The 51,532-nt window shown below is 35.1% G+C and overlaps 7 protein-coding genes across 8 annotated transcripts in view; 2 read left to right on the forward strand and 5 right to left on the reverse strand.

The window, feature by feature from the left end:
• LOC149386271 (CRIB domain-containing protein RIC10-like) overlaps positions 1 to 1,739 on the reverse strand; it is a 2,337-nt gene extending 598 nt beyond the window's left edge. The window contains exons 1-4 of one of the 2 annotated variants that reach the window (XM_089625079.1): positions 1,368 to 1,739; positions 1,013 to 1,224; positions 739 to 839; positions 523 to 628 (exon numbers count right to left, since the gene is read on the reverse strand). In XM_089625079.1, coding sequence (XP_089481205.1) covers positions 523 to 628; positions 739 to 839; positions 1,013 to 1,070 — 265 coding nt within the window. In that variant the 5' untranslated portion in view covers positions 1,071 to 1,224; positions 1,368 to 1,739. The remainder of the gene's footprint in view (positions 1 to 522; positions 629 to 738; positions 840 to 1,012; positions 1,225 to 1,367) is intronic. The other variant, XM_089625078.1, reaches the window with a different exon arrangement.
• Positions 1,740 to 9,219: 7,480 nt separating this feature from the next.
• PMEPCRA (methylesterase PCR A) lies at positions 9,220 to 13,756 on the reverse strand. The gene is made up of 2 exons (XM_089625192.1): positions 12,738 to 13,756; positions 9,220 to 10,068 (listed from the first exon to the last, which is right to left on the reverse strand). The coding sequence occupies exons 1-2, from the start codon at positions 13,696 to 13,698 to the stop codon at positions 9,377 to 9,379; spliced, it is 1,653 nt and encodes a 550-aa protein (XP_089481318.1). The 5' UTR covers positions 13,699 to 13,756; the 3' UTR covers positions 9,220 to 9,376.
• Positions 13,757 to 23,819: 10,063 nt separating this feature from the next.
• On the reverse strand, positions 23,820 to 25,408 carry NTL (NTF2-like protein). The gene is made up of 2 exons (XM_089626052.1): positions 24,904 to 25,408; positions 23,820 to 24,020 (listed from the first exon to the last, which is right to left on the reverse strand). Exons 1-2 carry the CDS (start codon positions 25,204 to 25,206, stop codon positions 23,949 to 23,951), a joined length of 375 nt encoding a protein of 124 aa, XP_089482178.1. The 5' UTR covers positions 25,207 to 25,408; the 3' UTR covers positions 23,820 to 23,948.
• Positions 25,409 to 26,680: 1,272 nt separating this feature from the next.
• On the reverse strand, positions 26,681 to 28,053 carry LOC149386274 (putative dolichyl-diphosphooligosaccharide--protein glycosyltransferase subunit 3B). Its single transcript, XM_089625941.1, has one exon. It carries the CDS (start codon positions 27,919 to 27,921, stop codon positions 26,893 to 26,895), a length of 1,029 nt encoding a protein of 342 aa, XP_089482067.1. The 5' UTR covers positions 27,922 to 28,053; the 3' UTR covers positions 26,681 to 26,892.
• A 956-nt stretch (positions 28,054 to 29,009) lies between these two features.
• Positions 29,010 to 30,839, reverse strand: LOC149386275 (Tetratricopeptide repeat (TPR)-like superfamily protein). Its single transcript, XM_089625940.1, has one exon. It carries the CDS (start codon positions 30,810 to 30,812, stop codon positions 29,124 to 29,126), a length of 1,689 nt encoding a protein of 562 aa, XP_089482066.1. The 5' UTR covers positions 30,813 to 30,839; the 3' UTR covers positions 29,010 to 29,123.
• Positions 30,840 to 34,345: 3,506 nt separating this feature from the next.
• XTH8 (xyloglucan endotransglucosylase/hydrolase 8) lies at positions 34,346 to 36,360 on the forward strand. The gene is made up of 4 exons (XM_089626099.1): positions 34,346 to 34,587; positions 34,665 to 34,765; positions 34,859 to 35,061; positions 35,754 to 36,360. Exons 1-4 carry the CDS (start codon positions 34,353 to 34,355, stop codon positions 36,154 to 36,156), a joined length of 942 nt encoding a protein of 313 aa, XP_089482225.1. The 5' UTR covers positions 34,346 to 34,352; the 3' UTR covers positions 36,157 to 36,360.
• Positions 36,361 to 41,552: 5,192 nt separating this feature from the next.
• On the forward strand, positions 41,553 to 46,067 carry LOC149386277 (cysteine-rich receptor-like protein kinase 19). Its single transcript, XM_089627212.1, has 7 exons — positions 41,553 to 42,548; positions 43,509 to 43,685; positions 43,793 to 43,911; positions 44,433 to 44,643; positions 44,736 to 44,967; positions 45,042 to 45,195; positions 45,641 to 46,067. Exons 1-7 carry the CDS (start codon positions 41,684 to 41,686, stop codon positions 46,025 to 46,027), a joined length of 2,145 nt encoding a protein of 714 aa, XP_089483338.1. The 5' UTR covers positions 41,553 to 41,683; the 3' UTR covers positions 46,028 to 46,067.
• Positions 46,068 to 51,532: the final 5,465 nt, after the last annotated feature.

Here is a 51,532-nt window from a genome sequence, read left to right on the forward strand (position 1 = left end):
AATGTCACATCCATTATTGAATTGTCCAAATTCAACAATCAAATGGCACCAAATTGAAAACCAGCCAAAGTGAAAGCCATTGTCTTTAAAATATATAATTAAATAAATGATATGTTCTCTTGTATGTTCTCAAGTCAAGAGAAATTAATGATGCCCTTCCTTGGGCTTCCAAGTAACTAGTATTAAATTCTATTTGATGAAGAGTCCAAGTATTCATGTAATCCCGTGACAGTAACAGCCAAAAACTTATTTTCTTCTCGAGACAAAGAATCTTCACTTTATAAACATGCCAAAATAACCTCATAAAATCTTGATATTCATTCCAACCATTTAAAACCACTGAACACAAAAGTTCATTTTCTGTACTTTTGTGCTGGTCTGATTCTGATATCACAAAATCCTGGACGTTATTGAAGCTATGGCATTTCTGAATTGAATTGTAATATTTAACATGACAAGCAATATAATTTTCAAGAATCAAAATAAAAATTTATAATGTGAAATCTTATTGCAACAATTTACCTTCAGATGACCATGTCGAAAGCGACATGGGATTCGAATCTCTCCTCTCGCCTATGTTACTCATTGAACCCGTCGAGAAATCCGAAGCCGTCTTGAAGTCACTCATCTGAGAAAGAAAAAAAAATCACCAAATCAAACTGTTATGTTAAAAAATTTAATCAATTTTCTAAATATGAAAAAATTACAGACAGAAAATAATTAGAGAACTAAACTCACCCAGCTAGGAGCGCTACCAGAAGAAGGGCCGTCCCAGCCGATGTGTGCCACGTGTTTTACATCAGTTGGATAGCCAATTTCCAACTCTCTCTCCTTCACAACTACAATTGACCCAAAAAAAAAAAAAAAAAAAAAAAGTTATGTCTCGGCACTCTTGGAAATCAGACCCAGAAGAATGACCAAAAAGCCTAAAAGGGCATTCTTATAATAATGAGTGAACAAAAGAAATAAATGAAATGTAAGAAGATAGCGTGCGTGGCATTTGTGTAATTACCGAAGATTTGGGAGATTAGTTTGAAGCTTTTGTAGATTCCTTTCATCTTGGTTCCCATGGCAGCCCAGAGACAGAGAAGCAGAGAAAGTGAATGTACTTGGCTGAACAATAACAAGAAAAGAGAAAAGAGAAAGAGAAAAAAAAAAGTCAGGGCTTGAGAGCTTTAAACAAGGCTCTTTCTTTGCATGTGTTGTGGGTACTTTTTAATTTCCCTGTCAATGAAGATTGGTATCTAATTAACAACCAAACAGGTAAAATTAAATCCAAAATCTGACGCGTTCTTTCTTTTCATATCTTTTTTCCTAATACCAACACATTAATTTCAGAAAAATAAAAACAGAAAGTAATTTAATACCTTCAGACTAGAGGAAGGGTTTTAGGGTTCAAGAACAGCTCTTTCGGCTCTTGCTAAAACTTGCGTTTTTCAAAGCCGTATTCTTCATCGCCTGGTCTTCATTATTACAAACATGCAATGTAAACAAAGGAAGAAAGAAAAAAAAAAAAAAACAAACTATGGGTTCTTCCTTCTTTACAATAAAGAAGAAAAAGGAGAAGAAGGAAAAGGGTAATGCCAAATCTGTAATATGGGTTTCGAGAAGAACTGATGAACAAAATGTAATGAAGAAAAATATACCCAGAGACCAAGAGAGAGAGAGAGAGGACAAAAGAATCAAAGATGTGAAGTGAGGAATTATAAAAATAAGAGAGGTCTCAAATCTCAATGGGGGTTGGGTTGGGTTGGGTTTTTATGTTGTTTTTTTTTTTGTCAAGAAGAAGAGGTACACGATATTGTACATGTTATTAGTTTAAGCCGCGCATTGTCTACGTGGCTATGTTTTTAGGCGCTTTGCTTTGTTGTATTAAACAGTAATGCGCTACCGCTATTTATTTATTATATATTACTGTTATTATTTATAGCTATTGTTTTGTTTTCTTAAAATTCAGCCAACGCGCATTATCGATTTTGAATTAATAAATTTATTAAATAAAATAAAAGCTTGAACCGAAACAAACAAAAAAGAAAGGGGAAAAGATTAGATGTTGTAAAGTATATCATTAGGAAAGATTGAATGAAATCTAATGTCTGTTAAGATTTTTATGTTTCTAACGTGGGATCTATCTCTTTATTAATGCAAAATGTACATTTCTTATCTTCGATTTGACGTATGATATCTTAAAAATTAAAATAAAAACATACAACACGAAATTCTAAAACTCATTTCCAATAGTTACAAGATTTTAACGGTATATTTCAAGAATACTATGAGATAACTTTATAAAACTTGCACACACACATATATATTAAATATATATAAGCATATGTTAACTTAAATTGCAAGATTATAGCTCAGAATTAATTGTTTTCGCTCTTGATTTTATAGTTGAAGGATATGGAAGCAAAAAGATGGGAGCAAGATTGAATATTGGTATCTAATTAACAACCTTAAAATTATGTTAAGGTTGAAAACTTCCGATCCTGAATTATGCATGACATGCATATTTTTAGTACTTCTTGCACATCAAAGAGTCTTGAAAATCCAGGACAAAAAAATACTGCAAGTAAGGCTCTTTTTTATTGCACCTAAGACTTAATGAAATTCGAAGACAGGCAAGAACAAATTTATAGAGCAAGTGTTTCCTTGAGAGAGAGAGGGGCAAATTTTGAGTGACAATTTTCATAAATCCAACCTAGTTTATACAGAAAATCGTATATATTCATGAACGAAAAGGACAAACAATCAAATATTGAACAACAGTTATAATCGTAAACGACGAGATTGTTACTGAGACGATCGTATATGGAAAACAATGTAAAGTTCCTCAAGTGCATCTAATAGAGCCGAGAGATTTGTGCTCAATTGTATCGTTGTCACCATTACCAATATCGCACTCACACTCTCTCGTGCGAGCAACATGCGAATGAGCGCCGTTATGCTCTTGAAAAGAGTTTTTGACTTTTCAAGAAGTGAAAATAGGAAACAAAACTGGAAAATGTGTTTGGTAAGGTGTTTTTGGAAAAAAAAAATTAAAAATTTTTGAAGTTGTTTTGTAAAAGAGTAAAGAAAACTGAAAACAAATAAAATGTGTTTTTGGAAAAAAAAAAAAAAAAATTATTCTCTTCTCTCCTCCTTCTCCTCATCTTCTCTTTTTATTTTTTCAAAAACAAAAATGAAAACTCTACCAAACACTTTTTTCAGTTGTTTCAATTTCTAAAAAACAAAAATGAAAACTATACCAAACAGCTTTTTGAAAACAACTACAAAATAATTTTTCAGTACAACTACAAAAATTAGAAAATAGAAAACAAAAACTTTTTGAGTAAACTACCAAACAACCCCTTAATAATCTTCTTTATTTGAAAGTGCATTTCCATCTCTTTTTGGCAAAAAAAAAAAATAAAAAAAAAATTACCTCATAGTAATTTATTCATGACATTTTTTTCTCACAAACACATCATTCATACACAACATACTATTTTTTTTTTATCTTTAGTGACCAATTAAATGGAAAAATTACTTTCAAAACGCCAAGTTACATTTTTCGAGGTATTTTATAAAAATAATTTTCAAGGTACTTTTCAAACAAAAATATATCGCAAACAAAAAAAAAATACATACAAAATAAAAAAAGTGATCTAAAAAAATGGTAATCTTAAACTAAGCCGTAAGAAATGTTGATGTCATTTTATGTCTACTAGATTAGCTAAATCTAAACACAGTTGATTAACTCTATATAATATTGATGTATCGAGAGGTGACGAAAAGGATAAACAACCACGACACTTGATTCACGCACGAACATCGGTCAATGATTCTTCATTAACCTGTTGATACATTAAAGTACGATGAAAGTGATGGAGACGTGAAGATGGCTCTCACTCCAACGATTAATCAAGCTGATGGAGCACATGAAGATTTCGTTCACGTGTCTTTTTTGTTCGACGTGGCGTTTCGATCTCTAGAGTTTATCAAGACCATCATCCTCCTTCCACACCACCTGAAGATGCACCAAATTCGAAGATGAATTCTGTCAAACCCCGGGAGAATGATGCATGGCAAAAGGGTCCTGAATTTATGGCAGCTTGGGATAGCAAAGTCAGAAATTAACATGTTCCTAGTCAATTTCGAAATTGACCAATAAAAACGATTCAATGTTTAAATGGAGGTCATATTATTTTAGCCGAATTTCATCATTTAAAGCATCATATAAGCACTTTTCTATTTTCATTAGTTTCCTTTAACTTTGATTAATTAGGTTTATCTATCATATCAACTTTTAGTACGCCTTTATTTATTTTTTATTTGTTTCCGTTTTCGGGTTGTAATTGAGTTTCAGAGTATTATAAATATATGTAACCTCCTATGTTTCAAAGAAGATTTTGATGAATGAAAAAAAAAACCCCCAAAGAGAGAGTTCTCTCCGATTTACTTGCTTTCACTATTTTTTATGAATCAACGAGTTCAAAATGTATTTAATCTGATATTTATAGTCTAACGAATCAACATGTTTAGAAGAATCATTCACCGGTATTCGTTCGCGAATCAACGATCGTGGTTGTTTATCTTTTCTACTACCTCCTGCTACATCAAGTATCCTACTTGACAAACATTATCAAAATATTATTTGAATCACTTAGGATCTTTATTATAGTTAGAAGGTAGAAGTAAGGGCAGGGAATTAACAAGTTTTTTTTTTTTTTTTTCACCCAATATATGGATGAAGTACTGCAGCAAAAATTATAACATACGGCAACCCAGGGATGGACTTGAAAAGCATAATAGTCGGAAGAAAAAAAAATGCATAATATTTAAAAGGATTTCTCAAGTAACTTGCACTATAAAATTCGTTGTATTAACTCGTCCAATTATACAGACACAAAACTAAAATCCTTGTATAATCCATTATCCAAATATCGACCATTTATTGGAGGACAAGAATATTGTTTAATTAAAACAGCTAACAGTCCCCTATTTATTAATTCTTACCCAGCTGTTGCTTTGGTTTATTTGTTTTCTTTCTTTTCTAATTATAAATATTATTAAACAACAGTCAATATACTAAGTATGTATAATTCTATCCGCAAGAAATTTTCCACAATATAATTATTTAATTATACATATTATTCATACTATATTACTAATCTAACTACAACAATGTGTCAATAATACCAAAAAAAAAAAAAAAAAAAAAAAAACGTCATATTGACGCTTAGTTTCATTTTTTTTTAACAAGAACCTAGAACGAGTCCACTGGATAGTTGTCATTTGTCTCAAGAGAGGATAATTTCGTTTTAAAATCAACTCCATGATATATATATACACACTCCAAAACACCAATAGGAAGAGGTTTAAGACTATCTTCATCATTTCCGTTTTAATATATATAATTTTTTAAGATTTCGATATGACACCTAAAAATCTAACAATTTTTATGACAAGCACAATTTGGAAAAGTATGTGAATCTTTGATGTTTTAGACAAAAATATCCTTCAAGACGATAAAACATTTTCTACTCTTTTTTTTTTTCTCTTACTCATAAATATATAAATATACCATTAGATATAGGGGATAAATAAAATTATAACCAAGTCACATGAATCGTGTGATTTGCATATCAACCAAGTTTTCTAACTTAAATGTCAATCTGTAACGAAAATCTCCTTATTAATTGGTTACTCGAATTTATTTTTTAAATCAAAATTCAATTTTCCTTACATTTCAATTGATTCTTATATGTGATTTGTTCAACAATATTAGGGATTCGTTATTCATTTTCTTTATTAATTCTTATATGTATTTGAGCGGGTTATTTTCAAGCTACAACATATGAACGATTTTGAGGTGGAAACTCAATAAATAAAGGGAAAATGCAATTTGAGTGTCGTGTGGTGGCGAAGAGAGAAGAGAGAGGCCGTGCAGTGGTGAAAGCAAACAATGACACATAGAGAGTGAGAGAGAGCACTGTGTGAAAATGAGAGTGAAGCAAAATGAGATTAATGAAACATATATTCTAAATTTATAAAATATACTCCTTATTTAAATGAATTTTCTCTTCTAATGTCACGTAGAAAACGAAATTTTATGTTCATATCAATTTTTCCGTATTTCATTTTTATTTCTTTATGATTGTAATTTCATGATTTGTTTGTTATTGAGTAAGTACTGAATTTGAAGTTAAATTCCTTTACTAGCGACTTCAATTATTTTATTTTCTTAGTTAAAACCAATCATGGTCAATATTATAGTGAGTAATGGATTAAGGAAAAAAATTGATAGAACAAGAAAGAGGTTCATCGAATTAAGGAAAATAAAGTCAAAATATTTTATTCATAAATAAAAAAATTGTAGAGGGAGAGAGAGAGAGAGAGAGAGAGAGAGAGAGAGAGAATGTTACACGTTGTAATTTAAGAAAATGTAATTACGTCAAATATATACCAATAGCAGTAATATTAATCGTTAAAGATAATTATCGAAGGAAATTAAAATTAGAAACTAAGAAAATAAATTCAAATATTAAGGATGATTTTATTTCTAAAAAAAGTTGCATGCTATTAATGTGTAGTTACGTTTCTAACTGAATTCTACTACAAGACATAGTCATCATTTTTCATTAGTTAATAATAAGTATTGGTTAAATTTACAATTATTAATCACACATTGGTTAATATGTGATTTCAATGTCATTATAACTACTTAATTACCGTGCCCGCGAAAACAAAACTCACAAAACTAAGGTCGCAAGAATTATTTTTAAAATGTTCATAAGATAGACTTTAAATTAGCATCCTTGAGGTTTAAGTATGGCGTCAATTATTTCAACAAAATATCGCTATTGGTTGAAATACTGCAAATTCATATTGATTGAGAGAGAGAGAGAGAAAGAAAAAAAAAATTATATATAATTTCAAATTAATATTGGTGCAGGAAAAAATATTTTACTAAAGACCTTTGAACTTGTCTATGTAAGTCTACAGCATTCTAATCACTGTATTGATCATGATACAGTTGGCGCAGCAAAAAATATCCTTCCAACTTGTACATGTATGCATATCAATATATCATTCACTCAAATAGATAAATAAATTATAAATAAAAGCTTAAGAACTGTATGGCTTTATACTTGAAGAAGCTTTCGTGCCTTCCATGTGATCTAGTATTATTAAACACCGGCATATATATATATATATATATATATATATATATATATATATATATATATCTCATAATCATATGATCATGTCATGTGGTAACTATATCTTATTCAAATCTCAAACACATTATACGAATAACACTTCTTCAATCAAAACTTGCCATAAGAAATTCTTAGCTGTATAATTGTGTCATGCTTTTTATTTTTCTATATATTGTAATTGAGTGGTTGGAAGCACGTTTTCTCTGGCTTTTTCTTTTTGTTGCTTATACATGTAACACAAATCTCAATTAATTTATAGCTACTATAACCAACTTGGAAATGTGCCGATGTGTTTTTTGATAACAAAGATCTTGACATTCTCTTTTTGACAAATCATTTTTTTATAATTTATTATTTAATAAATTATTTATTTCGAAAAAAAGAGAAAATAATTATTGATTCTCAACATAGGACATCAACCAAAATATCTCACTGCTGCCATCCATGATATACAAGACAGCACACTAGCATTTAGTTCAACCCATTGAAAATCTTGAATGTCATGGAAATCCTTTGTTGAGAGTCATGCGACTAATAAAAGTCAACTACAAAATACAATGACATTGGTCCACTTGGTTGAGCAAATAATTTATAGTGATGAAAAAAAAAATGACATTTCTGTAGAGTCTAGAGAATATATTTTGTGGATCAGTATTTAAAACGTCCCATTATTAGATTCTCATTTTTATACTCTCATTTTAATACTTTTGGCCCAATTATACAATGAATATCACAACAAAAATCATTTACACAAGAAATGAATGGCACATGATTGGACTGATTAACTTATGCGTTTAGTTTAATTGCCACCAAATACCAACTAACAAAATGATTAACATTAATGGACCATTAGCGAATGGGATTTGGGCTAGTAACATATTTTTTCTGCTTTTTTTTTTCTTGTCTTTTTTTTTTGGGGGGGGGGGGTGAGAAATGGATATGAATATTACTAATGAAATTTATTTTTACCAAATTCTAAACAAAATAGTGTTTTATTTTCTTTCTCTCACATCTATGAGTGAACATTTGAATATGAAGTGTGAAAGTGCTAAAATAATCTCTCTTTTATTTCACTATTTTCCTCATATCATTTCTCACTTAACCGAAGAGAGAGAAGAACATACTGAGAACTTAAACATTCAGACGAGAAAATGCTCTCCTTCATAGGTCCAAAACCTTCGGAAAGCACGACATTGCCACCTTCCACATTGTTGATCTCGTTCATCTCGTTTGTGTTCTTCCTTTTTCTTCTCTGTGTATCTTTTACCTTACGGATATAATACAAACCCTTGAGACACTTTGCCTCCTAAAATCGTGTTTGTATATCATCTCCCCAACCAATCAAATAACTTCGAAATATGGAATTCTCTAAGTTTGGCGTCCATAGCATTCATAGATTCGACATTGTTGAAACTCATGATTGATTTCTACCGTTGGAGAAACAACGTGACCACTTCTCGTTTCCTACTTCGTTCTAAATGTACAAATGTATAGTAAATTATGCGCGTAATTTTTTCTTGTATGCATTATTTTTGGTGTCCATAGCATTTATAACTTTTGTATGCATTATTTTTCTTGTTGTTTAAGTTTTATTTGACTTTTCTTTTAACTGTTTACAGTATTAATTTGCATTTTTTCCATGTTAGGAATTTCATTTAGAGCAAGGGAAAAATTGCCTTATAATTTTAAAAAAGCATAAGATATTCTAGAAATTAGTATATTCATATAAAATATTCGTGGAATTTTCCCAACATATTATCGAATATTTCAACAAGCTCACGGACTCCATGCCCAAGCTTTTGTTACAGCGTGGCTCATGTGATATGGCCATGGATTTGAAGCAGAAAATTGAGATTTACTTTGAAAAATAGCAATTACACACCCTATAGTGCATCACAGACCGTAATAAAAATCATGATTAATTCTCATTGAAATACCCTGAAATTTGTTTCCATAATGCCCGACACACGCACTAATCTTGGATGACCTTTTGTCAATTCAACAACCGTCTTACTTTAACAAAACACTAGTGCCACTTTATTTATCATTGAGAACGTTACAGCAACAAAGAAAAGAACACACGGCTAGCTATAGTATATGACAAAGTACATGCATGATTGATTGAGTGAGTGAAAAGCACCAAAGTCCCACGCGGGAATTAAACAACACAGTCACAGACCCTCGATGTAAGCCACACCGGTTGACTTGAGCCACGAGCCACCTTGGATGAGCTGAGCCACGGTGAACTTCTGTGCCTCGGCGGCGGTCTTAATGACCCGAAACCCGGGCCACTTGACCCTCCCGGCGGTCCCGGCCCCGGAGCCCTTATTAGCGTACTCTCCATAGTAAAGAGTCTTGAGCGCGAAGTCCTTGTCCCACTCGGCCCAGCCGGCGGGGACGATGACGTCAGCGATGTTGGACTGCATCACGACGGTCCTCGAGTAGGCCTTCCATGGCCGGCCCAAGTAGGTCGGGAATTGGGCCTTGACCGGGGCCAAGTCGGAGCTGGGAACGATGTCGCACTTCTGGATGGAAGTTCCGGTGTTCTGGTTGGGGTCGAGACGGCCCTGAGCGGTGAGCATGTTCTTCTGGCCGGGCATGGGCTTGCGAGGGACCAGCTTGCAGCCCTGGAGGACCACGGCGGCGTTGCCGAAGATGAAGTCGACGGTGCCGGTGACGGTGGAGGCCGTGTAGAACTGGCGGTTCGTGTGCGCGTAGAGGGTGTCTTGGTAGGCGTCCATTTTGCAACGGTTTATCACCGACTGGTCAGCGCTGACCCGGAGCGCCACGGCCTGGTGCTTTTGTGGGCCCGCCGTGTTTTGGAACCATATGTCTTGGGCTATGAATCCATCCCCGGACACAACTACACATTTTGCATCATAATTTTAGGCCCATATGAAACAAAACACTTTTAATTACTCATGTCACACGTTAAAAACAACAAAAAAAAAAAAATTAGGTAACTAACTAATTAAAACATTTGAGATTGCTATATATGTGAGGCTTCGTAAATTTTAGGTAAATAACCATAAAATGGCGTTGCATTTTTTGTTTATCTTTTCGTTGAAATAAAAGAGGGGGGTATTTACGTAAATTATGTGTGTAAAAACATGAACGTGACTGTTTATCTAAGATTTAGGAAACATTAGTTATATAGCAATGTGAAACTTTAAATATGATTATATACCTAATGACCCTAAAAATAATATATAAAATGCACGCACCTATAAAAATAATACGTATTCTACTAATATATACAATATCAACTATAAATGAAATGTTCAATAGTTCAAAATATATTGTGTGTCTCCATTAATTTTGTCTATAATATGTGTCCAGATTATATTCTAGTGAAAATTGCATTATTAATCTCCTATTTTGAGAATAGTAGCTTCTATATTTTTTTTTATCTAGTAAAACACAGTTATTCAAAAGTATCGGAACAAAAATTTAGAAAAATAGTTTGTTTCTCATGTTTATGATGATATCAAGAAAATAGGAAATCAAGTCCCACGTAATCCCATATAAGAGTCCTATGTAGCCAACTTTATTCTCATGAGAGAAATACCGTACACAGTGCCACACCACTTAGGCAGTTGGTGTCTTGGTGGTAGATTTATGATTTATCATATATCGACCTATATAATCTAGCCTATATAGTTAATCAATTAATGATTGACTTATCTTTGACTAGTAAAGCTTAATCCTATATCTTTCTAATCAGTGCCAATGTGAATATATGATTATATATATCATTATAATCAGTGCCCATGTGAATATCATCATCTAAAGCCACTTAAATACTAAATTAACCGCACTCATGTCGGCCAACAAATAAAGACGCACTAACATATATATTTTATTCTAATCCTTTCGATTCATACTAGAAATTTATTTAGCTTCAATGAGCTTTCACCATCAAAGAAATTATTAAAAACGTTTAAAAAAACTTGATTAGAGTAAACAAATAAGTCATCGCACGGCATCAAAACATTAGAAAGTTGCGAAATCATGCTTTTAAACATTTTGGTAGCCCACAATATATAAAAAGACCTAGAATGTAGTCATGTACATAATTTAGTCCGTTCGGTTTTGTTCAAAATCATAGCCCACAATATATAACTAAAAAAAAAACCTAAAAGGTTCATAATGTAGTCCGTTCCGGTTTTGTCCAAAATCATAGCCCACAATATATAAAAAAACCTAGAATGTACATAATTTAGTCCGTTCCGGTTTTGTACAAAATCATGCCAAATCGATCATCAAACGTCAAACTTAATTGGACCGTTTTAAATATTTTTTAAATCAACCAAATAAAGACCCAATCTAACGTGTATATTATCCTAATATTGGGAAATTTTATTTAAAATAAATTATTAAAACGAGCTATTGCCGTTAAGGAAATTGTTAATATATATTTAACAAATTTTGAATTTAGTAAACCATGAACGCATGACGCTCAAATCCGGCTGTCCTTATCCGGTCCTCAGCGAAGTTGAACAGTTTTAAAGGGTTTAGAAAATTAACACGGAACTGATGAAGCAAAATATATATAAAACCAAAACCAAAACCAAAACCAAATCCAAAACCAAAACCAAAACCAAATTAGATTTAGATCACCCTCATGATTCAATTTGGTCCGATCATTTTTTATCATACAAATTTAACTAGAATATATATATATATATATGATAAACATGATAATAATTTTATATTTTTCTAGCATAGTTACTTGATTCAAGTAAAAAAAAATTACTATTTAAATGGCCTAAATTAAGTGGATTTTAAACCTGGTTTTAATGTTTGAAACCGGTTCAGTTAGTTTGAAATCAATTAAAAAATTGGACATGATCAAATTACAAAGAAAAAAAATAAGGAATGTTGGCTAACTAGTCATTATAAACATTGATTTTTGCAAATTAAACAAGGTTTGTAGAAGTGGAACAAACTAGCCACATTAAAGTGTAATTAAATACGGTATTAGGAAAACTAGTATAATATTTACATTATATTTAATATTTAAAAGAAGAATATGTTAAGACTGCCAAAAAATACCCAACCAGCTAGAAATCTAAATCATAGGAATTTTTTTAACGAAATCAGATCCATACGTAATGGTCTAAACGATGTCAAATAATTTAGATTTGTTTTGCCTAAACATAGAAACGGATTAAAAAAAAATCTAATTAGCTGAGGTTTGACAAATCTTAGTTTGTCAATCTGGCTGATGAGTACTTTATAAAACCAGTGATCTCGTACGTCGTTGATTTCCCTTTCTTTTTTCGCACACGAGAATGGTACAAACTTCTGGAAAACATTTGGCATCTATCAAAGCGCAACTCAGAATATTAATATGCCTAGTAGCCTATAATTATTTCGATAGACGATAAAACACATTCCAAAATAAAACAAATCAATAAAGCATTGTTTATATTATATCTATCTATATATATATATATATATAGAGAGAGAGAGAGAGACGGAGAGAGAGAGTAGTGTTATAATACTACTTATAATAACGAAAATTCATACCTACTGTGGCGGAATTGAAAGTGGTGGAACCATCAACCACGTTGAGGCTTCCGGTGATGATGGTGGAATCCATGCCATCGCCCATAATCATCACGTTCTTCTTGTTCTTCCCAATCTCAACTTTCTCTTTGTAAATCCCTTTCTTTACGTAGATCACGAACCGGGTCGTGCTTTTATCCGGCACCGCCGCCACCGCCTCCGCCACCGTCTTGTACTTTCCGGTCCCGTCCTTGGCGACCACGATATTGGCGTTCACGTCCTTGGCCTGCATGGCTTGCAAAAGCCTCCTGTCACTGCCCTTGACCCAACTCGGAAAAGCCCCAACGTTCTCGAGCTCATCATCAACAACCGGCTCGGGTTTGGGGTTCGACGAGACTAAGATGGCCAATGAGGTTTTAGCCCTTAGTATCAGCTCGTCGAGACGAGCATCCATCAACGACCTGATATCGGACGAGCCGTTTTCTAGGCCGTCCAAGCACGTGACGTGGTTGGTGAGAACACTGCTGAGCCAGGTGTGGATGTCTTCTAGGGTTTCGCTAGCGAGAGAGTCGCTGACCCTGTCTCTGGATATGTCTAGTAGCTCGACGCAGTCGAGGATGGCCGCTCGATCCTTCGGGTTGTTGATCCGACGGCTGAGATCTTCGGTTGCAGTGAGGGCTTGTTGAATATGAGGAGTTGTTTTTTCGAGGAAGGATTTGAGAAGATGTTGGTTATTATTATGATTGATATTATTGGATGCCTCCAAGACCATGGCTATGCATGACCTTTTGTTGGTTGAGTGGTTACATATTTTGAGTGGATTATTATTGGACGTAACAAGAGTGGTGGTTTGGGTGAAATATTGCGAGACAAAGAAAGTGGTGCTTATTATAGCACCAAATGAGATGATGAAAATAGAGAGGGTCTTAAAAGAAGAGTATTTTGGGGTTGAATGGTCAAGGAATGGTTGGTTGATCGCCATGGATTATTTCTATGCTCGAGTTTGAGTGATATTAACGAGGTTTTTGTGTCCCTTAAATAGACGAATGCTTGTGCGGGGTATGATTATATATCTGCTTTTTCTAATTGTATAGTATATACTGTATATGTTTGTGTATTAATGATAACCAAGGTCCAAGACAGCGGTAATAATTATGGTGGTGCCACCTATGACATTGCACATTCATATTCGGGCTATTTTTTAACTTAATAGTTTATTATTATTATTATTATTTGGTATACATACGAGTTATGCTATTTGTCCCGATTCACGAATGGGAACGATCCACTCGTGAGTTGACACGTGTCAGTTAGTGGTTACGTGTCAACTCACGAGTGGATCGTTCCCCACTCGTGAATCGGGACAAAAATCATTTCCCTATACATGAACGTACGTTTGCTCTATGCATTATTAAATATGAAAATATTCCGCATGGCTACAAATCATTTGTTTAATATTATGAATCAATTTAGATTAAAACAATTGATGATTACTTTAGATATTATGCTCAACCACGTACCCTATCTGGTTATTAAATCAGTCACATCGAAGTTTCATTTCAATTTTTACTATGAAAAACCTTAGCTCAAGTCCGAGTCCAAACGTACTTAAATTATTTACATCATACAGGCAAAAATGGACGAATTGACGATGTTCACGATGTATGTTCGCGGGTGCTGGAGCCTGGAAGGAGAGCTTGATCTTTCAAGTCCCTTTTTCCAGAGGAGAAAAAAAAAAGAAAAGAAAAAAGAATTGATTGGCTTGAAATATAACGCACATGGTTTAAAGAGGGGTGCTATGTGACACGGGTCACGACAACGAACGAACCACTCACATTTTGACACGTGGCAGTGACACGTGTCAAAATGTGAGTGGTTCTTTCGTTGTCGTGACCCGTGTCACATATCATTTCCGTTGAATGATATGTTTATATATAATAGGGAAAATATCTAGAGTACCCATCGTGTTTAATCGAAATGCGAGATTTATCCCATTTATTTTTAGAAATATCAGACATATCCCTTCAGTTTAATATAAATGACATATACGTCCCCTAAAAAAATGTTATATTACAAATATCACCATTTTCGTTTATTTTTTACAAAAAAATAATTTGAACTCCTCAAAATACCCTTAATAGAATAAATATTTATTTACTATTTTATTAAAAAAAATCAAAATCTCTCTTTATAAAAAAAAACCTTAACTTTTTATAAAGAAATTTTTTAATTTAATTTTTTTTATATAGAATAGAAGATAAAAAATTATTTCATTAAGGGTATTTAGGGGATTTCAAATTATTTTTTTTGTAAAAAATAAACGAAAAAGGGTGATATTTGTAATATAACATTTTTTTAGGGGATGTATTTGTCATTTATATTAAACTGGAAGGATATGTCTGATATTTTTAGAAATAGAGGGGATAAATCTCGCATTTCGATTAAATACAAGGGATACTCTTGATATTTTCCCTATATAATATCTCTCCTTCAATTTTTTTTTTCTCATTGACCAGACAAGATGGTGCACTTATGTCATGAAAGGCGGCTTTTTTTTTAGTGGAAGGATAAAGTATAAAACTAATCCAACTTTCCGCCGCGTGAAACCCGATGTTGAATAACTACAAATGATGAAGAAAATATCTATTTCGTAAATTATTTTATAATACGTCAAAATATGATATTTATTGTTACGAATATTGCTATAAATACCCTCTGCTTACATTTTTAAAAAATTATGTCCTTATCGTCAAGGTTTTTCAGGTTGTAAGTTGTAACGTGATTTCTGCTTTTCGCGTTGATAAAAAAACCAATTGACGCGATAAGGATAAACTTCTTTAAAACATAAACAGAATGTAACGAAAACACCATGAAACATGTTAATAGCAGAGTAATGAAAAAGCGAACTTAAAAGAGTTCCAAAACATCATTATTAATTAATTGGCAATCTATATTGTGTACGATTAACATTACATTCATACACGGACCAAAAATTATAAACCCTTTTTCTATTTTTTTTAGAAACTAAATCCTTTCTATTCATAGCTGTTTTGCCACTTTTTTTTTTCTTTGTAACTTTGTAATTGCCATATATGTTGTTTTATTTCATGGGATTCTACTTTCTAGCCACTTGAGAACAGACTCTTTAAAAATGATATAAAACATAAGCAACTATGCGCATCTGGTTGAAAGAAAGTGGTTGAAAGTTGTAATTAAGAAAAAAAATAAAGTGGTTGAAAGTTGAAGTTTTATAATCTTTCCCTTTCACTCTTGTCGCTTATCAAAGAGAGAATACAAAATACTAATAACAATAATAATTAAAAAAAAAGTTTAGATCTTACAACTTGATTCAAAATTTTATTAAATATACTCGAATCACTTTTAATTTTATAATCCTCCGAATCTTACCAAATCATATATTGTTGTAGAGTTTACCAAATCTCGCTCGTTTCGTCACAAACGATTATTAGAGTGAGCAGACTAGAGTCATAGATGAAAAGAAACCATGAGAAGAGCTGATCTTGATGCGCCCATACAAGGAATTTCAATGAGACCTTCCTAATTCACCGACCATCATTAGAGAGAATACGATATGCCTTTGATTCATTATTGAGAAAGGAATAGAGGTCATGACTGTTGGGATGCAAACCAAAGTCCCACATCGGAAGTGAATGCAAAGAATGCATTGGATATAAGAGACCCACCTAACTACACTAGTATGATGTCTTTTGGGAAGGAAACCCAAAAACAAATCCGTGCGGGCTTGGACCCAAAGCGGACAATATCATACTAAGGTGGGTGGCAGCCCAACACGGTGGAGGAACTCGGCCCTAGCAAATGGTATCAGAGCCGATGGTTCAGGAGACTGGGAGTTTGGGTTGGGCTTGCGATATGGAAGGAGAATCCCTCTGTGTGGTGACCTCACGATGGTGTGCCTTGTGTCGAAAGTCTTCCTGACAATGATGTCGGTCAGGCGGCGGGTCCCGTTAGCGTCCAAACGGCGGTACAAGATGATTTCGCTTGAGGGAATGACGTGTGTATGTGGTCCTTGGTTTGAGGGAAGGATTGTTGGGATGCAAACCAAAGTCCCACATCGGAAGTGAATGCAAAGAATGCATTGGATATAAGAGACCCACCTAACTACACTAGTATGAGACCTTTTGGGAAGGAAATCCAAAAACAAATCCGTGCGGGCTTGGGCCCAAAGCAGACAATATCATACTAAGGTGGGTGGCAGCCCAACACGGTGGAGGAACTCGGCCCTAACAATGACCTCAAATTGTTGCGAGAACTTGGTGACACGAAAGTAGAAAATTGTTGTTGGAGAGCTTGATTGAGGGATTTGGATACGGTTGTCTCATATTTTTTAACGGTAGGTTTCTATATGCCTTATTTTATGTTTCTTGTTAGATCATGCCCATTTTTAGTGTACACAAAAGTATAGACATGAGACATTATTATTAGAAAAATATGAAATGGGCATAGAAGTCTATCATTCTAAAAGTTGGGACAGTTGCTGTCATTTTCTCCTTGTAATGATTGCGAGTGAGTATGTGAAAATCATAGGTCTAAGCTTCATCGGAGACGATGCCAACAAAATGCTCCACTATGTGGCAGTGAATTTTCCATTCTCGGTGAACTATACTATGATACCATGATAAAGCTTAAGAGAGAAAAGGTTTTAACAAAAGATTAAATGCACTAACAATTGTTCCAAGTTCTAACTGAAGATTTAGGGATTTCAAAGAGAAAAAGAGAGTCCAAATAATAACGTGATAATGGGAAATATAATAGTTTGAGTATATAATGCTAATACAAAAAAAAAAAAAAAAAAAAAAAAAAAAAAAAAAAAAAAAAACTAAAAAAAAACTTTATGATAAATAAAATAATAATAAAGTTGATATACTATGCTAATACTAACACACTCGAAACAATTTTGCAAACACAGCATATAATAAATACGCATAAACTAAAAATTATTTATTTATATAATATTTGTTTTGCAAGGATTAAGTTTATGTAATTTTCAGTGGTATGGCACGGTTTCTTTTATGAATTTATATTTTTTTAATTGAAAAATGAACAAATATTCTTTGAGTTTAGCGATGAAAGATATCATACTGAATTTTTTTAATATACAACTTTATATATATAAAAAAAAAAGTATCCATCCGTCCAACTTAGAGTAAAAATCCCTAAATATAATTTTTTAACTATCATATGTGCCTTAATGTTTTTCAATTTTTTTAAGGTTTCTTATTATTATTATTTTTTTATGAAAAATTACACGGACTAAGCCACTTGTAACGTTGAAATTGCGATCTATCCAACGTTTCAACTAAGTTTCAAATATAGCCAAAATTGATGACGTGGCTTTATAATTCATATAACAAATTACATTATTATCCTTTGTTTAAAAGTCAGCTAAAGTTGACATGTGAAACCCCGAAAAATATAATCTTTAAGAGCAAGGAATTTATGTATTGGGAAATTCTAATTTCGAATTACATGTCTGTACTTTGTGAAGTATAAGTATTGTATTAGCCATGATGATTTTCTCCAACAAAAAAAAAAAAAAAAAAAAATCTATCGGAGAGAATTTAAGAGATTTATGTGTGATGCTCATTTAAAGTCTAGGCTGCTAGATATTTTTTTTGTATTACGTACATGAGTATGTAAGTATACTAGGTAGTTAAAGGTATAATATATATAACGTGCTTTTGTGTGGCTGTGGAATGCGTGCTTGTGATTATATATATATAACGTATATTTTTTTGTGATGTTTTTAGAAAGCAGCTCAATAGTAATTATGCACGCATATATATATAGTAATAGTATAACTCTTTTCTTGCATGCTTTGAGCTGAAGGAACGTAATTGTGGGGGGAATAATGAAAATTAATTGTCTAGCAATGCAGAAGTAATGAAATTGTTTTATAGGTGTTAATACTTTCCTTGGAAGCCGTTTCAGTGATGATTCTTTGTGAATAATAGGAGAAAGTCAAACCTTAAGAATTGAAGCTGTCAAATATTTTGTTTATACTTTTGGAGCATCATATTTTCTTGGAGCATCATATTTTCTTTTCTGACGCTATTTTTTTTTCTATCCCTAATTCTGTCACCCTCACAGTCACTCTCCCTCCCTCCCTCGTAGAATCTCTCTATCTCCCCTATATACTTTTCCCTATCAGTAAAGACAAACCCTAATAACCCCAAAGACTTTATATCGCCTAATTTGTGTTTCTAAGAAGAATTAAGAGCAGTCTTTCACGTTTTCCTCAAGGTATTTTCGTTTATTTTGCTGGTCTCTCTTATGGTGTTCATATTTTTTTGTTTGGTAAGATATTTTTATGAAGAAAAAAAAATATAGTCTTAAACGTGTTGTGTTTGTCAAATTTTAGGCAGTAAGAAAACGTATGAATCATTATTAGCTACGCATATTATTTTAGTCTGATTTTTTTATACCGAAATAATCAAGATGTTTATAATATGTATATTAAATTTCATGATTTTTGGATAAACCATTTTTATTCTAAAAATATTTTACCATCGGTGCGCATATAATTTTACATGGATTCAATCAGCAAGGTCTTGTTTTTTTTTTTTTTAAATACCTAGAAAATGTATTTTGGAATGAAATTTTTATACAAGATACTTTTATATGTTTATATTATATGATAAAATTTTGATGAGTTTTTAAATAGCAGAACTATTTCTGAACTGAAATTTCGGACCAATGCGCAGATAGGTTCCAGAAGTTTTTTTTTAAGCGTCTTTTTACATTTTATGCTTTTAATTTAGTTCTGTTATTTGGGATCCGATTTTGGTAACACCACTGAAGATGAAAACGTTCAGTTATTTATTCTCTAGCTTCTGTAATATTTTCAGAATTTTTTTTCAGAAAACGTTTTTCCCCGATACTTCAGGATTAAGGGTATTTTGGTCTTTTCATGTCCAATTTTCATTTCTGGAATTCTTTTTCCAGCAGCCTTGTATGTTTTTTTTTAAGAGTACCAGAGATAGTTAGTGATAAGCTTTATTTATTTATTTTCTTTCGTTTAGGTCCCGAGCCAAATACGTTTTCCGATCGTTCGATAGTTTAAAGTCGCACGTTCCCGAAACAAGGTGAGAATAATCTCACTACAATACGGAGTTTTCTCATATGATATGTTTATTAGATGGTGCGAACTATGGGAGGTCTCAGCCCCGTAGTTCGTTTCCAAAGTGTACACTGAAATTAGTACGACTACTCTAGGGGCACCCCGAATAAAATATGATAAGATTTATGATACGAAAGACCATGACACCGTTAGAACTAAAACACTAATTAATCGGTCATGCATTTCATTACTCATCTCTTTTTGTGAGTCATAGTTATTCTCGCTGAGCGTTAGCTCATATTATGTGTATTCGTCCGTATTGTAGGTAAGCAACAAATGAACAAGTGAGGAGGGTGGATCAGCGGCGTTCGATGGCTAAAGGGTTGGGTTGTGGTTCCGCTCACTTATTTAAAAGACTTCCGCTACAAAATTTTCTAAACACTCGGTTTGAGATTTTTATGCTTAAGATACTTTCCAAGTTTAATTAGTTTTGCAGAACTGAAGTTGAATTCTTATGGTTTTATTTCCGTTGAATATCCCAACCATCTACTTTAGTTTGGAATTCCGAATTAATTATTTCTCTTATATTCATCAAATATTTTTGTAAGATTTCAAATGTTGGTTATTGTCAAAGATTGTTTTATTTTAAAGTCCAAACTTTATAAATATATGAAACGATGTTTAAAAAAAAAATTATCCACTATTTTTTTTTTCTAAGTAAAAGAATTAAGCTTAGTATGACGGTCCGAAAAGTCGGGTCGTCACATGACATGTAGCCCACGATTGGCGTAGTCAAATAGTCAGAATAAATAAACGTTATACTCATTTATTCCATAATATTTTATTTTCTAATTATTATCCAATTAGTTGCTCGAAACATGGATTTGATTTTCATTGAACTTCAAATTTAATTCACACGTTGATATATTTTAATGTTGAAATCCCTTTAATTAGGGAGTAGTTATTTTTTTGTTATTTTGAACTTAGGAAAATCGGTTAGACTCACTTTTTTTTATTACGTGCTCCTCTCTCTCTCTCTCTCCCTCTCTCTCTATCCTACGATCAGGTAATATTATTTATTTTAATTTCTCTTTGATTGATCATAAGCTATCGGAAAACTGTATTTATGTATTTCTAGGGCGGATTTTCCTGGGACAATTGTCGTCAATAGAATTGTGTTAACCTCATATGATATTGTCCTCGGGAAGTTGATGTGGTTGCCGGAGAAATGACTCCTCTTCGGTGCCTCCTCTACTATCCCCCCACCTCTATTGTTTGAACCAGGTTTGTGACCTATTTTTTCCGTTTATTTTGGTTTATTTTAATATTGTCATATGTTGTGTGTGGCGGACTCGTTCTGGGTTGGGTGCTTCAAATTTATTTTGGTTTATTTTTGTATATTTTTTTTTGTAGCGTGTTTTTTCAGATTTAATCTTGATGCTTCTCAGTCGTCGCAAAAGACAGAGGAGTTTGGAGTTCGTCGCGGCGTTATGTGTGGCGGAGATTCATTGTGGGTTGGGTGCTTCCGATTTATTTTAGCTTGTTTTCGTGTATTTGTTGTTCATTCTTGACGTGATGTTGTATTATTGTTGTTGTCTATGTATTATTATCATCTTCTTAATAAGTATTTTTTGTCAAAAATATATGATGTTTATATATTTGTTTTTTCATATTCAATAATTTATGCTTTTCAATCTTCGTGTTCGCCTTCTGAAATATTTTACATTTGATAAAGTTGAAAGAGATAAGTTTGGTAGAGAAAAAAACTAAAATTTACAAAAACTAAAGTTAGTAATTTATAAATTAACAAAAATTAACACACATTAACTATGATCTGTTTCCATTCTATAGAGCTCAAAATTAAAAAAAAAACCTAAGAAAATTTAAAAAAAATACATCGGCTGATAAAAAACATGCCTATCTCAAAAACACAGGAAAAAAATGCAATATGAGATTAAAAAATATATATTTATTTTGGTTTATTTTCATAATTTCTGGTCTAATAATTGTTTTCCACTTTTACAGGTCTGATATAAGTTTTATTGATATAATCAATATTTATTGTATTTCCTATATTATATTCATAGATTACGTTTATTTATTGCATTCTAAACATTTCAAATTTCAATCTCAAGTGCCTATTATGGAATTCTTAACAGACGAAGTTGACTTTCTAAATGGGTTGGCTGAAACGTTGGCTAGTGTTTAGTTTTCCCTATTCAAACTACATAAAGGTATATTCGTTATTTTATATTCGTAAATTTCAGTAAATGGCTACATTACAAAATTTACCAAATGTGGGCTAGATCTTTAAAAACACGTTTCAAAATGACTACGTTGCTAGTTTGCCCTTTTTTTATTGTCGATTGAAAACTAAGATATTCAATACGCTATAAGATAAATTTCGTGATCAACGCATATTTATTTGTAATATATATATATATATATATATATATATATATTGAATATTATATATATATATAGATATGAGAAAAGCTTTGTATATAACAAACAGTTATATAGTTCAAGGTGTTGGAATAAGATCTGTGTGGCTGATTTGTGGCTAAGATTTGAGTGAGGTCCACTCATCGGAATTGATTAATTTTAATGTATTTTTATTATTTGCTGCGATGGGTATATAATTGAATATCTATTTGCCAAAATCAATGCTATATTTGAATGAGAAATTGATGCTCAAAGTAAGTTAGAAAATACCAATAATTATGAAAGAAATATGGAAGTGTTGTGGTTGAGAGTGCTCTTACAAAAGTTCAACATGGAAGAGAGATGTACACTTTGTATGAGCTTATATACCAACTTTGATCAAAAGGGTTTGGATTCCCTAAGGTGACCCAGCTTTATAGATAGACAAGGACTTAGTGAAGCACAAATCCACCACACAAACGCATGCTCACCGTCTGATCGGTCGTGCCGAGCTTGGCTCGGCTCGTGATCTACTTTTGTTGACCGTTTTATTCCTTCATAATTTATTTATTTAATTATTAAATAAATATTAATTGGTTTTATTGGATGGTGTGTAACCGAGCGAGCAATAAGTGGTCAGTTTTCAACCTTATAACCGTGCTTTAATGTGCTGTACGTTTTTTAGTTTAAACCTGTCATAATGGACGAGCATTAAGGATCCTTAATAGTTATAAACGTTGGTTGAAACGTTTGTAACCGAAGGCTTGGCTCTTCTATAAAAGGAGACATTGGTTTCTCATTCGAAACACACCGAAACCAACAAGTTTGTTGCTCTCCTCTCTCCCTCCGAAATTGTTTGTTTTCTTTTGTAGTCCGATGATAGTACCGTGGTTCAAGTTTGCTGTAGTCAAGCTGATTGGTGCTAAACTTGTCTTCTTGTCGTTGTAACTTGAGAGACTTTCACTCGACTAATCCAGCACCTGTGGAGAGCGATAAAAAGCTTCAAAAAAACCCGTCCAACGGGTCTTGAAACCCCTTTGTTTCCTTCTGTTCTTGTTCTTTCCGATTAAAGTTTATAGCGGTTTATTTTGTTTTTCCTTATGTTATTTGATTATTAGTTTTTTGAAATTAATTAATTATTTTTCGCAAATTGTTTGATTTCACATAAAATATTTTCATAATATTTGCTAAGACAAGGTTCTGACTAGGGGTGTAATCGGGTTGGGTTAGTCGGTTTTTTCATGTTCTACCAACCCAAACCGCTACAACTAATTTTTTAATTTTAAAACTCAAACCAACCCGATTGAAAGGTAAAACCAAACCAAACCAACCCGAAAATAATCACGTTGGTTTGGGTTGGTTTTTTCGGATTATAATTCTCGACAAATGACTTTATAACTCGAATGAAAATCATATATATATATATTATATCTAGAACATTTTGTCAAATAAAATTAAAATTTTACTTATCGTTAAAAAAATTACGTATTAAAATAAATATTTCGCATATTTTCAAGTTTTCAAGTTTTCATATTTTTACCAATCATATATGACTGCTCTAACCTGTTTTGTTCGATGCCTTTTTCGTCACAAAAAATGCAATATATTTGTCAAACAACCATTAAATCGGGCCAATCAAAATAGATTACATAAAACATTTCTGTATTATTCCACAGTGACGACAAATGTTCGATGTATGACTTAAAAGCTTAGCCGTAGTTGAGGCGGAATATATCATTCAGTACGACGAAGCGTTGCGCGACTTGAACTAAATGAAACATCTGCACAGAAATAGGCAACGACGAGAAAATCACTCAAAATTTATGTGACTCTGATGATCACGTAAATACTGATGAAAACTTTCCATATTATAGATTTTATGATGAAAATTTTCACCGATTTATATCAAAACGAAACAAATAACTTTCGTCATGAATTAGAGGTGAAGTTATTGCGGTTAGGGGGACAAATTTGATTGAAAAGATTATTCTAACTTTTTTAAGGGTAATTAGGAAAATAAAAATTCACGGGATATATATGGAAAATTCGTATAATTTCGGGCTAAAAAGTTAAATGATAAATTTTGGGAGAAATTTCTAATTTTTAAATATTCAGGAGGTCATGTCCCCTGATCCTTAGCTATTTCCTCCCTTAGGTGCACTGCTTAAATCTTAAAAATTTATTTTATTTCATCTTCAAAAACAATTTTTACCCTAGTAAATGCGAATTTTTTTTTTCCCCCTTTCCCTTATGTCGTTTTTTCAATAAAAAATTACACGCGCACCTAACGACTATTATAATCAGCTTACACCTAAAAAGGTCACATAAAATATGCATGAGATTTTTTTCCCTTTCATTTGTAGTTTATTTTTATGGCTAACATAATAAAGTTTTCTCCTAAATGGCCAACGTGCCTGGAAAAAAAATACTGAAATATATGTACAAAAATATGATTTTTCGGGGAAAATATTTGTCACAAAATTAAAACCTCAATGTTATTGTCATTACTAAAACATTATGGTAGTCGGTGAAAATCTTTATTCAAAGATAAAATTAAGGAAATCACACGTTTTTATTTATTTATTTATTTATTTTTTTTAAATTCAAGTAAAACAACCCTATGGCCTAAAAGTATTTGGCCATGAAATGACCAAAAAAAAAAACCTGGCTGAATCGCAAGGGGTGGTCTTCATTGGGCAATCGGAGAGCGCCGCTGACGAAGACCACAATGCCGTTGGTGGAGGAAGAGGGCTGCGAATCAACGGTGCTGATCACGTGCTTGCATTGATCGAACGGCAGTTGATTAAGCTTAGAAGATATGGCCTCCGCACCGAGTATCTTCTGACCCTCGAAGGTCAGCACAGAGCCGGGTAGATAAAGCGAGGCTAGTGAAGCTCTGTCGTTTTCGAACAGGTGGTAATAGTGATCAACGAATGCCCTTCCCACCATCTCAACTTGCTCCTCCATCTCTCTCTCTCTCTCTCTCTCTCTCTCAAGAGTAGATAGAATTAAATTAGCTTGCTTGCTTCTTCTCCAAATTGGCCATAGATATAAGTAGAAACTAGTTTGTAAAGCGCTCCTTGTAAAATAAATGATTAGATTTCTTTGCTTGATATTTGGTATGTTGTGACGGTTATTGTCCTCGCAATGTAGCCTGTAAAATGAATTGCTACAAGGATACACGGGTAATTGCACAAAACTAGTATAGACTGGAGGGAAAAGGGAATCCTCAGAAGCTGCGAATGGACGCAAAGTAAAAGCATATATGCTTTGAACTGAAGATCATCAAATCAAACAACCGAAAGTAAGGATTAGGGGAATATATGCTGTCTTGAGAGGCCATTCAAATTCTTAAAAAGAATGCCAGCGGTTTAAGGAACAAGATAGAAGAATCTGCAGATCATCAAACCTATGTGACTGTTGCTTGGTAAGATATTATGGTTAATTGAAACCGACATTGATCGATCACAATTCACAACCAAAGCTTAAATAACCCATCTCTCTATATCGCTCGTACGGCTTTAAATAGCTTATTGGAAATTTTGCGAACATTGTAGGAACTCAAGATACATTATCAAATTATAGCCTAGTAATACAAATCAGCCAACAAAAAATAAAATTCTTGTAATCATGCCCTAGAGTTTTAAAAGCGAAACCCACAGCACCCATACACTGTAAAATTCGGGTGTAATTGGCATCACAAATACCGATTTCTGGGAGAATATACTCGGTAAAAGCAATCCTCAGGCAGAATTGAACCGTGGTTGATAAGGTTGGTTTCATCAAAGTTGGGGTAGCAAAGCACATATAGAAACCCAGACGTGTTTCTCTTCTCTCTAGTAGAGCTGAATAAGACTCTACATAATATTAATAGGCACGTGGGTTCGTTATATTTTTAACAAATCAAGCATAACCCTGATCTGAGGTCCACAAATGAATCGCGGAACTCATTAAAATTTTGATCCAGCTTCGAACAACATGCCTCAACTAAGCCTCTCACATCAAGAGCTCAGGTCTATGTCACACAAATGTGATACCCTAAACTGGTCTTTCATAGTTGAAGATCCTAACCCTGTTCTCTCTTCTAAGAAATCTAAAAACATATCTTCTCTATATAGAATAAAATAAAATAAAGATTCAGTTCAGAATAGAATTCAGAAAGACCGATCGGATTTGGCCGAGACTGATTAGAATCAAAGGGCAGGCCTCAACACTCAGAATCTCAGTTGACAACTCAACCTTCTAAGCAAGGAACACCATGAGCCAGAATTGAACCCAACACTGTACTCTAATTTTCCATTTCAGGTATAGATTTTTCATCACTCGGGACCTAAACATAGCAGCCTTATATTCACGCCCCACTATTTGTCTTCCTAAAACTTTGGCCTTCCATTCCTCTAACAAAACTTCTGCAACATGAGAGGCCAAAAGCACACAGAACTTCAAAACTGCAAACACTCTAACCCCAGGTCGCAGAAATATAAAAAAAAAACTATTAAGTAAAGAAACTCTCTGTAAGGAGAATCATAATCAAGTTACATAAGAGTTGTTTTCATTCCTCAAATATCCAAAAACTGTTCTTTCTCGCTAAGACTCAAGATTAGAAGAAAAAGCTATCACCTTTGTCCTCTCACTCTCTCTATATATCATATCTCAGTTCCAACTGGTGGGCCAGAAGGCGTGGATCCCGTACCCGGTCTTCCAATTATCGAGCTGAATCACCTTCTTGACGGCCCAGAACGACACGAACATAGCGAAGATCATGACGCCCCGCTGGACGTTGACGCTCCTGACGCGGACCAGCACTCGGGTCACGAGGGCCAGAAGGAGTCCGACGACGGTGTAGAGGGACCCGATGGCGAAGCCCTCGGCCCCGAGCTGCATCCCCGAGCCCTGGTAGAAGAACACGAGCTTGTTCGGGTCTTCTCGGTCCGCCAAAAACATGGGCATCTTCCTTATGATGTTGTGCATCGCGCCCGAGACGCTGAAGAAGTAGACGAACACCGCGCCCGCGAGCCACAGCCTCGGCTCGTGGAGGATCGTCTTTCCCGAGATCACCTTCTTGGCGGCGAACGGGGTCCAGATCAGCAGCGCCAGCGCGGCGAACGCCAGCTGGCGGCCGGAGACGATGGGGGGGCGGGCGATGGGGCCCACGGAGATCCTGGTCCTGGACTCGACGAACTCGGCCATGGCGTCGGCGAGGCGAGAGAAGTCGCCCTGGTCCATATGGTCCGAGTCCTTCGGGGATTTGGCGGAGGAGACGAGCCTGATGTGTGGGAGCGCGTTGACGCCGAAGAGAGCGAAGCTCTGCTGGGACTCCTTGAACTCGATCTCCACGAAGAAGAGCTTGCCGTGGGAGGGATCGGAGGGGTCTTTGGAGTTGGCGGCGAAGGAGGAAGCGACGACGCCGAACTCGGATCGGAGCTCTTTCAGGTGGAGCTCCTGCTTGTCGTGGAGCTGAACGGCGTCGAAGAAGACGACGAACGAGTACGGCCGGGGAATCTCGACGGCGGTGAGGAACCGGGCGAGGGAACGATCGTTCAGGTGGATCACGCCGGTGGGGGATCGGGACTGGAGTTCGAGGAGCTCCGCCACGAGGTCGCTTCTGTCGGAGGCGGAGGAGATCGCGACGATGATGGATAGGACGATGAAGATCGGAGTTAGGGTTCGGAGAGACGCCATTTTTGTTTTGTTTTTTGGAGATCGATCTTGAGGAAATCGCAAACCAAGGATATGGCGAGATGACTTTGTTTTTGGGGGCGAATCCGATTGAGCGTTGACTGTTGATGCTTTGGGTTTTTGGGTACCCGCTCTTTGTTCGGGTTTGGATTATGAATTGGGTTAAAAAAAAAAAAGGATATTTTTGAAGGTTTGATGAAGATTTTATGAATATATTTGTGGAATTTTCTTCATTTATTTTCTATGGGTGATCATTGGTTAAAGGGAAATGATTTTTGTCACGACGACTGACGACTTCCCCACCAAAAGTGATAAACACCAAAAACTGTTTAAAATTGTTCCACTTGTCACACACTCAGTGGATCGTTAAAAGTCGGACCTGTGACGAATAGCATTACTCTTGGTTAAATGTAGAGATTTTGATAAATATTAATTCGTGTCATTTTATCAAAATTAACTAAAACCTAGAAAATTCTATTCTAAAATGAGTTGTACAAAGAATATATTATTTTACATAATTTCGTAACTGATCGATAATGAAGTACATAATTTCGTGATAATTCGATCACAAAATTTTGTAATTCATGAATGATATTGAAAATTTTTGACCGGCCGTGGCCGGTCACGACATAAGAAAATAGTCACAAAAGAGTATTTTTGCAATTGACATGAATTTAGTAATATTCGTGTAAAAATCCTTTAAATGTACATCAGGTTTAGCAGATATTCTGAAATCATGTGTTTTATTTATTTATTAAAATGTCCGTAAAATTTACATAACCTTTACAGTCATCTCAATCTCTTAAACCCGTTTGGAACTCTCTTTAACGTTTAACCAGTAAGTTTATTATTTTTCTTTTGCTAACTATATTTTTATTCTTTAGTTACAACTTTCAACTACATTAAGCATCACTGCTCGGAATTCTGCTCTTTAATTGTTCTTCGGCAATTTATTTGCTACTTCAATTCAACTTTCTGTTTTTTTAGGCTTATTAGGCTTAACTTGTTGAGTTTCAACATTTATGATACTTTGTACTAGTTTATTTGGCAGTAACAGTTAGATATATTCTTTAGTAAAATCGATCAGATTTGAACTACCTTAAGGCAATTAGGTGGACTACTCGATTATGAGATTAAATTTTGCAAACTATACATAACCCAGCGAGTGCAAAAAATTAAATATCAATCATCTGTGAATGGTATTTTTACTTGAACCACAAAATCAGCTTCTTATAGGTTGGTCTATCGGGTTTAAGTCCCAGCTTCAACATTTCGTCGTGAAGTCTCATGGCCTTTCTGAGTTGACCAACACGAGAAAGGCCATGAATCACGGCCACAAACGCATCGCTGCTAAGCCGCTCGTGCTTTCGCATGTGATCGAAAACCCTAACAGCTTCTTCGACCCTATTATTATCGTCCGCAACAAGCCCCGTGAGAAGCACGTTGTAAGTCGCGACGTCCAAGCTAAGCTCCGATCTCTCCATCTTATCGTGCAACGCCATCGCCGAATCCAAGAGTCCGTTCGAACAGTAATGTTCGACGAGCGAGCGACATGAGACCGAATCCGGTAAAAGCCCTTTGTCGAGAACGACGTTAAACATTTCCCCGGCTTCGTTCCACTTCCTCTCTCTGCACAGAACCGTGAGGAATCCCGATAGTTCCGGTGCCGGGAGACTAGACCCGCTTCGTACGATCTCCATCATCAACTCGGAGGTGTTTTCGCTCTGATCTTCCTTGAGAACGAGGTGCGAAAACGCTTCGCAAGTATCGTCGGACAATACGAAGCCCTTCTCGGACATCAAGCGAAACACCCAAATCGCTCGCTCTCTTTTTCCCTCTGTAGACATTGCCTTTAAGGTGATTCCGTAGGTCGTGCCCTTCAGCGTGACTCTCTCTTCTACGGCTTTCCTAAAGAACATTTCCGCCGCGTAATTATGATCCAGGCCACAGAGCTTCTCTATCAGCTCGTCGGATTCACGTAAAGGGTCTTTGGAAAGGAGTTTGTTCTCGATCATGATGTTCATTACTCTCTCCATCATTTCGGAGCTCTCGTTTTTGCATGCTCCGTTGAGGATCGAACTGAATGTAGTGAAACCCGGGTCGAGTTTCCTATCGAGCATGTCTTGTAACCGATCAAACGCGGCTGCAAAATTTCCGTTTTTGCTGAGACAATCAACGACCTTTTCGTATATCTCGAAGCTGTAAAAACCCATGTCTACAATTTTAGCAACTCTCTCAGGCTTCCCACATTTGGTTAAAACTCGAGAAATCAGCGACCAAGTATAAGCATTCGGCGAAACCCCGATCCGAAGCATGGCTCCATAAAAACACCAAGCGAGTCTAGTCTCGTTCCTTCGCTGCATGACATCAAGCAGTTCATTGCAAGCGGTTACCGAAGGACTAAAACCCCGGACGCGCATTTCATCGAACACCTGTAAGCCCTCTCTGAACAAACCCTTCTTTCCATAATTCTCGAGAACAAAACTCAGACAAAGGGACTGGGAATCACTACCTTCGCAGGCCTCAACCATGGAATCAGCAAGAACCGGTGGTGGGTAGTTCCGAACGAGACGATCCAGAAGCGGGTCGGCGGGCTGAGAGAGGCCCGACTCGAGGGAGATCTTGATGAGGTGAGAGGCGGGTTTAAGGTCGGGTTCGAACCCGAGACGGGATTTGGCCCAGTGAAAGAATCGTAAAGCGATGTGTGGGTCGGATTTGACGCTGCGTAGGATCCGATGGAACAGCGGTGAAGTGAGCTTCGAAGAGAGGTTAAGGCTTTGAAGGAGCTGAGGCCAGTTGTGTCTCTGCAACAGAATACCTGAGATTTGGGAAGCTAGTTGGTCGTTATGGATTTTGGTTCTCCAACGTTGGAACAGAGGAGTTTTGTTATTCATCGTACGAGTGTTCTTCTAGTGACTAACTTCTACTCAATAAACTAATTTCAATTTCAAGGGATTTATTAGACGATATAATTTACCAATAATGAAAAATATATACTTATTATCTCAATATAGATGAAACATTTTTCTTTATTTATCTGAGAGGCTTCTTTTCGGACCCTTTTATGTTTAGGCATTTGAATATAATAATTTCCTACACAACTGTTCAAGTATGAGCATATACATTCACATATTTACGGCTGTATTGTAATTTGTAAGTAAGTGATCTACAAACTTTGAGCCCTCAAGTTATGAAATCATCTTAAAATTGATGGTTCGTAGAATTATCTCTCGTGTCCCCTCCTAAGTAACAAAATGCGCGTATGCTAGTTGTCCACATGTAATGTTCTGAACTCTGAGTGCTTCAGATCTAACGATTACTTAGTGATCCACATTCCACGGTTCCACCTATTAAAAAAGTTATAATTACTTTCATATTTCTGATTATTCAAAGTGCAAGGAGAAAGAGAGAGAGAGAGAGAGAGAGCAATACAGTATATTTCCTTTCCTAGACTTGATAATTGCTTCAGTATGGTCATTGACTCATTGTTCGATTCCAAATGTTTTCCTTGCGAAATTAGCAGCTATATAAATATTACAAATCATAACCCACGCCATAGTTTTTGTAATAGTCTGAGAGACCAAAACTTCACTTCGAAATTCACGAACGAATTCGTTTAACTTCTTTCGGTAAATATAATCAGTTTTCCAATATTTCTTTGCTTTTGTGTTTTTTTGTCGCAGCATAGATATGTGTGGCAGGCTATCCAACCCATATCATGTCGGTGCATAAAGCAATCAAATATGACTTTATTTGTGGGTGAGATTTAACAAAAAATATATCTTTTGTTCTCGAATTGACAAAAGTAATTCCAGTTTAGTGTTTGCTTTACTTCCTTTCCTTTGCCGTGATTTATGTTACTTGAACTAATAATAAACTATTTGGCATTAGGCAAGAGATATCTATCATAATTTAATTAAAAAAAACTTAGTCATTATTTGTAGAAGTTAAATTATATACAATATCTTATTATAGATAAAGTTGTATTTCATTTCGGTATGGTTCTTTTCTTATTAAGAATTTTTTTTTTTCAATATCTCTCTCTATCTGTCTTAGATCAACGGCAAACTCTTGCAACAAAACTCTCGTCGCAAATCCGTCTCCCACAAAAGAACATTGTCACAGAATCATCGAGCCATGCTCAGACCCGGCGTTACCTTTAAGCAACTTAGGCAGTTGCTTCAGGCCCCGTATCTTTTAAAAATTAATAGGCCTAAAAAAGGCCCATTTTTGAAATATCTCTCGTATATCAAACCCTCCTCTCTCTTTTTATTTTCGTGGACCCCATCTGATACTTTTTGTACTTATTTAATGCAATCAATCTCTCTCTCTCTCTCTCTCTCTCTCTCTCTCTCACTAGTACCCTGGAATACAATCTTTTTGCTCAAAATACACTCCAATACAATCATCTGGTACATGTCGTGCCTTATATTAACAAAGCTCTTATTCCCACAAAAAAAAAATTAATAAACAAAGCTCTTATTCTTTTAAAGTGTAAATACTAAGTACTTATTTATTACTATAACATTCAACTTTTTTTAATTACTACAAACTTAATTATTAAAATTGACTAACTTACGAATAGGTAATTACATATTAAAAAACAGCTTACAAATAAATAATAGCTAAGATATATATAAAAATAGCGAAATTTAAAGTATTTTTAAAAAATAAGTAGGTACAATTATAACAGTTTATTTATTTAGTTGGTAAGTAGTAGTTATTATTTGCTATTAATTTTTCTCTATGATAAAAAAATCGGTTTAGCTGTTTCATTTATTCTTTATTTATATTTCTTTTAACTAATTTATGTATAATAAAAAGTTAGTTTAACTGTTTAAATAAACAATGGACTAACATTCTATTTTTTTTAATCTCTTTTTAGTGATTTTATGGTCAAAATATAATTTTTTATAGTTTTTTTTTATGAAATCATAAGATGTTTTAGTTTGAAAATATGTTTGAACTGTTTAGTTATTAAATAATGGCATATATAATAATTAAAAGGAGTAAATGCTATGAAATTAATAGATTATAGACCAAAATTATCAACAAAAAAAATATCGTTACCCAAATGCTACAATGATAGAAGGTTATGAACTATTTGCATTAAAAAAAATTAAGGCCTAATTATTAATTTTCGCTTAAGGCCTCATTATGTCTAGGACCGGCCCTGGCCATGCTCCAAGCCTTTTTCTCCAAGTGTATGTAATGATATGGGCTTTGAACTTGTCTATTTTTTGTACGTATTTTATTATTTTACATTCTTGTTGCAAAATACTGATTTAGATTTTATGCAATTAATCTAGATTAATAAATAGTTTGTAAGATTTCTAAGTAAACTTTCAATTATTAGATGTTTGATAGTTGTAAATTTTTTTCATCAAGATAGTTTTAAAATTTCAGATGAGATAGGTTGTGATGATTTGCAATAGCTTAGGATGAGATGACTTGCTATGAGTTGGCAATGCCGCAATGGCATACTAGGGGATATTTACTATTATATTTGTCTTAAACAAAAAAAAAAATGCATAATTTTTCGATATTTACTAATGTATCTGTCGATTAAATCAAGAAACAAAGCATACTCTCACGTTATTCTATACGACATGTGGGCCCATCTTATATTGCAAATCGTTTGGCTGGCGAGCAATTACTCATCACTCCTCCCAATGACTACCAATTTGTTTTTGTTCATTTATTTCGATCCATGCCCATATTATTTCACACGAATTTCAACCGCCTCCTTGTAGAAGTTAAGTTGCTTATTTTGAAGCCAAACAAAAAAAAAAGTTGCTTATAAAGATAAAGTTAGAGAATTTTCCAGGGGATAACTGATTTTAGATAAATAAGTTATCATTCATTGGCAAGAAATATCTTACTTTCTAATAATTAAATTTGATCAATGCTGTTATAATTTTCTATTTATGTAAGTAATTAACTTAATTGTTATATGTATTGTATTGGAATTAATTTTGATGAAATTAATTAGTTCTATATTGATTAATTTGTTTATATATAGCTTTAGAATTTCACAGGTGATTTATTAAAGTATAGTTATGGTTTAATAAGAATAGTTAGTTTTTTTTTAATAGAATGATGATGGATTTTATCAATTCGAATATAGCAAGAGGTTGCAATTATATACTATAAGATATACTCAAATAGAAATTGGTTGGAAATTATTTTATAGTTATGCATTTTTAAATTTTCATCAGTATAGTAGCCGGCAATATATACTTGTAAAACCAATGTAGACATAAGTTAACACCCTACAAAAGAAGCAAACCACATGGCCAACATAAATTAACGGCAAAAACTGCATATATTTATCAGATTTTTTTTTTGGTATTGAATATCAACTTTGTAAGTTTCCTGTTTTGCCCTTGACGACAGTAATCATAATTTTCAAAATGGGATGATCACTTAATAATATGTGCACCACATTGACCTCCTTCACTACTATCTCTTTTCCCACCAAAATGGAAACCTCAATCCTCTCTAGAGTTTTCATTCTTCTTCCTCTTCTTCTTCTGGCTGTTTCTGTGTCCGAATCAGCCCACCCGAGCACGTCTTTCGAAGAAAACTTCGACATAATGTGGTCGGAAGATCATTTCACAACCTCGGAAGATGGGCAGATCTGGCATCTAGCTCTAGACAATGACACAGGTACAAATTCTATACATATTAACCGTATTCAAATGTGTTCTATGCAATGAAACTGACAGTTATGATTGATATTATAGGGTGTGGATTTCAAACGAAGCAAAGGTACAGATTCGGGTGGTTCAGCATGAAACTCAAGCTAGTCGGCGGCGACTCTGCCGGCATTGTCACTGCCTATTATGTAAGCACTACTACTGTGTCTCTTTGTTCTTTGACACTCCTTCAAACGCAGCGTTTTGATTGCAGCTGAGATATATAATGTGATTATTATCAGATGTGCTCGGAGAACGGTGCGGGGCCGGAGAGAGACGAGGTAGATTTCGAGTTCCTGGGGAACAGGAGTGGAGAGCCGTACCTGATTCAGACCAATATTTACAAGAACGGGACTGGCGGGCGAGAGATGAGGCATATGCTTTGGTTTGATCCAACTAAAGAGTTTCACACTTATTCGGTTCTTTGGAATAACAAGCAGCTTTTGTAAGTGCTATTTTGAAATAATACATGTCTTGATTTCCATATTTTGATATAATATCTGCCTAGCAAGTTCCTAAGAGCTGTACTACTGCTAATTTTAGTGCCATAGTCTGGTGGTCACTCTTTGAATTAATCATGGGGTCGTACCCCATGACAACCCATGTGGGATATTTTTTAAATCAAATAATCATAATGTCATTTCCCAAGTAGCTCTGCATAGGCAGATTGGATCTCTGAATCCCATTTATTTTGTTGTTGTACTTTATCATCTAATTTTGATTAGTAACATGCATCTTTTATTCTAAAAATTATTTAGCTATTGTCACAATTTAACTAATATCTGTTTTTTCTTCACATATTCAATTTTTTTTCTTTAAAAAATTAGGAAAATAGCTAACTTAAACGCTTGACATCGCTAAATAGCCGACGTTTGGTAAATCTTAGATAAATAGCCGTAAATGATTATGTGACCTAATATAAGAAAGTGGTCATTTACCAAAGATTTACGTCTGTAAATATATGAAAGTGTCTATTTACCTAAGATTTATCAAACGTTAATAATTTAGCAATGTTAAACGTTTAAATTGGTTATTTTTCTAATGGACCTTTTTTTTTTTTATATATATAAGTATTTATCTTTCACATATCCATTCATCTGACTTTTCTTTTTTTTCAAATATGATATAATTTCACAGATTTTTAGTAGACAAAGTAGTGATAAGGGTGTTCCAAAACAACGGGAAAGAGAACAATTTCTTCCCGAACGAGAAGCCGATGTACTTGTTCTCGAGCATATGGAACGCGGACGACTGGGCGACGAGAGGAGGGCTCGAGAAGACGGATTGGAAGAAGGCGCCGTTCGTGTCATCGTACAAGGACTTCAACGTCGACGCGTGCCAATGGGAGGACCCGTACCCGAAATGCGTATCGACCACCACAGACAACTGGTGGGACCAACGCGACGCGTGGTACCTCTCCGATTCGCAGACGATTGACCACGCTTGGGTGCGCAGAAACCTCGTCATATACGATTATTGCCAGGATACCGAGCGCTACCCAACCTTGCCCGAGGAGTGCTTGCTCAGCCCTTTGAACTAGCACTATTCATATGTCTGCTTTTTTTTTTTTTTTTTTTTTTTAATGTGGGGCCATTTGCCTATCCGGTGGATTATTCAGTTACTTGCTGAAAGGTAGAATATAATCTATTCTTTTTACGTTAGCATTAATAAAAATGTGTTAAGAAATTCAAATATGAAGCCGAACCATAGAGCATGGTATTTAAAAATAGGGTGATGTAACTAACTAGTCTTATGAATTTTTGCAAAATAGTCAAAGTTTGTCTTAATTTAATGAAATAGCAAAAATGTGCAACAATCTGATTTAAAAAAAAAAAATTTGACTCCAAGATTAATTTTTTTGAAAGTGTTATATTGCTTATAATAATCGTCAAAAATTTTAATCTCGACTATTAAAAAAATTTTGAAAACGTAAATTTGACTACTTTACTAAAAAGTTGAAACTTTGGCTATTTTGCAAATCAATAAGTTTCAAATAGTTATTTTGTAAAAAAATTTCTTAAAAATATAATAATATTTAGCTTAACATATCACTTTTATAAAAAAGGGCAAAAAAAAATATATTAACAAATGTGAAATTGACAAACAATTTAACACTAAGTCAACACGTATGCCGTTCTTATTCTTACATTATGTAATATATCGGGTATTCTAAATTTAATATGGATTTTAATTTATATTTCATTCTTATATAACATACACTCAATTACAATAGATATTTATGCTACTTCAAACAAAACAAAAAAACAAATTGTTAATCGTGTTTTTGGATTAGCATTCAGAACCGTCCGTGGTTCGATCTAGGGTCCGACCCTATGATCGCACGTGGGTTAGGTGTGGTGAAGTTCTTCTATTCTCGTCGTCCTTGCCTCACCGGAAAGTGGTTTCCGGCTCCTCATCTCTTCATCAATCGTCGGTTTTCGTGTTCTTCACATTCTTCGTGTTCTTTCGCGTTCTTCGTGTTCTTCAACCTGAGAATCAAGAAACATGAACTAGGGGGCGCGGAGGGTTTTCCTCCGACGCGCGTTCCGACGCTCAACATTAGCAAAGGTGGGGGGTCTTATCTCATCTCCAGAGGGTAGAGAGAGAGGATATGTTTCTCTAGTGAGAGAGAGGCATAGTTTTTCAAGTCCCGAGAGAACTCACCTTGAGAATGGATGTAGAGGAGTATTTATAGGATCTTGAGTCTGCAAAGTCATAGACACTTGGTCGGAGGGATCATCTGGTTATGTGGATTTTACAGGAGGAATCCTCCGATTTTGTGGGTTCTACCAAAGGGATCCTCCGGTTTTGTGGGTTCTATCGGAGGGATCCTCCGGTTTTGGGGATTTTACCAGAGGGGTCCTCCGATTTTGTGGGTTCTACCGGAGGAATCCTCTGGTTTTATGGATTTTACAAGATGGGTCCTCCGGTTTTGTGGGTTCTACCGGTGGGATCCTTCGGTTTTGGAGATTTTACCGGAGGGGTCCTCCGGTTTTGTGGGTTCTACCGGAGGAATCCTTTGTTTTGTGGATTTTACCAGAGGAATCCTCTGGTTTTGTGGGTTCTACCAGAGGGGTCCTTCGGTTTTTGGAGTCCTGGCGGAGGGGTTCTCTAGTTTAGGACTTTTGACGAAGGGATCCTCTGGTCTTGATGTTTCGGCAGAAGGATCTTTCGGTTTTATGTCGTTTTTTACTCTCGGGGTGTCATTTTTACTTCATGAAAAATATGGCATAACATTAACCCCCCAGTTTCTTGTACGACTTGTCGTGCGGGAAATTTGTCTTGTGTTCCCCGAAAGCTTCGTGATTGATGTCTTTAGATCATTTGATCTTGTGACTTGGAGACATATCTCGTACTAGTGCGCTTCGCGGAGTGCAACTTTGCAAAATGTGACCTCGTAAGGCTGATCACGTAGGATTGTGTCTCGTAAGTCATATTACGTAAAGCTTGATCATGTAGGATTGAGTCTCATGGGACGTGGCCTTGTTTAGTTTTGATTAGTTTAGGTTAATTGAAATTGTCAAATTGAAATTGTAATTAGTTTAATAATATGTTTAGGTTGTTTAGTTTTGATTAGTTTAGGTTAATTGAAATTGTCAAATTGAAATTGTAATTAGTTTAATAATATGTATTAAATTGTTAATCATGAAATTAAAATTAGTTATGTTATTGTATAATTTAGTTTTATTTCACACATTTTTTTATAAATGAGTATAGATTATTGTATTTTTGTTGTAAACGAGCCACGGAGGTTCTGTTTAGGGTTTAGTTGATTATTAGGATAGTTTTGGATGATTTGTATATGCTTTTAAATGAGTTTGCAGGTTTTTGGTTTGTTAGTATTATAGGGGAAACTCTGCCGCCTACGACTCGTGATTGGAGTGAAGTGACGCCCCAGACGTTGGCTGCTATATATTTTGAGCGCACTTCATTCCGAGTTCAGATTTGTGTACACGGATCCTGACACCGGCGAGGATCTGCCTGCAGATTGCTATAAAAATACGATTGATCAGGCTATCATTCGGAATTCCAAGATCAGGCGACGCAACCAGAAGTCCAAGCTATCAGAGAAGTTCAGGTTGGAGTTTTGTGGGAGCAAAGAAAACGCTAAGGCGGAAACACCACCGGGATATAAGAAAGAGGATTGGGAGGCGGTGGTAGACGCATTCGCAACTGACGATTGGAAGGTACGTAATGTATGATTGTAATAAATCACAATATCTTTATCAGATTGAATAATGACAAAATTAATTATTTGTAGAAAAAATCTAATCGCAACAAGGAGAATTCGAAGAAGAAGAAGACAAGGTCGACTCAAGGATCTCTTTCTTTCTTGGCTCATCGTCATTTGAACGTCAGTTATTCTAATTTTGAAATACTTAATTTGAAATAAATTCAATACTTATATTTTCATAACAATTGCAGAGTAAGGATGATGGGACTTTGGGCTCCGCGTTAACGACGTGGGAGCAAAAAACCATAATAGAAAAGGTGAATGGACGACAGATTAGGCGAGACGAGCACATGTAAGTCATATGTGATAATTACGATTACGTTACTTACATAATAATTCATTTTTAATAATTTTTCTTATGTGTAAAGGCGCGGATAATTACTCTACTGGCGGATCTTCAGCGACAAGCAGAAGAGCAAGGCGTAGTCTTTAACCAGGACGACGCAGAGGAGCACGCGATGCTAGAAATTCTCGGGAACCGTCAAGATTGGTACGTTGGAATAGGTCCAGCGGTCCCGAGATCATCTTGGGCTATTGCTCAGGCTCAGGACGAAAGCTCGTCGTCAGGCTCAGGCTCGTCGCGGCGCCGCGTTCCAGATCCAGTGGTTGGCGAGCTCCAAGCTCAGGTGGCGGCACAACAACTTGCTATGGATGAGATGAGGCGAGCCTAACAACAGCAGATGGAGGAGATGCAGTGACAACTGTTCGCGTTCACGCAGCAGTTTTCGCCCTTGCCTCAGATGTCGTCCGGCGCGATGCCACAGATGCCTCAGATGTCGCCCGGCATGTTGCCACGGATGCCTCAGACGACGCCGTCGCCTCAAATGCACTCGTTGCCTCAGACAACGCCGCCATCAGTTTCAATGGCAGATGCTCAGACGACGCCGCCAGCTTCAGCAGAATTCCAGTGAGAGCGTACGAGCGGCAGTGCACGAGGAGGTAGCAGCAGTTCCGGAGGAAGATTTGGCGGAAGAGGGAGTAAAACATTCAAGGAGTGGTTTACAAACCGAGGAAAAGGAAAGGGAAAAGAATGAACATTTTTTTTAATTATTTGTCGTACATTATAATAATTATTGTAATCGAACAACAAATGTTTAGTTTTTATTATTATTATGAATATTAATTAATGAATTTTCTAATTAATAAACTATTTAGTAAGTATTATTTTATTATAATCATAGAATTTATAAGCATAATAAACCAAAAAAAAAATTAAAAAAAAAACTATCGGGTGCGACTATCCGCACCCGAAAATTGAGCGGGTAGACCTTTGGATGCGAATAGTCGCACCCAAAGGTTTGGCTGGTAGGCCTTTGGGTGCGAAAAGTCGCACCCAATGGCCTTCCCGCGGACTTTTTCGCACATCTTTTCTGACTTATGGGTGCGAATTTGGGTGCGGAAAACCGCACCTAAAAGTCGCACCTAAAAATCATGACCATCGGGTGCGACTTTTCGCACCCATCACCTTTAGGTGCGAACTTTCGGGTGTGACAAAGTCGCACCTAAAGTCGCACCTGAAGGTATCATTGGGTGCGACTTTTGACTTTTAGGTGCGAAAAAAGTCGCACCCAATGATGTTTTTTGTACTAGTGGTTTATTTTTTTCTAATTAGATTTGGCAAAAAAATAATTACAGCTATAACTATGGTTAAGCTAAATTCTACAACTAAGATTAAACTGAGTTGTGATTGGAGCGTCATCTCTAACACCTAACACTTATAGGCTCGAAGCGTGCAAAGATATAAAACTCCTCTCGGCATAGAGAATACATTGGAAACAACTGGCCCTAGCTAATTAGAATCTCACGGCGTTGAAGAATGAATAATAAAAAAAAAAAAATATATATATATATATATATATATATATATATATATATATATATAGCATGAACTGTTTTATAAATGATTAGATAATTTAATTATACTAAAAATTTGACACATAAATCAAAATGACCACGTGCCTATGCCTAGTTCTCCTTTAAACATATTGAAATTCAATAATAACAATAAACAACAAATCCGACTATAAAAGTGTAACGGTAGGAGCATTGAAAAGTTGTAAAAAAATTCATAACAAAATTATAAAAAAAAAACATATCCTCCCTTGAACCAAGTTTAATCTATATGCTTAAACTGCTTTAATAAATATCACGGGTATATGTATATTAAGCCGTATTAAGTGAAGTGGGGTTCATGGACAGTTGTCGAGGACCATTAATTTTTTAATCTACTTGGCTAAGAGCCTAAGGTTATGGAACTCAATATAACATTCAGCGAATAGTGAGTGGTCTCCTTTTTCTTTTGAGAACTAACATCAGTGATCCAATATTGACTAAATCTTTCAAGACTCCCGGATGATTACGTTGATTAATAATTCGACAAGTTTGAGACTGACATGTATTTGTTTTATTTTATATTTACACTCCTATTACTTTGCAAAGTAGTGTTTTGCCACTGGTCCCATTTCTCTAATAAGTGCTGACAGACGAATTTTCCAATCTTAATACAAAGTTCTATCAACTTCATTTTCGTTTCCTTGTTTGGCCTTTCTATCAAATTATAGTAACGTGTCAGATGATAAAGCCACTACGGGTGCAGATAAGTTTATACAAATTATCCTCTTGTCAACCATTCATAATTAAGAAGAGAAAAATAAAAGAAAATGCCTAATTAATTATGCACACCTAGTCTACGACTTAGTCAACTAAAATTACTGGTTTTATATTACGATCATTTTTGCAACTCCATCTGAGTTGCTATTATTCACTTCAATCACCATAGAAAAGCTACTACTATATAATATACTATTCATAATTATTATATATATATTTCATCATGTGGATATCATATGTGAATCTGGGCATACACATAATTGTATTGATGAGAGTGACACTCGCAGCGGCGGAATCAGGGAAAGCAAAAAACCTAACAGAAAACTGCCCAGAAGACCACGCTCACTGCGAGGACGTCAAAATCTCATACCCTTTTGGCGTCTCTCAAAATTGCTCTCTCGGACCCAACTTCCTCGTCACTTGCGACAAATCCTCCGTGCCATACAGAGCCTATCTGGCAGCCGGAAGCTACAGGGCCGTCGTAAAAAACGTTCGGCTCCGCAGCGCCGAGCTCGAGATTCTTCAGCCCCACGTGGCCAAAATATGCCCTGGCTCGTCCGACGCGATCGAAAACCCGTACTATACGGCTTCGTTCCCGCCGAATCTCACGATCTCCGAGTCCAAGAACGAGCTCTTCTCCGTCGGCTGCGATGCCAACGCGACGCTCGAGGGTTTCGCCGCCGAGAAGAGGCTCACGGTGAGTTCCGGGTCCGGGTGCCGGAGCGGGGTGAAATCGATCGGCCGAGCGGATATTCCGATGGGGCTCAGAAACTTCACCGTGTCGCTGACCGGCGATCGCTTCGCCGACCAGGACCGGCCGTGCAGTTTCGGTTTCGTGGCCTCCACAGCCGGGTTCGGGTTCGATAATTTGTCGAGGACCAATAATGGTTTTGACGCGGTGGCGATGTTTCCGATGGTGGTCGAGTGGTCCGTCGGCGACGTGGGGTGTGACGTGGCGGTGAAGCTTGAGGATTACGCTTGCTTGGGTAAAAACAGCAAGTGCGTTGACTCTCCAACTGGGATCGGCTACGTTTGTCAGTGCTTGCCTGGTTTTGATGGGAATCCATACTATCCTGATGGCTGTCTAGGTAATTATATAATGATTATATATGAACAAATTCTCTTGGCCGGCTCAGTGGCCATAGCCACAATTTTTTTTTTTTTTTTTTTTTTTTTTGGAGGTTTTCACAAAATAAAATACTTATCGTCTAAATAATTGGTTAAAAATACTTGGTAGAACTATGTATTAAAATTTAATTTTAATAATCATTCAATTAATTTCTTTTTGGGTAAATAAATTAATATATATATATATATATATATATATATCTTGTTAATTTATATTCCTACCAATATTAGCATGTGATTTTTTTATGAACAAATTATATATTTTCTAACTGCGTATGTATGCCTACAATTAATGGGACAGATTCAGCTTTTTTTTTTCTTCTTTTTTTTTTTTGGGTTAAAGCATGAATAAAAAGTATTGTATGATATTGAATATATATGAAGAAACATGCAATGAATGTTTTTTTTTAAATGTTTTTATATATAAATGTAATATTTATTTAAATAAATTAATACGATATCTAATATATACGAATATTACAATTTAAATACTAAAAGTTATAAAAATTAGTCAGAATTAAAATAATCATACAGGCGGTGGGTTGATTAAGTAGTAAATACTAAAACCATGTATTATAGTAGAATGTTAAACAAACGGTATAAACTGTTTACACACACACACACACACACACACACACACACACACACACACACACACACACACACACACATATATATACACACACACAAGTACAACTGAATGAAAATATAAGTAAATAGTAAAATAATTTATTTTAACAAATTATATAATATGTAGATTTATAATTTAAATTTCCATCTAGATATTGTAACATATATATTTGTATAATAAAATTAATGCATATATATATTATATATATAATTCAAGGAAAAGTTCATTTAAAAATAAAATAAATAAATAAAATAATAAAATCTAATACAACAAGTATTTGGTTCTGTAGCGTGCGGAAATGATTGCCCAAATGATTCTCCACTTCAAGGCGAACAAAAGAATCACCACCACAAAACCAAAAAAGATATCGTGATTGGAGTTGCCGTGTCGGTATTATTTCTCATCACGGTGGTGTTAGGAATTCTTTGGAGGACGAAATATAGGAGAACAACAACAAGGGAAACAGGTCTTTAAAAATAATGAATTATTTGAATAAAATCGTAATCGTCCATTTTCAACATGAAAAACAATATATACGTAATATGACGAGGCTTATAATTTTTTGTGGAACAGAGTTGAGAGGGATGGGCGTGCAAACCGGTGTGTTCACCTACGCGCAAATTAAAACTGCGACCAATAACTTCAATCTCGCTAATAAAATCGGCGAAGGCGGTTTCGGACCCGTTCACAAGGTACATGCCCGAAAATATTTTTCTTGGGAAAATTCCACAAAAACCACTCAAATACCTCTAATTTTTTTTTTTTTTTTTTTTTTTTTTGTAATTTTCTTATGCTTTTCCTTAAATAACTAAAAAAAAGTGAAATGAAACGGTAAACATTGCAACTATAATAAAATAAATAACAATAATATAAATGTAAACTGATCGCGGAATATTATTCGATATAATTAGTATAAGAATACGAAATAAGATATTTTCATAATTTTTTTAAAATAAAATAGTCGGATAATTTTCACTCTTCTTTGTTTTTTACCATAAGAAGATGAATAATGAGAATGAATTGAATTCTTATTAGATTGATTGTGATTCTCATTAAGTCGATAGACGCATTGTATTTGCTTAACTGAAATTATAACAACTAACAAATCATTAACTAATTACAATCCACTTGCATAAGCCATCTGGTACTCTAACCAACTCATATGGCATTGGCAAGTGAACTCTCTTCTTGATTGACGTGAACTATACTGCAGGGTACAATGCGTGACGGTACTATAATCGCTGTGAAGCAACTCTCGTCGAGATCAAAGCAAGGAAACCGAGAATTCGTGACCGAGATAGGCTTGGTTTCGGGGCTCAACCACCCGAATCTTGTAACATTGTACGGATGCTGTATCGATAAAAACAAGTTGTTTCTAGTCTACGAGTACATGGAAAACAACAGTCTTGCTCGGTGCTTGTTCTGTGAGTCTAATCTAATCATTATCAAGAGCTAATAGTAATACTAATTTTAAGATCATCAATCTTTTCCTAACTATATTCAATTCTTACTCCAGATAAAGAACAACTGATCTTAGACTGGTCTTTGAGGAAGAAGATTTGTATAGGAGTCGCGAAAGGTCTGGCTTTCTTGCACGAGGGATCGGTGCTTAAGGTAGTCCATAGAGACATCAAAGCCACCAATATACTACTCGATAAGGACTTTGGTGCGAAGATCGCGGACTTTGGTTTAGCCAAGCTCAACGAGGATGAAAACACTCACATGAGCACCAGAATCACCGGGACCGTGTGAGTATTAGTTTTAGCGTATTGGTTCAAAGATTTTATTTTGTTTTATCTTATTTTATTTTATTTTTCTGTAGTGGATACATGGCTCCAGAGTACGCGCAATGGGGTCACCTAACCTTCAAAGCAGACGTCTATAGTTTTGGTGTTGTCGCACTGGAAATCGTTGCCGGGAAAAGCAACATGAAATTCCAATCTATAAACGCAAATTGCATTTGCCTTGTAGATCAGGTAACACCGCATTTATTAACTATAACACCGACGAAAAAAAGTAGTGAAATAAATTGCATTTTTGTGCCACTTTTATGTTTTTTTTTTCCTTTCATGTAGCTTTCAGGGGTTCGATTTTCCATGAAAAATAGGGTGGAAAATGTTATTTATCCAAATTTTTACATGTAGCGCTCACGTTTGTTTGTGTCTATTTTCTCACTTTCTTTCTCTCTTATTTTTCATGAGTTTTAATTACACAACATATAATTTCAATTTTTCTTTTATTTTCCTTTCCATTTGCCTTTTCCCTCATATTTAACTCTCTTTTATTTTCTGGATTCGAAACAGAGCCATAAATATCTAAAACTAGCACGCCGTTGGAACAAAATGTGACAGTTATTAATAATGATCATTCCCTGCAACTCTATATATATATACGTGAGATTGATTTAAAGTCGTTTTACAGGCCCTTGATATGCAGCAGAATGGAGGCAATTTATTGGAATTGGTGGACCCAAATTTTGGCTCGGATTTAGACGAGAACGAGGCCCTTCTAGTGATCAAAATCGCGTTGATGTGCGTAAATCATTCACCGGCGCTGAGGCCTACAATGTCCGAAGTAGTAAGCATGCTCGAGATAGGAATTGATTCTGTTCGTAAACCGATGATCGGCGATCAACACAGCAGCTTTGACGGTCAAAATATGGCCGACCTAAGGGACTCGGGGGATCAGGCTGTGGGACGGAACCCGGAAGAAGAGTCTCAAAGTATCGTTCGATCAAAAGATATGATCACAATTAGTACGGAAGCCTCTTGTTCACCACCTCCCAAGGATCTCTATCCAATTGATTAGCGATGTATAGTTACTTGTATACAGGGCCGGCCCAAACTCACCGGGGGCCCTAGGCGATTCAATATTTTGGGGCCCTAAAATACTAATAAAAATTTAAATTTTTAGGGTAAAAATGTAAATTTTTTAAAAAATGGGCCAAAAGTGTAAATTTTTAGGGTAAAAAATGTAAATTTTCTTAAAAATAGGCAAAAAGTGTAAATTTTTGGGACCCATCTACATATGCGGCCCTAGGCCTGGGCCTAGCCCGCCTTAGCCCAGGGCCGGCTCTGCTTGTATACTAAATATAGAATATATATTTTCTGTGATATCTACAGTCACAATTTGAGGTCATAATATATCTACAGTTTTATTTGTTAGCCCACCCGCCTAGAGGAGTGGCGAGGACCCTTCTCGCCCACGCTGAGGGATTCTCGCTAAAGATGGTTAAAACTAACCAGTTAGACCGGTTAAAATTTGCCGGTCACCGGTTAAAATTACCTGTTACAATTGAGAGGTTATAATAACTCGAACAGTTAATTATAATCATTCGTTTTGGTCAGAATTTGTTGCAACTAGTCAATTCTCTAACTTTTTTTTAGATTATAATCAAAGTTTCATTTTATTAAAAAAAAAATAGCCCACCAAGCCAAAGTAAATTAAATTACTAATAATTAACTATATAAGCCACCTAAACTGTAGGAATTGTGAATTAGCCAACTTTTAGTAAATACTCTATAAATAGCCACTGTGCATACGCGGAAGCTTATTAACTGCTTAATTTTTACATTTTTGCCCTTATTAATTTCGGCCACCTGTTTTTTATTAGGCAGTTTTTTTTAAAAAAAATTGAATCAAATATATAACCGATTAGGAAGTTTCAATTTGAATAACCAGCGATATTAAAAAATTTGACCGCTTGCTTGATTTGAATTAGTTTCTATTTTCGGAAATTAACAGTAAATTGAGTTCCCGAATATTTTCTCATTTATTAGCAATCTGTTATTTATTTTCGGAATATTTATTGATACCTTTTGAAATTCAAATTGAATTCCTTTTCAGCGTTCTTCCTAAAATTCCAGAATTTTAGGACGTCCAAAACAATCTACTTTATTTTACGACTTATTTACTATAATTTTACTATAAAGTAGTCTGAATATGGAGAGTATATGTTGAGCATTCCTGTTGATTGCTATAATTTCCTGATTTACATCTACCCAGGCATAACGATTACAAGTTGTTATGTTCTGTAAGTAATAGATTTATTGAGCATAATGTCATATTTCAACCAACAAAAATTACATCATTCCTACATACAGGTTAATCTATGCATCCAAAAATTTTCCTACACGCTCGTGTTGGTCGATCTTTTGACAGGGTGTGGAATCGGCACCTTCTTTGGTATCTTTTTTGGCAGAGTAGGATCAACTTCGGGCTTGTCAAGGGCATGTCCATTCACAATTTATTAACAGTTAATAACTGGAAAAAAATTTCAAGACCAACAATTTTTCAGAATTACAAACCCATACCGAAACAAAATTTATAAACTCATTTCAATCTTTCACTCGAAACCCATTTTCACACCTTTAAAACGACAGCCATTTCTATTTTCTATTTCGTCCCCAAACAATCGTAACCCAAAACTGTAACCCACTTCCCGAAATAAAGCAAATGATTTTCCGATGAAAAAAAATCTCAAAACAACCAAAATTTTAAAAAAAAATTGTTGTCGCATGTAAGTTAATCGTTCATGCATACCTTCTTCTGAGCCGTCTGCTTTGAACTCGGTTTTAGATCTTCAAACGCCGGTCAGATTTTCCTTTGATTTCGAATCGCTGCTTAGGGTTTGCCTCCAATTTTGTGTGTGTGTGTGTAGAGATTCCGGTTACGTGTGATGACTTATTTCTGGTGTAAATGAATATCCCTCGATTTCTGCGCGAGCAGTTAAGGCCGAAATTTGATTTTCTTTTTTAATTAATGGGCTAATAATATCGGGCGGGAAACGGCTGTGATATAAGTGTCTTTTCGTCTATTGTAAATAAGTGGCTCTGAATATTTACAGCATATTAACGAAATGTGGGCTATTTTAGAAAATCACTATAGCGTTATGGCTATATAGCTTAATAACCCATCTAATTAACTAAAATAGTTAATTTAATTTACTTCGGCCTGATAGGTTATTTTCTTAATAAAATGCAAATTTGGCTTTTTTTATTTTTTTAAAAAAGGGTGGGATATTAAATTATGGGCAAACTAGCAACGTAGCCATTTTGAAACGTGCTTTTTGGTTTCTAGCCCACGTTTGGTAAATTTTTTAATCTAGCAATTTATTGAAATTTACAGCTATGAATTACCTAATATACCCTTGTGATCAAATTTAATTGAAGAAAATAGTAGCCAACATTTGAGGGAATTCTAATCTACACGTGACTGAAATTCGGTTTATTTGAATACATAAAAGTATATTTGTTAATGTAATAAGAAAGGAAAGAAATATTAATTGATTGTAGAAGTCAACTAAATAAATGCGTATTGAAAATTTGATCGGCGTTGTGAATAACACCGTATTAAATGCGTATTAAAGGAAAGGAAAGAAATATCAATTGATAACACCATCGATAACTTCAAACTGGTGGGCATTGATCGGCTCTACCTGCATATATGTAAATTTACCATAATTAACAAAGCAGCAGAGATTAACAAAAATTTACAAATATTTACACTGTATTTGATTACATGGCTATAATGTTCATTAAAGAAATAAGCGCTCAATAACCAACTTTGCCAAATATAGAATTTTTTTTAAAATTCGAAATATATACACATGTATTAACTTCGAAAATTTTGAATGATTAAACGTGAGCTACAAGTTTTTTAAGCCAAATTATAGCAGAGGATATTATAGTAATTAACATCTTACATAATTAAGACACGTCATCATTTTTTGCTAGAGTGAAAATTTGGACAAAACGTTGGCTAGATTACAATTTCAACGTTTCAGGTGGCTTGGTTCGACTAATTTTTCTTAAACTATTGGCCTAATTATCCCTTAATTTTAACCGGTTATTTTATCGTTAACCGCAGTTAACTAACTATCAAGAAAAAATAATATTGAAACCACCGGTTAATTGGTTTACTGTTATAAAAAAACACAATTAACTCGTTAAATCTTTAATCGTTATGAACGGTTAATGGACTATTAACCGTTCAAAATGGTTAAAGGTTTAACCGGTTAACCATTTTGTCCACCTTTAGGCGGACACCTTCAAACAGGTCCAATGGCCCATTTCGTCCAGACCCACATCAAAGACTCTATAAACAGGACATCTAACACCACTTTTAAGCCTCTCTCAACTGAGGCGAAACTATGTCAAATTCTATGCCCAACTTATATCTTTCACTAAAAAAATATTTGAGATAAAAAATAACAATCAACTAAAGTCCACCACCTCTCATTGTCACCGAGACTGATATTGTGCGTCGGAGAAAAACCCGCCGCGCCCTTATAATTCACATTTTTCATGTTTTTTAGGAAAAGAAGGTCAAGGACCTGCTTCCGGTAAGGAGAAGGCACGTGGAGCTATAACAACCACTCTCAATCCTTCCCTAAAATTTGTGGATTGAGTGACATTTCGGGTTGACACACAAATTATCACATCTTTCCGGACTTCGACGGAATTAATCCATCTTCTACAAATTGCAATTTAAGGATTCCTCTAGATCTAATGGTTATTCGGGCTTACACTTCAATCTACCATGACCTTCTCGAAATCTACGAAAAGCAACTTCGAGGATCGGAACAGTGTCAAGCCCCAATAATGCCACAACACTAGTACAAAATATAGCATCAGGTGCGACTTTTTTCGCACCTGAAAGTGCAAAAGTCGCACCTGAAAGTACTTTCAGGTGCGACTTTAGATTCGACAAAGTCGCACCTGAAAGTCCGCACTTGATAATCCTCTTGATTATCAGGTGCGAAAAGTCGCACCTGAAAGTGTCTTGATTATCAGATGCGACAAGTCGCACCTGAAAGTCTTGATTATCAGGTGCGAAAAGTCGCATCTGATGCTCTTTATCTTTTAAAAAAAAAATTAATACTCGATTCTCAGAACCAAACTCACGGCAAAAACACACAACCAACCCAAACCAAACACACGGCAAAGTCACACACGGCCACAACAAAACTCAAACCAAACAATTCCAAAACCTCAAAATCATCATAGCCTCAAACAAACGTTCATCAATCATTCCCAAACAACTAAACACACAACAATTCACGCTCAAAATAAGAACCCCAAAACAAGTTCATACCCTTAACCCATTTTCGACCAAATTCAAACCAAGACAAGAAATTCGAGTTCAAGTTATCAATATTAATTATTAAGCTCAAACAACAACACTCAATTCCTCAGAAATCACCATAGAACTCGAAACCCCCTAAATTGGAATATGAACCCTAATTTTCGAGTTCTTCAATTCAGCCAACAAAAATTTATACCTTGCTTGAAGAATTGAGCTACTCTGACCGTCTACTCTCTCTTTCCCTCGTCGGAGATGCTCGCCAGAGTTCCTGAGACACGCGACGTTTCTCTCCTCTCAGCTGATGGCGCACGCGCGGCTTGGTGGAGGAGCTGCTGGCGGGCGTTTCTCTCCTCTCGGCTGGTGGCGCGCTCTCCTTCTCTCTCTCACTCTCTTAGCTTTTTCCTCTCTCTCACTCTTTTTCCCTCTCTCTTTCGGTTCAGCCCTCTTCTTCTTCTTTCTGATTGTCGGCCAAGTGATAAAAATCACTTAAATCCACCCATTTTAAAACTGAATGAAAAAATGAGGGGGAGAATTGGCCCGCTTAAAATTTTAAACAATCAGGTGCGACAAAAGTCGCACCTGAAAGTTTTTTTAACTATCTGGTGCGAAAAGTCGCACCTGATACTCAAAAGAAAAAACAATTTTAGCGAAATTTTTTGGACTTTTGGTTGACAATCTGATGCGACTAGTCGCACCCGAAAGTCATTTAGATGCGACTTTTAGGTGCGACTAGTCGCACCTGATAGTCATGCGCATCAGAAAACTAAATTTGTAGTAGTGCAAGTCCCTCACACCATATACCCAGTGAGAGGCCGTTTTTATTTGTTGATGGGTTTGGTAGGTTTTACGCATTTAATTATGGGTCTATTAGATAAATAGTCATATTTATATTTTGACATTGCTAAATAGCCAATGTTTCGTAAATTTTATGTAAATAGCCACGTGCATGTACTAAACGTTGGTTATTTACTTAAGATTTACGTCTTAAAGTGGATATTTACCTAAAATTTACCGAATGTTGGCTATTTAGCAATATCAAATGTTTAAGTTGGTTATTTTCCTAATTTTCTTAAATAATAGTTTTCTGGAGTTTGATTTTCCTCATATAAAACAAAGTAAATTTATAATTTTTCTCAAATTTTTGAAAAAATAAAATAAAATAAATCGACAAGTCTTAAACCCAAACATCAAATTATAAATTACATCCAAGTATTTTTCCGTACCTTC

The sequence above is a fragment of the Urtica dioica genome, chromosome 9 (genome assembly GCF_054948205.1).
Source record: "Urtica dioica subsp. dioica isolate 48M chromosome 9, U.dioica_male_clone48M_v1_H2, whole genome shotgun sequence".
NCBI lineage: Eukaryota > Viridiplantae > Streptophyta > Magnoliopsida > Rosales > Urticaceae > Urtica > Urtica dioica.

Excerpts from the sequence above, each read along its gene's own strand:
- PMEPCRA (XM_089625192.1), bottom strand. The coding sequence starts at position 13,698 with ATGGCGATCAACCAACCATTCCTTGACCATTCAACCCCAAAATACTCT. Across the intron at positions 10,069-12,737 it reads TTTCAATTCCGCCACAGTAG|TTGTGTCCGGGGATGGATTC; the intron begins GTATGAATTTTC and ends CAAAATGTGTAG.
- LOC149386274 (XM_089625941.1), bottom strand. The coding sequence starts at position 27,921 with ATGGCGTCTCTCCGAACCCTAACTCCGATCTTCATCGTCCTATCCATC.
- LOC149386275 (XM_089625940.1), bottom strand. The coding sequence starts at position 30,812 with ATGAATAACAAAACTCCTCTGTTCCAACGTTGGAGAACCAAAATCCAT.
- NTL (XM_089626052.1), bottom strand. The coding sequence starts at position 25,206 with ATGGAGGAGCAAGTTGAGATGGTGGGAAGGGCATTCGTTGATCACTAT. Across the intron at positions 24,021-24,903 it reads ACCCCTTGCGATTCAGCCAG|ATGTTTCATTTAGTTCAAGT; the intron begins GTTTTTTTTTTT and ends ATTTCTGTGCAG.
- XTH8 (XM_089626099.1), top strand. The coding sequence starts at position 34,353 with ATGTGCACCACATTGACCTCCTTCACTACTATCTCTTTTCCCACCAAA. Across the intron at positions 34,588-34,664 it reads AGCTCTAGACAATGACACAG|GGTGTGGATTTCAAACGAAG; the intron begins GTACAAATTCTA and ends TTGATATTATAG. Across the intron at positions 34,766-34,858 it reads GCATTGTCACTGCCTATTAT|ATGTGCTCGGAGAACGGTGC; the intron begins GTAAGCACTACT and ends GATTATTATCAG.
- LOC149386277 (XM_089627212.1), top strand. The coding sequence starts at position 41,684 with ATGTGGATATCATATGTGAATCTGGGCATACACATAATTGTATTGATG. Across the intron at positions 43,686-43,792 it reads AACAACAACAAGGGAAACAG|AGTTGAGAGGGATGGGCGTG; the intron begins GTCTTTAAAAAT and ends TTTGTGGAACAG. Across the intron at positions 44,644-44,735 it reads TCTTGCTCGGTGCTTGTTCT|ATAAAGAACAACTGATCTTA; the intron begins GTGAGTCTAATC and ends TTCTTACTCCAG.